General features: G+C 41.3%; 1 protein-coding gene across 1 annotated transcript; it reads right to left on the bottom strand.

Annotated features, from left to right (window-relative positions):
• Positions 1-28,477: 28,477 nt before the first annotated feature.
• On the bottom strand, positions 28,478-63,276 carry AADAT (aminoadipate aminotransferase). The gene is made up of 13 exons (XM_003415810.4): positions 63,080-63,276; positions 62,269-62,437; positions 61,238-61,370; positions 53,201-53,275; positions 49,943-50,152; positions 47,570-47,635; positions 45,933-46,015; positions 45,351-45,447; positions 44,042-44,103; positions 43,121-43,185; positions 41,129-41,235; positions 38,121-38,222; positions 28,478-29,295 (listed from the first exon to the last, which is right to left on the bottom strand). Exons 1-13 carry the CDS (start codon positions 63,144-63,146, stop codon positions 29,254-29,256), a joined length of 1,278 nt encoding a protein of 425 aa, XP_003415858.1. The 5' UTR covers positions 63,147-63,276; the 3' UTR covers positions 28,478-29,253.
• Between the last annotated feature and the right edge of the window lie 8,813 nt (positions 63,277-72,089).

Raw genomic sequence — 72,089 nt, 5'->3', positions numbered from 1 at the left:
TAGTTTTTATTATTTGTTTTCTTCTGGTGCCTGATGGATTCTTTTGTTGCTCACTTTCTATTTGTTCAAGTTGTAGGGACAGTTCTCTGATTTTGGCTCTTTCTTCTTTTTGTATGTGTGCATTTATCGATATAAATTGGCCTCTGAGCACTGCTTTTGCTGTGTCCCAGAGGTTTTGATAGGAAGTATTTTCATTCTCGTTGCTTTCTATGAATTTCCTTATTCCCTCCTTGATGTCTTCTATAACCCAGTCTTTTTTCAGGAGGGTATTGTTTATTTTCCAAGTATTTGATTTCTTTTCCCTAGTTTTTCTGTTATTGATCTCTAGTTTTATTGCCTTGTGGTCTGAGAAGATGCTTTGTAATATTTCGATGTTTTGGACTCTGCAAAGGTTTGTTTTATGACCTAATATGTGGTCTATTCTAGAGAATGTTCCATGTGCGCTAGAAAAAAAAGTGTATTTTACAGCAGCTGGGTGGAGAGTTCTGTATAAGTCAATGAGGTCAAGTTGGTTGATTGTTGTAATTAGATCTTCCGTGTCTCTATTGAGCTTCTTACTGGATGTCCTGTCCTTCTCCGAAAGTGGTGTGTTGAAGTCTCCTACTATAATTGTGGAGGTATCTATCTCACTTTTCAGTTCTGTTAAAATCTGATTTATGTATCTTGCAGCCCTGTCATTGGGTGCATAAATATTTAATATGGTTATGTCTTCCTGATCAATTGTCCCTTTTATCATTATATAGTGTCCTTCTTTATCCTTTGTGGTGGATTTAAGTCTAAAGTCTATTTTGTCAGAAATTAATACTGCTTCTCCTCTTCTTTTTTGCTTATTGTTTGCTTGATATACTTTTTTCCATCCTTTGAGTTTTAGTTTGTTTGTGTCTCTAAGTCTAAGGTGTGTCTCTTGTAGGCCTCATATAGATGGATCGTGTTTCTTTATCCAGTCTGTGACTCTCTGTCTCTTTATTGGTGCATTTAGTCCATTTACATTCAGCGTAATTATAGATAAATAAGTTTTTAGTGCTGTCATTTTGATGCCTTTTTATGTGTGTTGTTGACCATTTCATTTTTTCACATACTTTTTTGTGCTGAGACGTTTTTCTTAGTAAATTGTGAGATCCTCATTTTCATAGTGTTTGACTTTATGTTAGTTGAGTCGTTACGTTTTTCTTGGCTTTTATCTTGAGTTATAGAGTTGTTATACCTTTTTGTGGTTACCTTATTATTTACCCCTATTTTTCTAAGTAAAAACCTAACTTGTATTGTTCTATATCGCCTTGTATCACTCTCCATATGGCAGTTCAATGCCTCCTGTATTTAGTCCCTCTTTTTGATTATTGTGATCTTTTACCTATTGACTTCCATGATTCCCTGTTATGTGTATTTTTTTTTTTATTTAATCTTAATTTGTTTTTGTGATTTCCCTATTTGAGTTGATATCAGGACGTTCTGTTTTGTGACCTTGTGTTGTGCTGATATCTGATATTATTGGTTCTCTGACCAAACAATATCCTTTAGTATTTCTTGTAGCTTTGGTTTGGTTTTTGCAAATTCTCTAAACTTGTGTTTGTCTGTAAATATCTTAATTTCTCCTTCATATTTCAGAGAGAGTTTTGCTGGATATATGATCCTTGGCTGGCAGTTTTTCTCCTTCAGTGTTCTGTATATGTCGTCCCATTCCCTTCTTGCCTGCATGGTTTCTGCTGAGTAGTCTGAACTTATTCTTATTGATTCTCCCTTGAAGGAAACCTTTCTTTTCTCCCTGGCTGCTTTTAAAATTTTCTCTTTATCTTTGGTTTTGGTGAGTTTGATGATAATATGTCTTGGTGTTTTTCTTTTTGGATCAATCTTAAATGGGGTTCGATGAGCGTCTTGGATAGATATCCTTTCGTCTTTCATGATGTCAGGGAAGTTTTCTGTCAGGAGTTCTTCAACTATTTTCTCTGTGTTTTCTGTCCCCCCTCCCTGTTGTGGGACTCCAATCACCCGCAGGTTATCCTTCTTGATAGAGTCCCACATAATTCTTAGGGTTTCTTCACTTTTTTTAATTCTTTTATCTGATTTTTTTTCAGCTATGTTGGTGTTGATTCCCTGATCCTCCAGATGTCCCAGTCTGCATTCTAATTGCTCGAGTCTGCTCCTCTGACTTCCTATTGCGTTGTCTAATTCTGTAATTTTATTGTTAATCTTTTGGATTTCTACATGCTGTCTCTCTATGGATTCTTGCAACTTATTAATTTTTCCACTATGTTCTTGAATAATCTTTTTGAGTTCTTCAACAGTTTTATCGGTGTGTTCCTTGGCTTTTTCTGCAGTTATCCTAATTTCATTTGTGATATCTTTAAGCATTCTGTAAATTAGTTTTTTATATTCTGTATCTGATAATTCCAAGATTGTATCTTCATTTGGGAAAGATTTTGATTCTTTTGTTTAGGGGGTTGGAGAAGCTGTCATGGTCTGCTTCTTTAAGTGGTTTGATATGGATTGTTGTCTCCTTTCCATCACTGGGAAACTAGTTTTTCCAGAAAATCCGCTAAAAAAAAAATGCAGTCAGACCCCTATCAGAGTTCTCCCTCTGGCTCAGGCTATTCGGATGTTAATGAAGCCACCTGGGGAGGGTGGGGGAGGGAACAGAGAGATAGGAGAGTAGCACCTCAGAATATAGCCAGAGTTGCTTGTCTTGCTTGGAATGACTATTATATCTGAGATTCCCGCGGGGCGCGTCGCCTATGTGTGCTGGCTGTGTGGAGATTGCCCCCGGGGGGTCTGGCCCGCTGGAGTCATGGTCAGATCCTCCGCTTCCAGCCCCACGCCCAACGTCAAGGCTCCCCTACTGGGACGGTGCACTCTCTACTCCAAAATCAGTCACTGCCTCCAGGGGACTTCTCGTCCCTCCAGCCGCGTGGCCGTGCCGCCCCTGCGAACCAGGTGGGCCCCCCTCCCGGGGTTAGTTCAGATGGGTGGAGCAGCTCCCCGTGCTTGTGCCATGACCGAGTGTCCCGGCTGGGACGCTGTTCTCCCCGCTCCAATACAAGTCGCTGCCTCCCGGGGACTTCTCCTACCGGCTGCGTCCCACGCCGCCCACGCGATCCGGCTGGGCCCCTTCCCGGGGTTAGTTCAGGGGGGTGGAGCAGCTCTCCGTGTTTGTACTGTACCTGCGTCCAGTCCAAATCCCAGCGAGACGGTTCCCCGGCTGGGACGCTGCTCTTCCTGCTCCAAGACCAGTCACTGCCTCCTGGGGACTTCTCCTACCGGCTGCGTCCCACGCCGTCCGCGGAACCGGCTGGTCTCCCTCCCGGGGTTAGTTCCGGGGGGTGGAGCAGCTCTCTGTGCTTGTGCCGTATCTGACTGGTACGCTGGCTCCAGGCTCTGGAAACAATCGCTGCTTCCCCGTATTAGTTCCTTCTCCGTCTCTAAATCTGTGTTTGTTGTTCAGGGTTCGTAGATTGTTATGTATGTGATCGATTCACTTGTTTTTCCGTGTCTTTGTTGTAAGAGGGATCCAAGGTAGCGTCTGTCTAGTCCGCCATCTTGGCTCCGCCTCCTCTGTTTAACTTTTTGAGGAGCCTCCAAACTATTTTCCACAGTACCATTTTACAATCCCACCAGCAATGGATAAGGATTCCAATTTTTCCACATTCTCACCCATATCTGTTGTTTTCCTTTTTTCGTTTTGGTCAGTGTCATAAAAAATTTTCAAAAAGCCAGCTGCAGTCGAGTCAGCTCTGACTCCTGGTGACCCTGCATGTGTCAGAGTAGACCTGTGATCCATAGCATTTTCAGTGGCTGATTTTTTTGAAAGTGGATTGCCAAGTTTTTCTTGGGAGGCACCTCTGCATGGAATTGAACTTCTAGCCTTTTAGTTAGCAGCCAAGTATGTTAATCGTTTGTACCACCCAGAGACTCCTATAGCCATCTTAGTGGAAGTTAAGTGATTTACTTTTTTCTCATGGCTAATGAGGTTGAGCATCTATTCCTGTGCTTGTTGGCCAGCTGTATTTCTTGGTGAAAAGTCATCCTGCCCCTTTTGCTTTTTCACTGTCCTTAACAATCAGCCATGTTTAATTTCAAATTGGCAAAACTGGATTTACTCAGAATCTTTGAATTTAAACGGTTTCTGCATGAAGCAGTGTGATGGTTAAGGTCGTGTGTCAGCTTGGCTGGTCCATAATTCTCAGTAGTTTGGAAGTTATGTAATGATGTAGTTCAGCAGTTATGGAATGAAATAGTTTTGCAGCTTTAGAGTGATGTAGTTATCCTCCATTTGTGATGTAATGTAATCACTTCCATGACTTGATCTGATGTGGTCAGCCAATCAGTTTAAGGGGAGTTTCCTTGAGAGTATGGCCTATATCCAATATATATGGACATTCTTGCAAAGCTCACTGGCTTTTGCTTCCTCTGGATCCTGTATCCAGCTTGTTACCATCTGACCTCCAGTAGTTGGAACTTGAGCCAGTGGCCTGCCATATTGCCTGCAGATCTTGGGATTTGTCAGCCTCCACAGCCTGTGAGCCAGCAGCCTGCTGTCTTACTTACTAGTCTTGGGTTTGTCAGCCCTTGCAGTTATGTGAGTCAGGAGAAGCCTCCGTCCTGACACCTGACCCACAGACTTAGGACTTGCCAGCCTTTACAACCATGTAAGCCATTTCCTTGAGATAAATCTCCTTTTTCTCTGTACACACACACACACACACACACACACACACACGTATTATACCTACATCACTGGTTTTGCTTCTCTAGAGAACCCAACCTAAGACACTTGGTACCACGAGTGGTTCTAGAGAAACAAAATTATAAGGATGAGTTTTCTAAAATGGTTCTCAAGAGTCTGCTTAGTCTTAAAGATGTTGATGACTCTGCTTCCAGTAGTAAAGAGGGTGCTGCAAATCCATGATGTGAAGTGGCAGTAGAAATACACAAAATATCACCAGCAAGAGATCAAGTATTGATGAGAATCGAGGCTCTGAATCACATGTCTGATACTTTTCTACAAGTCTGTAATCATGAGAGCTATAAAAAAGCTGGTTGGTTGGTCCTACTTTCGCTAGAAAAAGTGGTGAAAGAGAGATGACCTTAGGACTTCAGAATCATAGCTCATGTGCCACATAAACAACTTCAAAGTTGCCACTTGTGCCCTGAAAGAAAGCCTTATTTCTGGTAGTAACAGAGCTTATTTTGCTGAAAATCAAACCCAGAGACTTATCATAAGAGCGGCTGAATTACAACCTAATTGAATTCCAAAACTTGAATGGTGTGTGAAGTTAAAGTGAGGGCACTGATTGGGAAGAAATGGGATCCTGAAACTTGGGATGGGGACATATGGGCAGATAATCAGGCTAGGCTGGGGACAATGAGCCCCTGAATTCTGTTCAATCGCTTCTGCCAACAGAACCAGCCCTCTCACTCCCATCTTAAAAGATTACTCCATCTTTGTCTGCTAAGCCATCCTCCCCAGTAGAACCATTAGCCCCTCCACCCCCATCTGATCAGTTTAACCCAGTTGTGTCTGAAGAGCCTTTGATTCATTGCTTGGGGAGGCATCCGAATCATTGCCTGGGGCATTGCCTGAGGCAGAAGCCTTACAAGACATTACTGAATGTTGTCAGAACACACCCCCACCACCCATATTTGCTTTTAGACCTATAAAGAGACTTAAGTTCCAATGAGCCCCAAAAGGTGAAGTACAAAGTATGACCCAGGAGGTGTGCTACACTCCAAAAGAACTGCTTGACTTTTCTAATATGCACAAACAGACACCTGGGGAATATATGTGGGAATGCCTATTAAGGGTGTAGGATGATGATGCAAGGAACATAAAATTGGATCAGTCTGAATTTATAGATATGGGCCCACTAAGCACAGATTCTTCATTCACTGTTTCAGCTTGAGAAGTTGGGAAAGTATCTAATAGTTTACATCTTAGGTTCACTGAAGCATGGGTTACACAGTGTCCTTCATTAAATTAAGCTGAAGTGCCAGCCCTGCCTTGGTGTACTGTAGAAGAAGGTATCCAAAGGCTTAGGGAAATTGGCATGTTTAAGTGAATTTATCAGGTTAGACACACAGACCTACAAATGGAGTGCCTAGAGGACACATCTTATATCACGACAGTGAGGAACAGATTTGTGAAAGGAGCCCCAGCCCCCTTGAAGACTGCTGTAACTATTATTTTATGTAAGTCACACTTGACAGTGGGAACTGCACTAACTGAATTAAGACACCTAACTACAGTGGGACTGATTGAACTCCATGGTGGTAGGGCCCAAGTGGCAGCAAAGACAAGGTGGGCGTGGTTACTGTGATGGACAGCAGAATCAAAGCAGTAATCAGAATAGTCTGACTTGTACGGACTTAGGGCATTGGCTACTTAGCTATGGTCCCTAGATGTGAAATGGATGGAAAATCTACTAAATATTTACTTGATCTGTACAAAAGGAAGAATTCTAGGTCAAGTGAATGTTAGTCTAACTCCAATCACCAGAACAGGGAGTCATGGCCCCTCAATCAATTTCCAGACTTCAGCCTGTTTACAAACCCATAACCCCTTGAATGAAGTGAGGGCCAAGTCCCCTCGAGGAGGAGCCCACTACACTGCCAAAAATTTATATTGTTAATCTTTCTCCCAGCCTTCCCCAGAGGGATCTATGGCCTTTTATGAGAGTGACTGTTCATTGAGGTAAAGGAAATAATCAGACTTTTCAGGTATTGCTGTTTACTGGCTCTGAACTGACACTAATTCCAGGAGACCCAAAATGTCACTGTGGCCCATCAGTCAGAAAGGCGGCATATGGAGGTCAGGTTATTAATGGAGTCTTAGATCAGGTTTGTCTCCTAGTGGGTCCAGTGATTTGAACCCATCCTGTAGTGATTTCCCCAGTTCCAGAATGCATAATTGGAATAAATATACTCAACAACTGGCAGAACCCCTACACTGAACCCCTGACACGTGCAGTAAGGGCTATTATGGTAGGAAAAGCAAAGTGAAAACCATTATAGCTGCTCTAACTAAGAAAATAGTAAACCAAAAGCAATACTGCGTTCCTGGAGGGATGGCAGAGATTACTGCCACCATCAAGGACTTGAAGGGTGCAGGGGTGCTGATTCCCACCACATCCTCCTTCAACTCACCTATTTGGTCTGTGCAAAAAACAGATGGATCTTGCAGAATGACAGTGGATTATTTTAAACTTAATCGGGTGATGACTCCAATTGCAGCTGCTGTTCCAGATGTGGTTTCATTTCTTGAGCAAATTAGTACATCTCCTGGCACCTGGTATGCAGCTATTGATCTAGCCAATCCCTTTTCTAGATTATGGTTTCAAAGGAACACCAGAAGCAGTTTGCCTTTACCTGGCAAGGCCGGCAATATACCTTCACTGTCCTACCTCCAACTCTATGTCATAATTTAGTCCACAGGGACCTTGATCACCTTTCTCTTCCACAAGACATACTGTCCCATTATATTGATGATTGAACTTAGTAAGGAAGAAGTGTCAATGACTCCAGGCTTCTTGGTAAAACATTTCCATGCTAGAGGGTGGAAAATTAATCCCACAAAAATTCAGGTGCCTTCTACCTCAGTGAAATTTCCAGGGGTCCAGTAGTGTGGTGCATGTTGAGATATTCCTTCTAAAATGAAGGATAAGTTATTGCATCTGGCTCCTCCCACAACTGAAAAGGAGGCACAATGCCTGATGGGCACCTTTGGATTTTGGAGACAACCTGTCCCTCATTTGGGCATGCTTCTCTGGTCTATTTATCAAGTTACTCAACAAGCTGCTAGATTTGAATGAAACCCAGACCAAGAGAAGGCTCTGCAACAGGTTCACGCTGCGATGGAAGCCACTCTGCCACTTGGGCCATATGACCTGGGAGATCCAATGGTTCTGGGAGTGTCCATGGCAGATAGAAATGCTGTTTGGAGTCTTTGGCAGGCCTCTATTGGTGAATCACGGTTCAGGCTTAGAATTTTGGAGCAAAGCCCTGCCATCCTCTGCAGATAACTACTCTCCTTTTGAGAAACAGCTTTTGGCTTGTTATTCGTCCTTAGTAGAGATTGTATGCTTAAACATTGGCCACCAAATCACCATGCAGACTGAGCTGCACATCATGAACTGGGTGTTAGCTGAGCCACAGAACCGTAAAGTCATACATGCACTGCAGCACTCCATTGTTAAATGGAAGTGGTCTATATGAGATCAGGCCTGAGCATGGCTAAAGACACAAGTAAGTTGAATGAGGAAGTGGCCCAAATGCCATGGTCTCCATTCCTGCCACATTACCTCCCCTCTCCGGCACCTATGGCCTCAAGGGGCGTTTCTTATGATTAGTTGACTGAGGAAGAGAAAACTTATGCCTGGTTTACAGATGGTTCTGCACAATATGCAGGCACCATTCAAAAGTGGGACCTCCCTGAAGGACAGTCATGAATGCAAATCCTAATGGGTAGAACGTTGGACAATACACCTTGTTGTTCACTTTACTTGAGAGGAGAAATGCCCAGATGTGCGATTGTATACTGATTCATGGGCTGTGACCAACGGTTTGGTTGAATGGTCAGGGACTTGGAAGGAATATGATTGGAAAATTGGAGACAAGGAGTGTCTTGTTAGCTAGTGCTGCTATAACAGAAATACCAAAAGTGGGTGGATTTAACAAATATAAATTTATTCTTTCACAGTTTAGGAGGCTGGAAGTCCAAATTCAGGGTGCCGGCTCCAGGGGGAAGGCTTTCTTTCTGTGTCTGCTCTGAGGGAAGGTCTTTGTCGTCAATCTTCCCCTGGTCTGGGAGCTTCTCAGCGCAGGGACCTCTGGTTCAAAGACGTGCTCCATTCCTACATGTTCATTCTTTTTTAAAAAGTAATTTTAATGTGCTTTAAGTGAAAGTTTACAAATCAGATCAGTCACTCATACAAAAATTTACATACTCCTTGCTATACACTCCTAACTGTTCTCCCCCTAATGAGACAGCACACTCCTTCCCCCACTCTCTCTCCTCGTGTCCATTCGGGTAGCTTCTGGCCCCCTATGCCCTCTCATCTCCCCTCTAGACAGGAGATGACAACATAGCCTCGTGTGTCTACTTGATCCAAGAAGCTTGTTCTTCACCAGTATCATTTTCCATCCCATATTCCAGTCCAATCCCTGTCTGAAGAGTTGGCTTTGGGAATGGTTCCTGTCTTGGGCTAGCAGAAGGTCTGCGGACCATGGCCTCCAGGGTCCCTCTAGTCCCAGTCTGACCATTAAGTCTGGTCTTTTTACGAGAATGTGGGGCCTGCATCCCACTACTCTCCTGCTTACTCAGGGGTTGTCTGTTGTGTTCCCTGTCAGAGCAGTCATTGGTTGTGGCCAGGCATCATCTAGTTCTTCTGGTCTCAGGCTGATGTAGTCTCTGGTTTATGTGGTCCTTTCTGTCTCTTAGGCTCATAATTACCTTCTTTTGTGCTCTTCATTTTTCCTTGCTCCAGGTGGGTTGAGACCAATTGGTGCGTCTTATATGACCACTTGCTAGTGTTTAAGACCCCAGATACCACTCTCCAATGTGGGATGCAGAATGTTTTCTTAATAGATTTTATTATGCCAATTGAGTTAGATGTCCTCTGAAATCATGGTCCCCAAACCCTTGCCCCTGCTACGCTGGCCTTCGAAGTGTTCAGTTTATTCAGGTAACTTCTTTGCTTTTGGTTTAGTCCAGTTGTGTTGACCTCTCCTGTATTGTGTGTTGTCTTTCCCTTCACCTAAAATAAAACTTATCTACTATCTAATTTTAGTGAAGACCCCCTCCCTTTCTCCCTCCCTCCCTCCCCCCTCTCGTAACCATCAAAGAATATTTTCTTCTCTGTTTAAACTATTTCTCCAGTTCTTATAATAGTGGTCTTATACAATATTTATCCTTTTGCAACTGACTAATTTCACTCAGCATAATATATTCCAGATTTCTCCATGTTATGTAATGTTTCATGGATTCATCATTGTTCTTTATTGATGCATAGTATTCCATTGTGTGAATATACCATAATTTATTTATCCATTCATCTGTTGATGGGCACCTTGGTTGCTTCCATCTTTTTGCTATTGTAAACAGTGCTGCAATGAACATGGGTGTGCATATATCTGTTTGTGTAAAGGCTCTTATTTCTCTAGGATATGTTCCAAGGAGTGGGATTGCTGGGTTGCCTCCTCATTCTTGATGGTAGGAGTTCCTTATCTCCCTGCTCACTTCTCTCTCCCTTGATCTCTTGTAAGACAAAAGGTGATGCAGTCCACATCCTTGGGGAAGTTCCCGTACATTGGATCAGGGCTGTGACCTGAGTAAGAGTCTGCACCCATTACCTATTCTTGCCTCATTAACCACAGGCAGGGATGGATTAGGATTTACAACACATAGGAAAATTAAATCAGACCACAAAATAGAGGACAACTACACAATACTGGCATCGTGTCCTAGCCAAGTTGACCATATTTTTGGGGGACACTATTCAAACCATGGAAACCCTAGTGGTGTACTGGTTTAGTGCTATGGCTATTAACCTAAAGATCTGCAGTTCAAATCCCCCAGGCACTCCTTGGAAACTCTATGGTCCAGTTTTATTCTGTCCTATAGGATTGCTATGAATCGGAATCAACTTGACAGCAATGGGTATTTTTTTTGTTTTTTTTGGTTTTTATTCAATCCATGACAAGGGGGTGTGGGGAAGAGGTATGTGGATAGACCTCTCTGAATGGGCTAAATAAGTGAAGATATTTGTGTCATGTGAATGCTTATTAAATGGTGACTTTGGCAAAAGAGGATTTTAACAGTCAAGTGGATGGGATGACACGTTCTGTGGAAAACAGTCATCCTCTTTCCTCAGCCATTCCTGTCATTGCTCAATGGGATCATGAATAAAGTGGCCATGGTGGCAGGGATGGAGGTTATGCATGGGCTCAGCACCACAGACTTCTACTCATCAAGGCTGACTTGGCTACAGCCACTGCTGAATGACCAGTTTACCAGCAGCAGAGACCAATACTGAGTCTCTGATATGGCACCATTCCTTAAGGTGATCAGCCAGCAACCCGGTGGCAGATTGATTACATTGGACTGCTTCCATCATGGAAAGGGCAGCATTTTGTTCTCACTGGAATAAACACTCTGGACACAGATTTGCCTTCCCTGCATGCAATGATTCTGCCAAAACTACCATCTGTGGACTTACAGAATGCCTTATCCACTGTCATGGCATCCCACACAACATCCCCTTGGGTCAAGGGACCCTCGCAGCAATGGGCCCATGCTCATAGAATTCACTGGTCTTATCATGTTCCCCATCATCCTGAAGTAGCTGGCTTGATAAAATGATGGAATGGCCTTTTAAAGACACAATTATGGTGACAATACCTTGCAGGGCTGGGGTAATGTTCTCCAGGAGGCTGTATATGCTCTAAACTAGCATCCACTATATGGTGCTGTTTCTCCCATAGTCATGATTCATGGTTCCAGGTATCAAGGGGTGGAAATTGGGGTGGCATCTTTCACTAATTATCCCTCGTGCCCCTCCCATAAAATTTTTGCTTCCTGTCCCCATGACCCTATGCGCTGCATCTCTAGAGGTCTTAGTTCCAAGAGGAGGAATGCTCCCACCAGGAAACACAACACTGATCCTACTGAACTGTAAGTTAAGAATGCCACCTGGCCACTTTGGGTTCCTTATGCCTCTAGATCAACAGGCAAAGAAGGGAGTTACCATACTGGTTGGTGTGATTGATCCTGATTACCAAGAGGAAATTGAATTGATATTACAAAATGGAGATAAAGAAGAGTATGTCTGGAATGCAGCAGGTCCCTTAGGGTGTTTCTGAGTACTACAATGCCCTGTGATTAAAGTCAATGGAAAACTACAGCAACTCAATTCTGACATGACTACCGATGGCCCAGCTCCTTCAGGAATGAAGGTTTGGGTCACCCCACCAGGCAAAGAACCATGACCAGCTGAGGTACTTGCTGAGGGCGAAGGGAATACAGAATGGGTGGTAGAAGAAGGTAGTTCTAAATACCAGTTACAACCACTTGACCAGTTACGGAAAAGAGGACTGTAATTGTCATGAGTATTCCTTCCTTGTATGCATGCATCAAATATTTTTGTTTTCTTCACTTATGGAATGTAAGGTGTAAACAGGGCTAGTGTGTTTGTGGTTGTATGTGTGTTAGTTGTATCATTGTTAGGTGGAAGTATGACTTTGTGTTTGTCTTTATTTAGAGATTGTGCATGGTTTAAGGAGAAGTGTACAGGTGCCAAGTTGACAAGGGGTGGACTGTGATGGTTAAGGTTGTGTGTCAACTTGGCTGGGCCATAATTCTCATTGATTTGGTAATTATGGAATGATGTAGTTGGGCAGTTACGGAATGCTGCAGTTTGGCAGTTATGGAATGATGCAATCTGGCAATTATGAAATGGTGTAGTTATCCTCCATTTTGTGATATAATGTAATCATCTCCATGATGTTATCTGATGTTGTCCACCAATCAGTTGTAACGGGAGTTTCCCTGGAGTGTGGCCTGCATTCAATACACATGGACATTCTGACAAAGAGTGCTGGCTTTTGCTGGCTCTGAATCCTGCATCCAGCTTGTCATTGCCTGACCTCCAGTTCTTGGGACTTGAGCCAGTTGCTTGCTGTATTGCCTGCCGATCTTGGGATTCAATGGCCTCCGCAGCCTATGAGCCAGCAACCTGCTATCTTACCTGCCGATCTTGGGTTTGTCAGCCTCCACAGCCCATAAGCCAGCAGCCTGTCATCTGACCTGCTGGTCTTCAGTTTGTCAGCCCCTGCAGCTACGTGAGTCAAGAGAAGCCTCCAGGCTGACGCCTGACCCATGGACTTTGGACTTGCTAGCCTTTACGACCCTGTGAGCCATTTCCTTGAGATAAATCTCTCTCTCTATATATATATGCTTCAGTGGTGTTGTGTCTCTATAGAACCCAGCCTAAGACAAGCAGTTTTTTTCCCTGCTCTGCAATTCTAAGGAGCTGATTACATCTGAATACTTATGCTGAATTCCCTGTGTATGTTAATACTTACAAAATGTTGAGATAAAGGTAGTGAATTTGGGTTGGTGTGGCTAGGATGAAGATAAACAACTTATGGAGGTTAAGCATCAGTAGGATCCTGGCAGATCCTTGGGTACAACTCTCTCATTTTGTATACGAGATAGTTGAGCAGTCAAGTGCATGTTATTTTAAAAATAAAATTAAGTAAAGGTCCTACAAATGTTCCATAATGGTTAAAGCTCTTTCATGTTTTCTCATGTCTCTCTTCTTTCTGTCTCTAAATTCTTCCCATCACTTCAGCTCCAGCTTACCTTCGTGGCCATCAGGAAATCTTCTTTAACTGTTTACACTGGCAGAGACCTCACACCACTCTCTGCCCTTGTAATAGGCACCACTAACTCTTAGTAAGTAGAACTGTTCTGCCTCTCAATTTTTAGTAATCGACATTTGAAACATATATGCCACCTTATATTATTTATCATGCCATGAGTTTACTAGACTCCTGACATTTGTAGATTTAATACTGTCTGGTTCTGTTATTAAAAGGGACTCTGATACTTAGTCACGGGGAATTTTTCTGAGATAAGAGTTTGAAGCTTCTGGATGTTAAAGAGTAGATGTATGAATGTGTGGAGGTTGGTTGCGGAGTGAAGTGGTAATGAGTAATGAGATTAATAAGTGAGTGCCTAGCTGCCGATTCGTTATCCAAAAATCAAACCAGCTTCCATATTCTATTTTGATGATGTAAGCATCTTATTAGGATTGTATATACAATCATGTATTTAGGAAGTTTCCAAGGATATAAAACTATCGGTCTTGTCTTCATAACAAAGTTATGTACTCCTTGAAGGCAGGAACTAGCTCTTTAATTTCTTAGCGCTCAACATAATGCCAGGGGCAGAGGTGTGCTTATTAATTCATTACATTCATTTGTGAAGCGAGAGATTTTCTTAACGTAAAAAAGGTGCTATTTTAATGTAATAGACTTAGTAATACTTCAAGAGTAAACATAAGTTTAACATGATTACCAAATGGTTTACCAATTTTCAATAGTATGTGAAATATACTTTTAAATTTTGTAAAAATTACAATCATACATTAACCTTTCTAATAAGTTGAAAATAAGATTTAAATTTCTTTAGAATGGATTAAAACTTAAACATTTTTTTTTAAAGGCTTGTAGGAGTATGCCTAGGAAGGCAAGATATATTAAATATTTCAATGAGAAAACCAACGTTTAAATATATGCCTTAACCCTCCCCCTGCCATTTAAGATAGCATAGACAGTATACTTTATATCTAGTGGGCAGAAATATGTCTTGATGACGAACTCACTTAATATCTGTATTTATCTTGTAGTCTTAAAAATTTTTTTTTCTTGCAATTAATTGAATGAACAGATTTTGTCAACATTAGTCATGAAAATCCAGGCAATATTATGATTAAATAATACTGTGTTCATAATTTCTGCTAAATATGAGTTATATTTGGACTTCTTTAATATCACTCAGAATAAAAAATTTATTATAATCCTTTCTGTAAGTTTTTAAAGATATCATCATGAAGTAAGCCTGCCACCTGCTGGTCAAGGTGTGCTACTTTATTTTGTGTCTCAAACTTGGAGTTTTTCACTACAACATAGGAACATAATACAATTTGAAACAGTCATACACACAGGTTTTTGAGATTTCCTAGGTTGCTACACATTACCGAAGCTTGAGCTTTCTGAGATTGTCATCCCCACAAGCCTTTCATGTCCATTCTTTCCTCCTTGCCTTGGCTATCGAGTGCTGCTATAACAGAAATACCACAGGTGGATGGCTTTAAGAAACAGAAATTTATTCTCTCATAGTCTAGGAGGCTACAAGTCCAAATTAAGAGTCCCAGCTCCAGGGGAAGGCTTTCTCTCTCTCTGTCTGCTCTGGAGGAAAGTCCTTGTCATTGACCTTCCCTTGGTTTAGGAGCTTCTCAGCATAGGGATGCTGGGTCCAAAGGATGTGCTCTACTCCTGCCTCTTGTTTCTTGGTTGTAGGAAGGTCCCCATGTCTCTCTGCTCACTTCTCTGTTTTATATTTTAAAAGAGATTGACTTAAAATACAATCTAATCTTGTAGATTGAGTCCTGCCTCATTAATATAACTGCTGGTAATCCCATTTTGTTAACATCATAGAGATAGGATTTACAACACATGGGAAAATCACATCAGATGACAAAATGGTGGACAATCACACAATACTGGGAATCATGGCCTAGCCAAATTGAAAGCTATTTTGGGGGGACACAATTAGATCTATAACACTCCTGATGACTAATGATGAATCTCTGGCTATATGTTCCTGAGACTTCAATATAGAGATAGCTAGGTTTGATTAGAAAATCCTCACAACTGCACCCATAAACAAAATCGTGATGAATGGTGAAGAAATTGAAGCTGTCAAGAATTTCATTCTATTTGGATCTACAATCAACACCCATGGAAGCAGTAGTCAAGAAATCAGATGATGTATTACATTGGGCAAATATGCTGCAAAAGATCTCTTTAAAGTGTTAAAAAAGCAAAGATGTCACGTTGATGACTAAGGTGCGACTGACCCGTGCCATGGGATTTTCGGTCATCTTATATGCATGAGAAAGCTGAGCAATGAAAAAGGAGAACTGAAGAAGGATTGATGCATTCGAATTGTGGTGTTGCCAAAAATACTGAGTATGCCATGGACTGCCAGAAGAATGGACAGATTAGTCTTGGAGGAAGTACAGCCAGAATGCTCCTTAGAAGCAAGGATGGCAAGACTTCATCTTGCTTACTTTGGACATGTTATCAGGAGGGACCAATTGCTAGAGAAGGACATCATGCTTGTTAAAGGAGAAGGTCAGTGAAAAAGAGGAATGCCTCAATGAGACGGATGGACACAGTGACTGCAACAATGGGCTCAAACATAGCAATGATTGTGAGGATGGCACAGGACCAGGCAGTGTTTCATTCTGTTATACACAGGGTCATTATGAGTTGGCATCTAACAAGGTCAGTTCAGTATCCCTGAGTGGTGCCGATGACTAATGCTCTAGGTTGCTAACGAAAAAGTTGGCTGTTTGAGCCCACCAGATGCCTCAGAAGAAAGGTCTGGCACACAGGGGGTCGTCATGAGTCAGAATTGACACGATGCCAGCTGGTTGTGGGTGAAGTTTGATTCAGGCTCCTTCCTGTTGAGCAACTGTGAGCTGAGAATCCATCTGTCGCTAAGCCTGCTGCAGAATCATACTTTTCTGACCAGTATTTGACAAATACAATGGTAACACTTTGCCCTCTTCTGGATCCCAGCCTGCGGCCTCCTCCCACTCCTCTGGCTAGCTCTGAGCCCAGCCCTGTGGTCACCCATCACACAGGCCCTCCTCAGCTCACCTCTGAAGCTGGCAGTCTGGCATCTTGACTCTGGGGTCAGATAACCTGAGTTTGAAAACCTACTCTATCTACCCTGGCTACCAGTGTAGCAACCCCCAGAACCTCAATTTCCTCGTTTGTAAAATAGGGCTAATCAGTCAGCATTCAGTTGTCTTGAGAATTAAATTAGGCAGTGCATGAGAAACGCTTGGATTCATTGTTGTTTTTCATAAGCTTTAAACGATTCTCCTGTCACCCCTATTATCTGTAGTTGGAAGAGTCACCAAGATATGACAATGTGAAGTTTTCTTTCATCTGTATTGCCAAATACTTTTCTTATTCATATTTTCTTCCCTTTTGTGCATCTTGTTTTCCCTTCACTGACACATAGATTTTGCAATCCCCGGGACTTGGAATTCAGAGCATCAACGTTAGCCCAAAAGAAATTATCTGGAGGCTGGGAGAAATGTACACGTCTGTCCTTTGAACATCTGAAGCTTCTCCTGGATGACTTGTTTACTTGTCTGTGACTGAGTCTGTGCTCATTAAACCTAACTGCATTTGCTAGAAAGTGGAGATGATCATTGTGATGATTTCAGTAAGCAAGAGAAGGTGAGGTGATGAATGTTAATTGAGTGCTAACTCCATGCAGCTACTGTGAGTGGTGCTTGGAAAACACAATCAGGAAAAGGGCCCCAGTCCAGAAGTAGTTCACAAAAATCTCTCAACGTTTTGAATCTCCCTAACAAGGTTGGTATTACACAATGTAACATTTAGATTTTTAGATTTAGATTTTCCCAGATTTTTTTCTCCATTTGCCTCCTCTCTACAGTAGAGCTGACAGGTCCATCTGACTCGTGGGTTTCCGGTTACTCCGAATAAACAGAGTTCATGTGCATTTGGGGAAGCACATTCATCTTTTTAAATGCAGTGTTTAGCAAGCTCTTGCTACATAGAAAGTCTTCCACAAATATTTGTTTGAAATATTGAATTTTTGAATTGAATTTCCAAGCTCTCAGGGTACCATTTAATTTTGAAATGCTCATTAATTTAAGTTCGGGAACAGCAGACAAGATGTGGATAATTTGGTCTTCTTAGGAATAAGGACAAGGTAAACGGATGTCTGGGAACTGAAAGGGACACCCAGGGCCTTTTATCTACACTTCCTATTTCTTAGACCTGAGCCCCTGGGAATTGAAAGCCAGCCTCAGGTCAGCACTGGTCAATGGCTGAAGCATTTAGAGGGGGAGGTTTTAATAATGTCTATTTTTACTTATAAAAGCAGAGCATGGGCTTAATCTCATTTCAGTTAATCAGCAAAAAGGTTGTAGTTGTTAGGTGCCCTGGAGTTGGTTCAGACTCATAGCGACCCTATGAACAACAAAGTGAAACACCACCCGGTCCCGTGCCATCCTCACAGCCTTCGTTATGCTTGAGTCCATTGTTGCAGACACTGTGTCAATCTATCTGGTTGAGGGTCTTTCTCTTTTTCACTAACACTCTACCTTGCCAAGCATGATGTCCTTCTCCAGGAACTCATCTCTCCTGATAACATGTCCAAAGTATGTCAGATGTGGTCTTGCCATCCTTGCTTCTAAGGAGCATTTCGGCTGTACTTCTTCCAAGACAGATTTGTTCATCCTTCTGGAAGCTCATGGCATACTCGATGTTCTTTGCTAACATCATAATTCAAAGGCATCAATTCTTCTTCATTCTTCCTTATTTATTTGTCCAGCTTTCACATGCATATGAGTCGATTGAAAACACCATGGCTTGAGTCAGGTACACCTTAGTCCTTAAAGTCACACTTTTGCTTTATAACACTTTACCCACTTTTTAAGACCACTTTAAAGAGGTCTTTTGCAGCAGATTTGGCCAATGCAATGCATCATTTGACTTCTTGCTTTCATGAGCATTGATTGTGGATCCAAGTAAGATGAAATCCTTGACAACTTCAATCTTTTCTCTCTTTATCAGGATGTGGCTCACTGGTCCAGTTGTGAGGATTTTTGTTTTCTTTATGTTGAGGTGTAATCCATACTGAAGGCTGTGGTCTTTGATCTTCATTAGTAAGTGCTTCAAGTCCTCTTCACTTTCAGCAAGCAAGGTTGTGTCACAGGTTGTTAATGTTGGATACCATCTTAAGAATAGATTTGACACATTGAACACTAATGACCAAAGACCAGACAAGTTGTGGAATGGCATCAAGGATATCATACAGGAAGAAAGTAAGAGGTCATTAAAAAGATAGGAAAGAAAGAAAAGACCAAAATAGATACCAGAAAAGACTCTGAAAGTTGCTTTTGAATGTAGAGTAGCTAAAGGTAAAGGAAGAAATGATGAAGTAAAAGAGCTGAACGAAAGACTTCAAAGTGTGGCCTGAGAAGACAAAATCAAGTATTATAACGAAATGAGCAAAGACCTGAAGAGAGAAAACGGAAAGAAAAGGACATGCTCAGCATTTCTTAAGCTAAAAGAACTGAAGAAAAAATTCAAGCCTCAAGTTGCAATATTGAAGGATTCTATGGGGAAAATACTAAACAATGCAGGAAGCATCCAAAGAAGATAGAAAGAATACACAGAGTCATTGTACCAAAAATAATTGGTCAGTTTTCAACCATTTCAGGAGGTAGCATATGATCAAGACCTGATGGTACTGAAGGAAGAAGTTCAAGCTGCGCTGAAGGCATTGGTGAAAAACAAGGTTCCAGGAACTGACAATACCAGTTGAGATGTTTCAACAAATGGATGCAGCACTGGAAGCACTCACTTGTCTGTGCCAAGAAATTTGGAAGGCAGCTTCCTGGCCAATCGACTGGAAGAAATCCATATTTGTACCCATTCCAAAGAAAGGTGATCCAACCAAGTGTGGAAATTATCGAGCAATATCATTAATACCACAAAACCACACACACACAAAAAAAAACAAACTACACCACCAGGGTTTCCTATTAATACCACACACAAGTAAAATTTTGCTGAAAATCATTCAAAAGTGGTTGCAGCAGTACACTGTCAGGGAACTGCCAGAAATTCAAGCCGGCTTCAGAAGAGGATGTGGAACAAGGGATGTCATTGCTGATGACAGATGGATCCTGGCTGAAAGCAGAGAATACCAGAAAGATGTTTACCTGTGTTTTATTGACTATGCAAAGGCATTCGACTACGTGGATCAAAACAAATTATGGATAGCATTGCGAAGAATGGGAATTCCAGAGCATTTCATTGAAATGCTCATGAGGAACCTGCACATAGATCAAGAGGCAGTTGTTTGAACAGAACAAGGGGATGCTGTGTGATTTGAAGTCAAAAAAGGTGTATATCAGGGTTGTATCCTTTCACCATACTTATTCAATTTGTATGCCGAGCAAATAATCCGAGAAGCTTGACTACATGAGGAAGGGTGTGGCATCAGGATTGGAGGAAGCAAAAAGATACAGGGGAAGAATAAAAAGCTTACCTTTAATCTTGTCACTCAGAGAATATTGTCTGTTAACATTTTCATATGCATTGCCATTACCACACTTTTATTTTGTTTTAACAATAAACATGTTGTTGTTCCAAAAAAAAGAAAAAAAAAAAAAAAAACCCCTGTTGCATTGAGTTAATTCTGACTCATAGAGACCCTATAGGGTAGGGTAGACCTGCCACATAGAGTTTCCAAGAAGCGGCTGGTGGATTCGAACTGCCAACGTTTTGGTTAGCAGCCAATTTCTTAATCACTGCACCACCAGGGCTCCAGAGTGACTAAAAGAAGGAGATTATATAAAAGAAAATGGTAAAAGATGAAGTCAGAGAGATGGAGTTGACCAGATGGGCCTTGCAGGCCATGCAAGAATTTAAATATAATTTTGAGGGAAATGGGAAGCCATTTTAAGCAGGAGAATAGTATGCACTGACAGGGATCTCAAAAGCTCACTCTGACTGCAGCCTGGCCAATGGACCAGAGTGGACTGAGAATGGGCTGAGCAGGGGTAGAAGCTGGGAGCCCAGTTAGAAGTCTGGGGAGGAAGCCTCTGTTTTAATCCAGGTGACCAGGAAAGACTGGACTTATGACCTGACATTTAAGGTGAGATCTGAATAAACGGAAGAACAATTCATGCATAAGGAGAGAAGCAAAATCACTTTTTAATAAAAACTGAATATAAAGCACCTACTTAACGAATGTAAGGCAAAATAACAAGGATTGCATAATTTTTCCTCTCATATAACTTGAATATGTAATTCATCGTTTTCCCTTTTCAGCTTGTCTTGCCCAATTCCCTTTTCTTTCCTTGTCCCTACTTTCAGTTTTTTTCTGCTCCCATTTTATTTGATTGTAATTTTTATTAGCTGCTTCATTGCCTTTTCTACGTGGAATTTAAAACTGAAATGGAAAATTTAAGTACTAACCTGATACATGGTCATCATTTCAGCAACACTTAGTGTTTAAATTGCTAGATGGCCAGATACTGCAGTAACGTATTCATTAGAGCCATTGAGAAAGCAATCAAGTTAGAATCTAATGGGGCTCTTAGTGATTTTACATTTAAGGAAGGTAAAAGGAAAATGAAAACATTTCTTACTATAATTCAGGACTATGGGAACCTGATTTGAACGTTAGCTCTTTTGAGGAGCCCCACGCTTGTGGCACTGCAATTCACTTCCAACCTCAGCTGGCAAAGGTTTTCTCCTAGTCCCCATCTGAACCATCTCAGGAAGGAAGCAACCAAATAATCAGTGACCTGGGATTCTTTGGACACCTAAACTACCATCATTCTTGAACTTAATTCATAGCAAAACATTTTTTTAAAAAAAGAAAAGTGAAGCAGGAAGGAGGGAAGGAGGAAAGAAGGGAAAGAGGGAGGTGAGGAGAACCTGCATACATTCTGACCCAGCAATTTCTGCTCTAGGAATTTCTCTTAGGGGAATCATTTAAAGACCTTCATCAGTCTAAATGTCCAGTCACACCAGCCTCTCATCCACTGCTCACCCAGTCCTATTCCCTTCACCTACAAAATTCCCACTCATTCTACAGGACTCAGCTTAAATTCCACTTTGAGAGAGCCCGGCCCTGGGCCCCAACGCTAGGTTATGACCTTCTGTTGATTACTCATATAGCACCACTCTGTACTTCTTTCCACTCAGGTCCATGCCCCTGGAGTCTAATCTACATGGACTATATCAATGGGTTTCCTTGCCCTCCAGCTTTTATTTGGGTTTGCCCAATGTAGAGCACTAGCCAGAGTGTGGAGGGAAATGTGGAGTGAAGTTGGGTATTTGTTCCTCAGCTTTCTTCCTGACTTTGTCCTTTTACTGAGGGTTACAGATCTTGTTAGGTGACCCTCTCGATATAGCCCGTTCTCTCTATATAACCCTTTCTCTCTGGGTCCTGCTAATTCCTCTTTCCCCTTTGCTTGTTCATCCCTAGAGATGGTAATGGTGCTCTATTCTTACTAACCTCTGTGTTTGGACTATCCCTTGTGGTTTACCTATTCTCTGCTCATACCTTAAAACAAACCCATTGCTGTCAAGTCTATTCCAACTCATACCCACCCTATAGGACAGAGTAGAACTGCCCCATAGGGTTTCCAAGGAGCAGCTGGAGGATTCGAACTGCTCACCTTTTGGTCACCAGCCTGCCTTCTTAACCACTACACCACCAGCACTCCACTCTCCAAAACCAAAAAACCCAACCCCATTATGGTCAAATTGATTCTGACTCATAGTGACCCTACAGGACAGAATAGGACTGCCCCATAGGGTTTCCAAGGAGCAGCTGGAGGATTCGAACTGCCAACCTTTTGGTTAGCAGCCAAGCACAAACAATTCTCACAACTGTGAATGGTGCTTGGAAAACACAATCAGGAAAAGGGCCCCAGTCCGGAAGTAGTTCACAAAAATCTCAGCGTTTTGAATTCCCCTCAACAAGGTGGATGTTTAGATTTTTCAAGATTTTTTTCTACATTTTCCTTGCTTTTTTTGTAAATAAGACCCTTGTTATTGGATATTGCCATTGAACCCTGGCTCAAATGTAGTTATGATGGAAATTGCAACTGAATGTCATTTGGGGACCACTTCTCCCCCACCCCCCCAGAGGATATGATGAAAGTGGTCAGAACACTTCTCTCTTAGAACCTGTTACTTAGAACCTGTAGACAGAACTCAATCCTTGCCCCCTAGACCACCCAAGCCCCCAGCTTAAGGGTCCTGCTGGGCCGGAAGCATGGAACTCTCTACCTCATGCATCAGGCAGAAGTGGGGAGGCAGCAAGGGCATTTCTGGAATAAAGGGACCGGAAAACTTCTTTGGCCTGTCTCTGCTCCTGATGTCCAGAAGTGTCCACCTCACCAGCCTAGGGAAGAGACCAACTCCTAATTTTGGTTTCAAAACAGTGAAGTTCTGTATTCTAAATGTATAGAATCAGAACCTTATTTCAGACCAGGCAACCTGCTTTCTACCCCAGTGTGCACCGCTAACCACATCTTATGATCGCTCAGAATTGCCAAGTTTCACTTTACGAACTGCAGTGTTTGAGAACACAGCCAAGCTTAATGTTTCAGATTGAGGTAGAGAATCCTTTTCAGAAAGCAGAGTTTAATGAAGCTTTTTGTGTAGGGAAGGTGAAGGAACTTTTCTCTGAATACGTGCCTGCGCTGTTTGAGTTGATGGCTCCTCAGTATGGTTTAAAGAGACCTGTGCTATTGACTATAGCAGCTTTGTTGGCTCTTGGGTTCTATCCACATGTGGCTACTGAGAACTTGAAATGTGGATAATCTGAATTAAGACGTACCGCAAGTATAAAAAGGGGCCCTGGTGGCACAGTGATTAAAGCGCTTGGCTGCCAATAGAAAGGTCAATGGTTCGAACCCACCAGCTGCTCCATGGGAGAACGATGTGGCAGTCTGCTTCCATGAAGATTTACAGTCTTGGAAATCCTTTTGGGCAGCTCTACTCTGTCCTGTAGAGTCACTGTGAGTTGGACTTTATGGCAGTGGGTTTGCTTTGAGTTTTGGGTAAGTATAAAATACACACTAGATTTCTAAGTTTAGCACAAAAAAGTAAAATATCTGATAATTCTTATGTCGAATACACGTTGAAATGATATTTTAGATTATGGGTTAAATAAAACACACTATTAAAATTCATTTCACCTGTTCCTTTTTACTTCTTACTAATGTGGCTTTTAGAAAATGTAAAATTATCTGTGTTTTGCATTATTATATTTCTGTTGTGCTGGTACAGAGTATTAAACCACAACACTGTGAATTTATATAGCCAATGGCATTTCAGAATTCTAAAGAATGTATACTGGAAATGACACTTCTTTGCTATTCCTCGTCTTCCCTACCACTGACTTCAGCCCCTCGACCCCCACCTGAAGCCCATCTGGTCCCCAGAATCTCGGCCTCGTTTGGCCAAATCCATCTTCTCCTTACAGGAGAAAGGTGGGGAGCACTTTTCAGATACGAGGAAAGGGTGCCCTCATTATACTTGGGAACCCCTTTTCTCTCTTTTAGCATCTCCATCCTATAAGAGAGCTGAAGCTGCTTCTTAGGAAACCCAGAAAACTTCACAGCTAGCTCTTTTGGAGATTTAGAAACCCAGGCATTCCTCATTTATTTCCTGTGTTAGCTACATTTTAGTATTTCTGGTCTTGGTTAAACAAAATGAGCATATTTGCTAATTGGACAAGAGTTCCTTTTCCTTTGATTCTCTTTCTTCTTCTCAACTTCCCAGATCCTAGAAAGTCCTCTGTTAATTTAACTTCGTAAACTAGTGTGACTGCTGGATTATAACCTACGGGTTTCAGGTTTTTAACAAGATGGTCAGTAATCAGGGAATCGGATGTGTCCAGATTAGGTTAACAGTGTTCTGTATCAAAATACTTTCTTGTTGTCAACAATTAAATCAACATTGCCAGAATAATGAGATGCCTATTGTTTAAAGGAATGCAACTGAGAAAGCTTTAAGAAAAATAAATGGATGAAGGTAGTCAAAGAAGATCCATTTCACATCAATCTGTACGCAGAGAGAAAGGAAGACTGTCAATACTTCTTAAATTACCTTCCCTGGTTTCCTTATACTTACAAGAAGTTCTTTTTGTGAAGATGCAAGCTTATTACTTTTTTTTTTTTTTTCTGCTTTAGAATTAAAAGAGAAATTCAAGTCATTTCACTCAAAGGGAATTGTTTGGTGAAGAGGGTATTCTAAATTTTAAATTTAGGGAAGCTTACAGTTCTCTCAAGGACTGCTATGGTTATTTTGCTGACTGGCTTTAGCTTGAACCAAATACCCTGCTAAAGTGACCCTGGTACTTCTAAATTTATGACACCTGCTGGCAGATTCTGGCTTTGGTTGTTGGGATGAAAAGGGGCAACTATCCCCTAAGAGGCTGGGTCAGCAGTTTTGTCTGAGAAGGAGTGGAAGTGGCGGCAGCCCAGTGCCGTGCAGTGAGCCAGGTCACAGGGCCTGTTAGATCCTGGCTGCCCCCGGTTGCTGTGCTACTGTGTGCAAGTGGTTTCGTCTGAGCTCATTTACTTCATTAGTAAATAATACCTATAAATAAAGGACAATGGGAAAATAGGTAGTGTTGAAGTCAGTGTGAATAGGTGTAAGCTTTGAAGGAAGAGGAAGCCCTGGTGGCCTAGAGGTTAAGTGCTACAGCTGCTAACCTAAAATGTCGTTAGTTCACATCCAACAGGCGCCCCTTGGGAACTTGACGGGGGCAGTTCTGCCCTGTCCTATAGGGTTGCGAAGAGTCAGAATCAACTCGATAGCAACTGAGTTGTTTTTTGTTTTTGTTTTGAAGAAAGAAGTTTGAAAAAATGTATCAAAGTTTAAAATCAGCATACCCTTTGTTTTAGCAATTCCACTTCTGGGAAGTTAACCTTTGGAAACAATCTAAAATTGTGCAAAGATGTCTTCACCAGGCTTTTTCCTGAAGTGTTGAATGTTTTTAACAGTGAAAAATTTGAAACAATAATATTCATCAAAAGGACACTGGTTACATGAATTACAGTACATCATTCAATTGAAGACTCACCAGCCATTAAATGATGTGTAGATTTACATTTATTGATATGTGAGGCTATGCGGTAGGCTAAATTCTAAGACAGTCCCCAAGACTTCTTGACATTATAGCTGGATTAAGGCATGTGAGGGCCCTAAACACTGATAATCTGTTGTGCCCCCTCCCCTGCTTACTCACAACTAGACCAATAAGCAGCATCATGGTAAATGGAGAAAATACTGAAGTTGTCAAGGATTTCATTTTACTTGGATCCACCATTAACGCCCATGGAAGCAGCAGTCAGGAAATCAAGTGATGTATTGCATTGGGCAAATCTGCTGCAAAAGACCTCTTTAAAGTGTCAAAAAGCAAAGATGTCACTGTGAGGACTAAGGTTCACGGTTCACCTGACCTTAGCCATGGTAATTTCAATTGCTTCATATGCACGCAAAAACTGGACAATGAACTAGGAAGACTGAAGAAGTGATGCCATTGAATTGGTGTGTGTGTGTCATAACAATATCAATTTCTTTAAAAGAAAGTCAGTCTGAGGGGAAATGAAAAATAAAATACATTTATATAATTTTTATTATCTAAATATTTCCTCAAGGAATTGTTCAATTTCCTTTCGTGGAGATACGTAAATATTCTGATAAAATATAAATATAATGTTTTGGTAAATGCCTTTTGTTGCTTTCTTTGAAGATGAATTTAGAGACGCACTCGTTGCAAAACATTTTGTACGATAAATATTGAATTTTGTGTCTTCTTAATGTGTCTAATACCTTGTTTATTAGCATAAATATCAAGTACTGTGCCCACACAATAGACAATAAAAATGAAACTCATTTGATACACAAATTAAAACTTTTTATGTTAGATAAATATTAATATTTCCAGTATTTCTGGACATTTGCTATGTTAGTATTATATTATTAAAAAATGTATCATATCAAGTGTACACTAGATTGCATCCACGTGTATGCCAAACATTTGAAAGTTTTAAATATCATTGTTTACAAAGCTTAGGACATAACTCTGTACGTAAATGCTACACAATTAAAAAGTAACTTCACTGAATTCATTGCAAGGGCTGCCTTAGTTGAGTTCCGAGACTGGAGTTCCCGTTGGTTGTTTACCAGGATGTGCACAAGCACGCACCCGTGTGTTTGTATCATGGCAAAGATGCTGGCCCTCCTGGCTGAAGCTGTTGGATCAGCAGACATGGATGTACAAGACGGTTCTCTCAAAATGGATTAGAGACCTGTTGCTATTAATATAATCCATCCTTGCCCAGTAACCACTCATGTTGGATCCAGTTGCATATTGAGTGAATGTAGCAAGAGTTAGGCTCAACAGCCCACCCCTACTTCCTGTTTATTTGAAAGAAACAGTATCCTCCCAAGAGTCCTGCCAAGATAAAAAGTTTCAATTACATGGGAGGGGACTGTAGGAGACAGATGTCTACGAAGGAGTATGAAGTGGTGGGGGCCTCAAAGCTTAGACGACCTTGCACGTAGACACGTCTTGGTGACCCTGCATGAACTTTATTTCTGGCTGGCACATTCTTAAGCCCTGGAGCTGGTATTGGTTTTCTCTTCGCCGTCAGTTTCCTTCCAATGCTGTGCTGGCTTTTCCTTGTGTCGCGTCTGCTTGGCATCTATGGGCCCTTGCTCTGGACAACTAGTGCCCCTGTTTTGTTGATGCCCTAAGAACTTGCTTACCTTGTGTATGGGGTAATTCGTCCTTGCTTGCCATAGTCACTGAGATTGTAAATACGATGGATGTCCCTGGATGGCAGAAATGGTTAAGGGCTTGACTACTAGCCAAAAGATGGGTGGTTCCAACCCACCCAGCAGCATCTCAGAAGACGGGCCTGGAGATCTGCTTCGGAAAGGCCACAGCCTTGAAAACCCTACGGAGCAGTTCTGCTCTGCACACACGGGGCTGCCAAGGCTTGGCATTGCCTCAACGGCAACGAACAGCAACAGCTCCTGTGATTGTGTTACTTTACATGGCAAAAGGAATTTTTTAGACGAGGTTAAGGTTACCGATCAGCTGGTTAGTAAATAGGGAAATTATCTGGGCGGACCTCACCTAATCACATGGGCCCTTTAAAAGCAGAATTTTCTCTGCCTGTGGCATAAGCCAGAGTCAGAGATTTGAAGCACGTTGTTGGCTTGAAGATGGAACGGGTCATGTGGAAAGGACTTGAGAGCCACCGCTGGCCAAATGCCAGTAAGAAAACAGGAACTTCAGTCACACAGCTGCAAAGAACTCGATTCTACCAACAGTTAGAATGAACTTGGAAGAGGATTTCTCCCCAGAGCTCTGGATGGGAATTCAGTCTGGACAACACCTTGATTTCTGCCTGTGAGTAACCAGAGAATCCAGCCAGACTTCCTACCCACAGAACTGTGAGCTGATGAGTGCCGTGGCGATTTGTTACATAGCAACAGACAACTAGGAGCACATGGTTAACATGCTCAGCTGATTATCAACCAATTGGAGGTTCAAGTTTACCTAGAGGCACCTCTGCAGAAAGGCCTGGTGATCTCCTTCTGAAAAATCAGCCATTGAAAACCCTATGGAGCACCGTTCTACTCTGACACATACGGGGTTGCCATGAGTTGGAATGGACTCAATGCAGCTGTTGGTGGTGGCGGCTATAATGAGATCCCACTCTTGTATATATTACATGCGTAGACACAGAAAAATGTCTCAAAAGATGGATAATAAAATGCTGACAGCAGTGTTACGGGTAGTGAGAGAGTGAGTAGTTTTTATTTGCTTCATTCTTTATACTTTTCTGGGATTTTCTGAAAAATTTAAATGAGCATATATGACTAATAATCAGATGAAAAAATAAGGTTTTTAAAAGAAGGAAAGAAAATCATTGAAAAAGCAAATCCTAAGTGTCTCATAGGGCTGTAGTAGATTTAAATTATATAACAGATAAGAACGTTTTTCTGTAAATTGTGTACTATTATGGAAATACAATGTAGTATATTTTTCAAAGTCCATGATCTTCCCTCCTTACTTAGAACAAATTGGTCTGATTCCTCGAGGTATGTTTAATTTCAGAATTTTATTTTAAAGGGATTTGTGTGGCAGAATATAATGGCTGTCGTAGCCTCATTGAAAGTCATTTATAAGGTCAAATTCTAACAATCTTACCACAAGCGCTCATTAAAATTTCCTACAAACAGAAAAAGAACACATTATGTGCCATTTTTAACTTAATTTGTTCCTTAAAATTACAGAATAATTCCTCGTAAAATATTAGATTCAAAGAATATTTGTGGAGAGTTATAAAGCACCTACAGAAACCCTGGTAACGTAGTGGTTAAGAGCTATGGCTGCTAACCAAAAGGTCGGCAGTTGGAATCCACCAGGCGCTCCTTGGAAACTCTATGGGGCAGTTCTACTCTGTCCTGTAGGGGTTGCTAGGAGTCAGAATCGACTGGATGGCACTGGATTATACACCAACGTTAGCATGGGGCAGCTCCACTCTGTCCTGTAGGGTCACTCTGAGTCGGAATCGACTCAATGGCAGTGGGAGGGTAAAGCACCTACAGGGTCCTTTCCAGTAAAATCCAAGATAAAAATCATTTTCACAGGTTGAAAATTATCAAAAGGTATAAATGGATTATAAATATATTTTGACATTCTGGTGGATTAAAAAAAATAAAGGCATTTTAAAAATTATATAGTTAAATTACAGATATGACATATTTGATTAAATCTAATCGTAAATCGAACACCACACCATCATTTCTTCTGGCCAAAACATAGACATGTTTAATCTGAAAAATCCACGAGTAGTTTTGATTAGTTTGATTTCTTCACAAAGATTCTTTTATAAGCTGGGCTATTCTCTGGAAAGCCTGAAATAGAAAAGAGATAAGAATTGATGAAATTAGGGTGCTACTCTGCCATAAGACCTGAAATTCAAACAAAGAACATCCTTCTTAGGCTGAGACAAGGAAATGAAAAGTCAAGTTGAACATTGGCTCTGTCGGGGGTGCCGTCATATCCACTCACGTGTGTAGAAATAAACATATCGATTTCCAGGGGTTTTTTGTTGTTGTTTGGCCCTCAAGATTATTTTTTGTCCCCCTCCACAGATTTTTATTTATTCATTTATTGTGCTTTAGGTGGAAGTTTACAGGTCAAGTTAGTTTCTCACACAAAATTTTATATACACATTGTTATGTGACCCTGGTTGCTATCCCTATGTGACCACACATTCCTCCTTTCCACCCTGGATTTCCTGTGTCAATTCAATCAGCTCCTATCCCTTTCTGCCTTCTCATCTCACTTCTGGATGGGAGCTGCCCATTTAGTTTTGTGTATGTACTTGAATGAAGAAGCACACTCTTTACAAGTATGATTTTATGTTTTATAGTCCAGTCTATTCCTTGAAGAGTTGGCTTCCAGAATGGTTTTAGTTCTGGGTTAATACAGAGTTCGGGGGCCATGCCTTCTGGGGTTCCTCCAGTCTCAGTCAGACCATCGAATCTGGTCTTTTTTACTAGAATTTGAGTTCTGCACCCCATTTTTCTCCTGCTCCATCAGGGGCTCTCTGTTGTGTTCCCTATTAGGGTGGATATTGGTGGTAGCCAGGCACTACCCAGTTCTTCTGGTCTCAAGCTGATGGAGTCTCTGGTTTGTGTGGCCCTTTTTGTCTCTTGGGCTAATATTTTCCTTGTGTCTTTGGTGTTGTTCATTCTCTCTTGCTCCAGGTGGGCTGTGACGAATTGATGCATCTTAGATGGCCGCTTACTAGCTTTTAAGACACCAGACAGCACTCACCAAAGTGGGATGCAGAACACTTTTTAAAATTTTTATTGTGCTTTAAGTGAAAGTTTACAAATCAAGGCAGTCTCTCATATAAAAATTTATATACACCTTACTATATACTCCTAATTGCTCTCCCCTCAATGAGACAGCACATTCCTTCCTGCCACTCTCTATTTTCGTGTCCATTCCGCCAGCTTCTAACCCCTTCCACTCTCTCATCTCCCCTCCAGACAGGTGATGCCAACGAAGTCTCATGTGCCTACTTGATCCAAGAAGCTCACTCCTCACCAGCATCATTTTTCTATTCCATTGTCCAGTCCAATCCCTGTCTGGAGAGTTGGCTCAGGAATGGTTCCTGTCTTGGGCTAACAGAAGGTCTGGGGACCATGACCACCGGGATGCTTCCAGTCTCAGTCAGACCATTAAGTCTGGTCTTTTTATGAGAACTTGGGGTCTGCATCCCACTGCTCTCCTGCTCCCTCAGGGGTTCTCTGTTGTGTTCCCTGTCAGGGCAGTCATCGGTTGTAGCTGGGTGGAACATTTTTTTAATAAACTTTGTTATGCCAATTGACCTAGGTGTCCCCTGAAACCATGGTCCCCAGGCCCCCGCCCCCTGTTATACTGTCCCTCCAAGTATTCGGTTGTGCTCAGGAAACTTCTTAGCTTTTGGTTTAGTCTAATGGTGCTGACTTCCCCTGTACTGTGTGCTGTCTTTCCCTTCACCTAATTCTTGTCTACTATCAACTTAGTGAATACCTCCCTCCCTCGCTCCCCACCCTCATAAACCATCAAAGAATGTTTTCTTCTGTGTTTAAGCCTTTTCTTGAGTTCTTATAATAGTGGTCTTATACAATATTTTTCCTTTTGCCACTGACTAATTTCACTCAGCATAATGCCTTCCAGATTCTTCCATGTTATGAGATGTTTCCCGGAATCATCGTTGCATAGTATTCCATTGTGTGAATATACAATAATTTGTTTATCCATTCATCCGTTGATGGACACCTAGGTTGTTTTCATCTTTTTGCTATTGTGAACAGTGCTGCAACGAACATGGGTATATATACATCTATTCATGTGAGGGCTCTTATTTCTGTAGGATATATTCCAAGGAGTGGGATTGCTGTATAGTATGGTACTTCTACCTTTATAAGGAAGCACCAAATTGATTTCCAAAGTGGTTGTACCATTTTACATTCACAACAGCAGTGTAGTAAGTGTTCCAGTCTCTCTACAACCTCTCCAACATTTATTATTTTGTGTTTTTTTTGATTAATACCAGCCTTGTTGGAGTGAGATGGAATCTCATTGTAGTTTTGATTTGCATTTCTCTAATAGCTAAAGATCATGAGCATTTCCTCATGTATCTGTTAGATGCCTGAATGTCTTCTTTGGTGAAGTGCCTGTTCAGATCCTTTGACCATTTTTTAATTGGTTATTTGTCTTTTTCTTGTTGAAGTTTTGCAGTATCTTGTAGATTTCAGAGATTAGACCCTGATGGGATATGTCGTAGCCAAAAATTTTTTCCCAGTGTGTAGGCTGTCTTTTTACTCTTTTGATGAAGTCTTTCAATGAGCTTAAGTGTTTGATTTTTAGGAGCTCCCAGTTATCTAGTTACTCTTTTGGTGTTTGTGCATTGTTAGTTATGTTTTGTATTCTCTTTATGCCATGTATGAGGGCTCTTAGCATTGTCCCTATTTTTTTTTTCCATGATCTTTATCATTTTAGATTTTATATTTAGGTCTTTGATCCATTTTGAATTCGTGTTTGTGCATGGTGTGAGGTATGGGTCTTGTTTCATTTTTTTGCAGATGGATATCCAGTTATGCCAGCACCATTTGTTAAGGAGACTGTCTTTTCCCCATTTAACAGACTTTGGGCCTTTGTCATATATCAGATGTTCACAGGTGGATGAATTTACGTCTGGATTCTCAATTCTGTTCCATTAGTCTATGCATCTGTTGTTGTACCAGTACTAGGCTATTTTGGCTACCATGACAGTATAATAGGTTCTAAAATCAGGTACTGTGAGGCCTCCCACTTTGTTCTTCAGTAATGCTTTACTTATCCAGGATCTCTTCCCTTTCCAAGTGAAGTTGGTAATTTGTTTCTCTACCTCATTTAAAAATGTCATGGGAATTTGGATCGAGATTGCATTGTATCTGTAGATCACTTTGGATAGTACTGATATTTTTCACTATGTTGAGTCTTCCTATTCATGAACAAGGTATGTTTTTCCATTTATGTAGGTCTCTTTTGGTTTCCTGCAGTAATGTCTTGTAATTTTCTTGGTATAGGTCTTTTACGTCTCTGGTTAGATTTATCTTCTTGGGGGCTATTGTAAACAGTATTGATTTGGTGATTTCCTCTTCAAAGTTCTCTTTGTTGGTGTAGAGGAATCCAACTGATTTTTTTTAATGTTTATCATGTATCCTGATACTTTGCTGAAATCTTGTTTTAGTTTCTGTAGTTTTCTTGTGGATTCTTTGGGTTTTTCTGTGTATAAGATCAGATCTGCAAATAAGGATACTTTCAGTTCTTCCCTACCAATTTGGGTGCTCTTCACTTCTTTTTCTTGCCTTATTGTTCTGGTTAGGACCTCCAGCACAATGTTGAATAAGGGTGGTGATAAAGGGCATCCTTGTCTTGTTCCCATCCTCAAGAGGAATGCATTCAGACTCTCTTGATTTAAGATGACGTTGGCTGTTGACTTTGTATAAATGCCCTTTATTATGGTTGAGGAATTTCCCTTCTATTCCTATTTTGCTGAGAGTTTTTATCGTGAATGGGTGTTGGCCTTTGTCAAATACCTTTTCTGCATCAATTAATAAGATCATGTGGTTCTTATGTTCTGCCTTATTAATGTGATGGATTACATTGATTGTTTTTCTAATGTTGAACAATCCCTGCCTACCCGGTATGAATCCCACTTGGTCATGGTGAATTATTTTTTTGATATGTTGTTGAAGTCTATTGGCTAGAGTTTTGTTGAGGATTTTTGCATCAATGTTCATGAGGGATATTGGTCTGTAATTTTTTTTTTGTGATGTCTTTACCTGGATTTGGTATCAGGGTTATACTGGCTTCATAGAATGAGTTTGGGAGTATTCCATCCTTTTCTATGCTGTGAAATACCTTTAGTAGTAGTGGTGTTAACTCTTTCCTGAAAGTTTGGTAGAACTCTGCAGTGAAGCTGTCAGGGCCAGGGCTTTTTTTGTTGGGAGATTTTTAATTACTCCTTGAATCTCTTCTTTTGTTATAGGTTTATTTAGTTGTTCTACCTTGGTTTTTGTTAATTTAGGTAGGTAATGTGTTTCTAGAAATTTGTCCATTTCCTCTAGGTTTTCAAATTTGTTGGAGTACAATTTTTCATAGTATTGTTATAATTCTTTTAATTTCATGGGCTCTGTTGTGATATCACCCATCTCATTTCTTATCTGGTTTATCTGCTTCGTCTCCTCTTTTTCTTTTGTCAGTTCGTCCAGTGGTTTATCAATTTTGTTGCTCTTTTCAAATAACCAGCTTTTGGTCTTGTGAATTCTTTCAACTGTTTTTTGATTCTCTTTTGCATTTATTTCCACTCTAATTTTTATTATTTCCTTTCTTCTGGTGCCCATGGGCTTCTTTTGCTGCCCTCTTCCTATTTGTTCAATTTGTGGGAGTAATGTTTTGATTTCAGCTCTTTCTTCTTCGTGAATGTGTGCATTTATTGCTATAAACTGACCTCTGAGCACTGCTTTTGCTGTGTCTCAAAGGTTCTGGTAGGATGTGTTTTCTTTCTCATTTGATTCTGTGAACTTCTTGTACTCCATACTTGATTTCTTCTATAACCCAGTAGTTTTTTAGCAGGATGTTGTTCAGTTTCTATACGTTTGATTTTTTTTCTTTGCTTTTTCTGTTATTGACTTCTATTTTTATGGCTTTATGGTCAGAAAAGATGTTTCGTAATATTTCAACAATTTGGTTTCTGTTAAGGCTTGCTTTGTGGCCTAATATGCGGTCTATTCTGGAGAATGGTCCATGTGCACTGGAAAAGAAAGTGTACTTGGCTGCTGTTGGGTGGACTGTTCTGTATACATCTATGAGATCAAGTTGGTTGACTGTGGTATTTAGATCTTCCATGTGTTTACTGAGCTTCGTTCTGGATGTTCTGTCCTTCACCAGAAGTGGTGTGTTGACGTCCCCTACTATTATTGTGGAGCTATTTATTTCTTTTTTCAATGCTATTAGTGTTTGTTTTAAGTATTTTGGAGCCCTGTCATTGGGTGAGTAAATATTTATTATGGTTATGTCCTCCTGGTGTACTGACCCTTTAATCATTATATAGTGTCCTTCCTTATCCTTTGTGGTGGATTTTACTTTAAAGTCTATTTTGTCAGAGGTTAATATATTGCCACTCCTACTCTCTTTTGATTGTTTGATATATTTTTTTCCATTGAGTTTTAGTTTGTTTGTGTCTTTGAGTCTAAGGGGTGTCTCTTGTAGGCAGCATATAGGTGGCTTGGGTTTTTTTTTTTAAATCCATTCCGCAACTCTCTCTGTATTGGTGTATTTAGTCCATTTACAATCAGCATAATTATTGATAGGTGTGCGTTTAGTGCTGTCATTTGATATTTTTTTTTTTAATGTGTGTTGTTGACAGTTTCTTCTTCCACTTAATTTTCTGTGCTGAGTTGTTTTTCTTTATGTATCTTCTTTTCATCTTTCTCATCATGGTTGATTTGGATATTTCTTGAGTCTTTATGTTTTTCTTCTTTTTTATTTTGATGTGTAGGACTATTAGTTTCCTTTGTGGTTACTTTAATATTTACCTCTATTTTTCTCACTTTAAACTAATCTTTTATTTCTGGATACCGCCTTGACTTCCTCTCCATATGAAAATTCAGTGACTACATTATGTAGTTCTTCTTTTTTGTTTTAATGTTGTCATCTTGTAGATATTAATGTCTCTGTTTCCGTATTTTCAGTGTTTTAGCATTGATTTATTTTTGTGACTTCCCTATCTGGGTTGATATCTGGTTGTTCTGTCCTGGGTTCTAGTCTTGGGTTGTTATCTGATGTTACTGATTTTCTAACTGGAGTACTCCTTTTAGTATTTCTTATAATTTTGGTTCAGTTCTTATAAATTTCCTTAACTTCTGTTTATCTGGAAATGCCTTAATTTTGCCTTTGTATTTGAGAGACAGCTTTGCTAGATATATAATTCTTGGTTGGCAATTTTTTCCTTCAAGGCTCTACATATCTCATCCCGTTGCCTTCTTGCCTACTTGGTTTCTGCTGAGTAGTGAGGCCTTAGTCTTATTGACTTTCCTTTGTAGATGACTTTTCATTCATCCTTAGTTGCTCTTAAAATTCTCTCTTTATTTTTGGTTTTGGCAGGTTTGATTATGATATGTCTTGGTGACTTTCACGGAAACCCTGGTAGCATAATGGTTAAGAGCTACGCCTGCTAACCAAAAGGCCAGTGGTTCAAATCCACCAGGCGCTCCTTGAAAACTGTATGGGGCAGTTCTACTCTGTCCTATAGAGTCACTAGGAGTCGGAATCGACTGGACGGCGACGGGTTTGGTTTTTTGTTTTTTTTGTTGACTTTCTTTTGGGATCTATCCTGTGTGGGGTTCAATGAGCTTCTTGGGTAGATATCTTCTCGTCTTTTATGGTACCAAGGAAGTTTTCTGCCAACAAATCTTCAACAATTCTCTCTGTAGTTTCTGTTATTCCCCACTGTTCTGGTACTCCAATCACATATAGGTTACTCCTCTTGACAGAGTTTCACATAATTCTCAGGGTTTCTTCATTTCTTAAAATTCTTTTATCTGATTTTTCCTCAAATAAATTGGTGTCAAGGGTATTACCTTCAATCTCACTAATTCTGACCTCCCTTGTCTCAATTCTGCTCCTATGGCTTTGTATTGACTTGTCTAATTCTGAAATTTTATTGTTAATCTTTTGGATTTCTCTTTGCTGTCTTTCTATGGATTCTTGCAGCCTGTTAAGTTTGTCACTGTGCTCTTGTATAACCTTAACTTCCTCTGTGGCTTGGTCTGTGTTTCGCCTGCCCTCCTTCCTGATCTCTTGAAAAGCTCTTCATATTAATCTTTTGAATTCTACCTCCGGTAATTCCAAGACCTCCTCTTCCTCCAGGAGGTTTTTCTATTTTTTCTTTTGGTTGCTTCCTGAAGCCATCATGGTTTGCCTCTTTATGTGATCTGATATTGACTGCTGTCTCTGAGCCATCAATAAGTTATTGTATATATTTATTTTATATTTGCTTAAAAAAAAAAAAAAGAAAATGTTCTAGCTTCTTGTTTTGATATGCCCAGATAGGCTGCTCATGTGAGCTACTTTGATTATTGGCATCTTTGAAGCTCACACATCCTGTCACCAGGTGGTTACAGCTGCTACTAGGTATGTGAGACCAGGAGTCCATTTACTTTTTTTGTGTGGATTCAGCTCAGGTGTCCAGGTTGTCAGTCACAGAGTGTGTGGTACAGGCTCTCACCTACAGTTCTAGATGGGCAGGGCTATGTAGTGGTGACTGGAGCTGGCACAGGTATCTGGCTGTAGTAGGAGGTTATGTGCCAAGCAAGGCCACTGAGTGCCTGGGTGGAAGGCGTGTCCCTGTTCCCTAGAACTCATAGATGGGTGGGTTTTGCAGCCGGACTTTGGGCACCCAATGCTGTTGGCTTTAAGTCCTGGGAGGCACCACTTATTCGTGGACCCCTGTCATGGGGCTAGCTGGAGGGGGTGGAGCCACTGGTCCTCAGGTCCCTGATGTGGGTAGATGAGGAACCTGCTTAAATGGTAGGGTGGTGTCAAATGTCACCAATCTGCCACACCTTCTTAGCTTTTGAAGCTGAAAACAGGCTTCAGGTATATACCCTGTTGTACTATGCTAATAAGGGCCTACACTGTTGGAATGGGCCCATGCAGGTCTAGGCAGGGTTGAAAGCCATTAAAAGTCCTCCACAAGTTATTTTTATAAAGTCTTACAGAATTTTTATAGAATCTTATTACTCCATAGAATCTTTCACCAGCATGCGCACTTTACAGTTTTAATTGCCCAACTCTTTTGATATATAAAATCAGAGTGAGCTTATGAAAAGTATTCTTAGTGACGTATGGAAGCGAGTGGAAGAAGCTCACACCAGAAAGGACCATCTCCAAGGACAAGCACACACTCTTCTCAGGGTTAACGGTACTGTTCAATTTAGGGCTCTTCTGCTTGGATTCCCAGATACACAGTTCTTGGGATCTTGTTCATTTGCTTCTTGTTATTTCGGTTAAAGCTGGACTTTGTGATTACTAGTTCCTGTCCAGTTGACTCTGACTCGCGATGACCCCTGTGTGTATCAGAGTAGAACTGTACTCCAACGAGTTTCAATGGCTCATTTTTCAGAAGTAAGTCACCAGGCCTTTCTTTTGAAGTGGCTCTGGGTGGACTTGAACCTCCAACCTTTTGGTTAGCAGCCAAGCACGTTAATTGTTTACATGACCCAGAGACTCCTGGCTTTGTGATTACCTTAAGAATTTAACCCTAGCTGATGTTATTTTCTTCAGAGAAAGAGAGTGATAACTACCATGAATTTGTACTTTGGTTCATGTTAATTCCATGAAGGAAGGAAGAAGAGGTTTCTGTATAACATGCTGGTAATCTCCAACACTATAGCTTCTGAGAAATTATTCATGAAGACAATAGAATTTAACTCCAACTTGTTCTCATTGCTTGTGTACAGATGTCTAGCAACAAAGAAAATGTGTCTTTTCGTGGTATGCATAACTTTTCAACTAATATCTGGTTTTTAGGAACCCAAGCAGACTTTAATTATGTTGGAACTCACAAAATGGACACATGTGCCAAAAAACAGAATCGATACCAGGCGTTACTTGAAGTGAATCACCTACTTACCACATCCATCTGCTCTGGAGAAGCCAAAGAGAAGGACGCTCTAAAGTAAGGACAAGGAGCTGAGCAATCAATGAAGAAAGCACATCCAGGTACCATCAATACCTAAGAGAGTTTACGGAAAATAAGTGGCTTACTCCTAAAGAAAAACTAAAGGAAAACATGGGTAAACCTAGTCTTGGAGTGGGGAAGGACTTCTTAAGTTTAAAAGCAGTTGAAGAAACCACAAGAGAAAAATCAGTTTCTATAAAAATTCTGTATATCATACAATAAACAAAACTAAAAGTACAGAAAAGTATACTGGAAAAATATTTACAACAAAATATTCAAAAGCTACCTTTTCTCCAGGTATACAAAATGCACAGAAACTGATAAGAAAAACACTAAAATTCTAGCATTAATGGGTAAAGGACAACTTACAAAAGAAATACAAATGGTAATAAACATGGAAAAATGTTTAACATCACTAGAAAAGTGACATTTATTCAAACAATGAGATAATGTTTTTAAGTTATCAAATGTGGAAGTGACTTTCAAGCCGAGACCTGAAGGATAACCAGGTACAGGCTGTGCAGAAAGGGAAGAGACGCAACGTGAAAAGCCCTAGAGTTGGAAGGAAATTGGTGCATCAAAGAACTCAAAGAAGGTAAGCAGTTATGGACATAGTGGGAAGGAAGGAAAACGCTCAGGGAGCAGTGCAGGCAGTGTGTCAAGATGAGTGGTGGGAACAACTGTGACTTCTGGTGGCGGCTGTGGCAGGGACAGCTTGCTGGTTGCCAGCTTCATGTCCTCTTCTTCCTGGCATGCAAACACACTCTGTTCCTCAGTCTCCCTCTAGTCAGGTGTGGCCCCATGACATCCCCTAGCCAGCAGATATGAGCAGAAGTCATGTGTGCTACTTCTAGGCCTGGCCCATAAAAATCTCCCCCGTGTGACCCGCCATGCTCCTTCCAAATTGCAGACCTTGGGATCCATGTGTTGAAGACTAAAGGGCAACAAGAGGAATCACTGCTTGGAGCAGAGTTGCCTGCAGGTCACATCTTTGAATTTTATATGAATCAGAAATAAACTTTTACTGTGTTAAGCCTTGGAGATTTGGGGCTTTATCTTTTAAAGCAGTTAATGTTAACCTGTATAACCATGATCTGCATAAGCATGAAGTAACTGTTACAATCTGGACACTGTCTGCTAGAACAGGGTGATTTGGGAGTGAGATGATCTGGGACATTCTGGGGATGAGATTTCTAAGCAGAAGCTGAGCTTCTTTGTCCTGATTAACAACAAAATAAAAGCCATCATCTTCCCTAGCAGGGAGGAAAATGGTAATGTCTGTAAAATGACCAAAATCTGGGCTAAAGTAGTGTTTTCAAGATTATTTAGAAAAAGCAAAGGCATAAGCAACAGGATAATGGAATAAATGAAGAGGTCTAAAAAAATCATAATAAAATGTTGTTTATATCCATAGCATCTAGCTCAGAGACACATGCAAATAGCCACTTACCAAATGACATTGATAGAAGAGCAAAGAGGGTATCAGATTGATCACATTACAATGTATTTCTCTGAAATAGGGCACTTAAATATTTATTAAGTACCTACTATGTGCTCTTAGAAGCCCTGGTGGCACAGTGGTTAAGAGCTTGGCTGCTAACCAAAACATCAGGAGTTGGAATCCACCAGCCACTCCCTGCAAACCCTATGGGACAGTTCTACTCTGTCCTATAGGGTCACTATGAGTCGGAATTGACTGGATGGCAATGGTTCTGTAAAGATTACAGCCTTGGAAACTCTGTGGGGCAGTTCCACTCTGTCCTATAGGGTTGCTGTGAGTCAGAACTGACTTGATGGCAACTGGCATGTGCTGATACTGAAATTACAACAATTAATTAATAAAGCACAAGGCCTGCCCTTCAGTAAGCTGGTTAGAGGATAATGACTTCCCCAAGACAGTGGGGCCAATCCTCACGTCCAGTCGGTCTGTCTCTAGGTCTAACCTCTATACCCTTCATCTTGTATGCACTATGATGGCACTACGCCGTTGTCAACACGGTCCATTCTCTTTAACATTGCTTATTTTTTTAAAGACTGACTCTAGGAACAGATCTGAGTGTAGCAAACAGCTGAAAACGTGATGAAGGATTTAATTAATGAGGAAGGGATAATTTGTTTGGTAAACTGGATATCAACACAGAAAAATATTTAGATTTTTCAGCTTAGTCAATGCCCCAAATGAATTCTAAGTAGATTTATGATCTAAGTACAAAAGGAGAAAATAAAAATCCTATGAGAGATTTTCGTGGGTTAATTTTAAGTTACAAAAAGCAGGAAACAAAATTTTCTATGTAATTTTAACCATATAAAATAATTGTGCAGTAAAAGCACTAGAAAAATATATAAAAGCTCTTCAAGAAAATACACCACAAACAGTCTCAATATCTGGGTGATGAAATTATGGGCTGTTCTAAAATTTTTCTTTATGCTTTTATGCATTTTCCAAATTTGCCAGTGAGAGACTACCTTCCTATTCGGGAAGAAATCCATTTTAAATACTAATAGTTAACACCTTTCAAGCCTTTACTGTGTGTCAGGTACTAGTCTAAGTGACTTACACATGTTAGGTCATTGAATCATCACAGTAACCCCATGAGAGAAGGATTCTTATTATCTCCATTGTACAGATGAGGCACAGAGAGGGTAATTAACTTACCCAAAACCACACAGCCAGTAAGGGGTGGAGCTAGGATTCAAACCCATATCCAGAGACTGTGATTTTAACCCCTAAGCTACTCAATAGTCAAAATGACGTTAAGGACTGTATTCCCATTAATGTAGACCAGCTGAATAATTATGCAGCCCCAAAACTGATTATGAATTTAATAATGAGGTAACATATATGATATTAAAACATTATGAGTTGGGCGAGTGGGCACCTTTCTCCATTTTTATTCAAATAAAGAATTACTTTAAAGAAAAAAACTATAACTTTTTTTAGGCCTTTTCCCCCATTTTACCTGATTCTTAATGGCTTTCTCTTCAATCAGCTGTTTCGTATCAGAAATGCCCTTAATTTTAATCCATAAAAACATTCCACCAGCAGGAACATGCCATTCTGCCAAATCTATAGACGAAAGAAGAGAAGAACTATCCCCTGGAGCCATTTTCGATGATATCAAATATATCTCTTAATGACATTAGGGCAGTAATTGTAAACTACTATTTCTGAAAAAGTTTCTTCAATGATAGCACTTTAAAAAATATAATTGTGTAAGTTCTGAAAATTAATGTTCTGGTTTTTATTTCAAAATGGGAGTGAGTTCAGGGGTGAGAGAGAGAAAGGAGGGATGGAGACTGAGCAGTTTATGTGTGTGTCTTTACAATTTTAGCCTTGACATCTAGTGCCTATATCTCCTTCCCTCAGTTAGTACTACACCTAAGACAAATACGGCCGTTTGAACTTTACAGGAGGATTCTTGACCTCTTTCTAGAATCTTCCAACGTGTCAATAAATCCTAGCATGTATGTAATAGCTTAAAAGTTCAATGGATTAGAATTTTTATCAGAAGGTAATTATGAAAAGAAGTACTTAAAATTCAAGAATTCCAGATGTATTTGTATACTTTCTGTTTCATTAGAAATCAAGAAGGAAGGATAATTATTTCAATTTTAATTACTATCTTTTTTCAAAAGAAAACTTGTTGTGGATTAAAACTTCTTCTTTAACACTATTTAAAGTGGTAGAATCTTATTAAAAAGATTATAATAATGAGTTGTTTTTTTTGGTTTCTATTATTCATACTGAAAGCATTTTTGATATCATTAAAGCCATGTAATTCATTTGACTTCCTTCCATAATAGAAAGTTAAATCTAAACCATTCTGCAATCAAATTAGTAATAGATAATTATTATTCATACTGAAAGCATTTTTGATATCATTAAAGCCAGGTAATTCATTTGACTTCCTTCCATAATAGAAAGTTAAATCTAAACCATTCTGCAATCAAATTAGTAATAGATAATATTAGACAAAAAATAAGGTGAATGATTAGAAGGCAAATCATTTGTAATGAGAGAATTTGCCTTAGACTGTCCTATTTTGTCTTTTTTTGGAACATTTTATTGTTGTTTAGGTGAAAGTTTACAAAGCAAATTCGTTTCCATTCCAAATTTATACACAGCTTGTTTTGTGACACTGGTTGCAAACCCTGAATGTGTCAGCACTCTCCCCGCTTCCTCCCTGGGTTCCCTGTGTCCATTTGACCAGCCTTCCTGCCCCTACCTTCCTTCTGAACTTTGCTTTTGGGCAAACGCTGCCCTTAGGTCTCGTACAGTTGATTGTTCTGAGGTGCATATTCCTCACTGGTGTTACTGTTCATTTTATAGGCCTGTCTGTTGTGTGGCTATAATGTGATCTGTGGGAATGATACCTGTTCCAAGTTTGAAGGGTGTCCAAGGGCCATAGACTTGGGGGTTCCACCAGTCTCTATCAGACCAGTAAGTCTGGTCTTATTTATGAGTTTGAATTTTGTTCTGCATTTCTCTCCCACTGTCCATGACCTACTGTTGTGGACCCAGTCAGAGCAGTTGGTAGTGGTAGTCAGGCCTATTTTGCCTTTACACAGCCTAATTTGAAACAGAGTATATTGCTTGTTTGAGAATTCTTCTTCTATTTGAGGGAAAATTTTGAAAAAAACCCTAAAACCTTTTGCATATAGACATTATTTCTCTTTAATTAAGTTATTGCTGGTTGATTTTTAAACTAAACAATTTTTTTTTAACCATCAAGTCTTTGCAGGAGGCAGGTAGAACAGAGGGTGGCAGAGCTGAGCCAGGGTTTGCCGTCTGTCACTTCTGAGATCATCTTTAAGATAATGATTTCTTGGCAAGAAGAATCCTGGGCTCTTGTTTCTTCCCCACTGGGACTATTAGCAATAGTATGCAGTGTTCCCCACCCCTCATATAGGTGCTACTGCTCATCACAGGGGCGGATATGCGGTGCACTCACCACTTAACCACTTGTCTGCAGCTGCCAGTAACACATCCCTCTGCTTCCTGTAGAAATCGATAACCCTAGATGAGGAAACAAGGAAAAGGATGTCTTCAGTATATTGACTATAGGTACTAAAAAGGCTCTGGGGCCCAATTTGTAAGAATTTGTTTTGTATCTTGATTAAAATGTTAAAGGCTTGATAAGAGACCAGGGTATGTTTAGTTGACTTGTCCGGTGGTAAACTTTTTACAATTGCACTTTTTTCCTTTATTGTGGAATAATTCAAAAAATGAAAAGTAAAGCAAAGACAATTTCTAAGTAAAATATGGAACCTAAAGTGCAGTTCTAACAGAAGTAGCAGGGTCTATCTTTTTGTTCCATTCTCCAAAATAATTATTGTCATTTGTGGGGTAGGAGAATTCTTAGGATCAAAGAAAACACCTGAAATGATGAATCACTGCTCTGGGAATAAGGATTCCCCGTATTTCCTTATTTCAGCATGGCCTAGGAAGCGCCACATTTCCATAACTGAAGTAATTCATAACTTGCACCAATATACCGATTATTTAAGCAAACTGTGTCCTCACTCATCTGTTACCTGAGCCAATTCCTGGGTCCTGTGTCCCTCACGGTTGACTGTTATTATTATATACAAAACTCATGTGTGCTCATGTGCGTACCATCTCAACCAGGTAAATAAGTGAACCTTAACTTGAGAGAATTTCAGGGCCTGCTTTCAAACCATACGCCCTCCACCCCAACCCTGATGCTCCTGAGAAGACTTTGTAGGTGAGGAGCTAGTAAAATGTAAAGACTTTTTGCTTCTAATGGACTTTTCCTATTATTCAGTGTTAGGATACTTAGGAAGGGAGGGCTGCGTACGTGTCCACTGGGCTCCTGTGTTGTTCATAAGCATTTTAACAAATGGTTCAGTACCTATCTATGTGAGCCAGGAAGCCCTCTTCTCCCCACTGGTGTAGCAGCTGTGATACCAGGATCTAAAAGAGATAAAACAACACACGTCACGGTTCATCCCCTAGAATGTGTTTTTTGCCAAATGTAAAAGCAAATCACTCACGATTACCTGTCATTCTCCATAAGAGGATATAACATGTTGAACCTAGCTTTAAGAGCAGTCAGTGATTGATAATCAATGCTAATTAATAACAACGGCAACAACAATAACAAATATGAACACTTGTTATGTGCCAGGCACTATTCTAATATAGTAATATATTTTAACTAATTTAATCTTCATAATAACCATATTAGGCAGGTTGCTATTTCTAGTTTACAATGAGGAAACTGAGGCACAAGGGTTAACTTTCCCAAGGGCACACAGCAAGTGTCAGAGCCTGATTCAAAGTGAGATGTTACTATTACCATACCACACTGCTGCTCTAAATATAAAATATCTAATACATATGTAAAGCTGTAAAATGTATTTGGAGATTTCTTTATCTCCAAATACATTTTAGATTTGGAAGTTCTAAATATTAGCAGCAGACAGTGAAGTTTTGTTGATAGCAGATACAAAAAATGAACTAGTCCCCGGCCTGGTAAAGCACAGAGAGATTCATGGACATTTGCACTTTATGGAACGCACAACATCAAACAGGTGCTCTATTCTACACAAACTTTTCTATTCATTTTGAGTTCTTCAGTAGCAACTCTATCCTTAAGATCTGATTCTCAAGATTGCACTGGGGTGGACTCAATAATCTCTCAAAGCTTGTCAGGAAATTTATACATTCTCAAAAATTAATTTTCCTCTATTTTCATTAAAATATATTCCAATCTGTGTCTTCAGGAGAGGTTAGTACATGTGTAGGGAAAACAAACAATTAGTCATTGAACAAGTCTGCAATCCTAGCCCTCCTTACAGATTCCAAGACAATGAAGCTAAAGTTAAACTACTTCACCAAGCTCAGTTCCATTTTGTCCATTTCAACAAAATTTTATGGAGTTCCTAGGCCAGATGCTAAGGATACACAGTGAAAAGATTCCCTTGACCATCAGGGAATTTGGTCTATGCCTCTAAACAACGCCAAGATAATTTAATTCTCATGTGCTCTTTAGAGTAAACATCTGTGGTTTCTGGTCTTCTAATTAAGTCCACACTGGAACTGAAGACACAATATCAGTGATTTTTCCTCCCTGCCACTGTAACTCAGCCTTACTTGCCAACATCTATTTTCTATTCTGATCTGAGAGAAAAAAATTCTACTTCCTGAATTATCCTTACCTGTGTAAAAGTGCTGGGGTGTAGTGTTGAAACTTGTGTGTGTAAAATAACTCGCTCTATCAAGGGTTTTGGACCTGTTAGAAACCCTATTCTCAACCTGTCCAAAAAGAGAAAAGGAATGATCACATATTAATAATTAATGATCATATATTAACACATATTAATAATCAATACACATCTCTCTCCTGATTTCATTAGGAAGAGAGTTGTGACCTGGGGAATGAATTGATCTAGACAATTAAAACATTTGAAGAAAACCACTTCATATTTAAAATACAAATTTAAGTTTTAGCATACACTTAAAATATAATGCAAGTCCGACCTAATTATTTCCAACTGGCTCTTTCATGTATCAGCTCAAAAACCTGACCAGTCCTACCACAACTTCAGATTAGTACCTTTGGCTCCTGGAGGTGAATACAGGGGGAAAAGCCTGTGTTCATGTTAATAATCAAACTGGTGTTTTAAGGCAAGTAGAATACAAATATCGTAAATGAAAAAAATTATGTGGACTAAAAGACACTGAGGTACAGGCTCTATCTCTTTTACACAGAACCCTAAATTAGAGACACGGGGCCTTACCCAGAGGAGAAGACTTTGGAAAAAGAGTCAGCTCTGATGACACGGCCATCAACATCCATGGAAAGAAATGTTGGTGTCCAGGGCTTAAAAGAAAAAAAAATACTGTCGGTTTGAGAACTCTGATAATCACTGTATAAATACTATGTATAGAGTGGAGCGGGGGTGGATTGGGATAACAGGAGGACAATCTATGACCTTTAAAAAGGAATATGAAGCAGAGACGCACAGTCTTTTATTAGCATCTGCCTGTCTTCATGGTTTCTTCTGCCAAATACACACACGCACACACCAGGAATTTCTCATTTGTTCAAGATGCCATTGTTACGAATTTAGGGAAACCTCAAACAGTCCCTTCTTGCCCCAAGGGTTGGAATCCAGGATTAATAGAAAGAAGGATCTAGAAAAACTAGTTTGGATAAGATCAAAATGAAGAAGGGCAGCAGTATTCAGGATAGCTTACAGAGGTAGTGCTGATTCTCAGGACCAACTAGAAAGGCAAAAAAGATAAAAATGAAGATGGGAAATCTAGTCAGTATAGAACACTGACTTCAATGTCTACTTTTAAAGTAGATGCAAACAGGAAAGGGGCCATGGTTGTGCTGAGGCTGGGAGGGAAGGTAGGCAGACATGATACTCAGGTAAACTCTACAGAGAAACGTACAGTTCTTGATTCTTTTCAGGAATTTAAAGGGAGGATGGAATCCAAATATATATCCTCCGTAATACTGACCGCAAATAAAGACGGTGAATGCATGGTGTCGGGTTTTGAGGAATCAGGCGTTAGGAGTCTGCACCACCACAGTGTCTTATTAGGAAGCAGGAGGCAAAAAAGGTAAGAAAAAACCCCTGAAAACCTGCGGTTCTGCAGACAAGATCCAGGAGGGAAATGACAAGGATGGCAGACGTGGGGAAGGCTGCCTGGAATATCTCTCTCCTATTTTTTTTGTTTTTTATTTCCCTGGTGGATAGCATTCACCGAGCACAGCCCTTTCTCCTTCAGCTTGAACACAGCTTCCTAATCCTACTCTAGACAGTATTTCTGTCAGCCACTACCAAGAGGCTAAAGGTGACACCCAAGATGAAACTCATTCAACATCCCTGGTATGATGTTTAAGAAGCTAAGAACTAGAATTTGAGTTCAAGAAGACCATGAACCCTGAAATGCATGGTATGGAGAGCCAGCTACTGTTTTGAAGGTAAGTAATTTCTGGAAACAGCAGTAATACCAAAAATGAAAAGTACAAATTCTTTGATAAAACCAAAAGAGTAAAAACTAAGTGGTAGCAAATTAATATAAGGACCCTGGGTGGTGCAAGTGGTTTGTGCTTAACTGCTATCCTAAAGGTTGATGCTTCGAACCCAATCAGTGGGTCTGCGGAAGAAAGGCCTGGCAAATGGCTTCTGTAGAGATTACAGCCAAGAAAACCCCACGGAGCAGGTCTACTCTGAAACACGGGGCGTCTCCATGAGTCGGGGGCTGATTTGACAGCAGCTAACAACAGCAGCAAATAATAATTTATTTCAATTCAATTTAAGAGTAGATTAGTTCTGACTTAATGACCAAGCTAAAATCAAATATAGTGCAATAACTGACAACTTAACTTCTAACAGTGAAATTAGTTCATATCATCACTTACCTTGCTGAACTGGAGAAAATAGTAAGGATCATCTTCTATTATGAGGAAGTCATACTTTCTTGCCAGCTAAGAAAGTTAAAGTAATATAATTATTATCTCAAGAACCATCTAAAGTTAGAATCATGTGGAATTGTAATTTTTTTTAACAGATTCATTCACTCAACAAGTATTTACTGAAACTGATACAGGAACAATGAACAAGAGGGAAACCCTCAACGAGATAGGTTAACACAATAGCGGCAACAATGAATTCACACACACCAATGATCAGGAAGGTGGTACAGGAACGGGACAATGTTTCATTCTGTTATATGTGAGGTTGCCAAGAGTCGAAGCTGACTTGATGGCAACTAACAGCAACACTGTGCTAGACAAGTGAGGATAAAGATGAATAAGACACTAAGGCTCTTGTTCTCATGGAATTTATATTCAGTGTCTCTAATAAGGGGAGACAGGATACACATAAGCCAATGGGTAACAAAGAGAAGAAAAGTAAATGGCCGGGTTTTAGGTCCTAAGCAGCTAATTAAAATGGCGTGATGTGTGAGAGAGTGACAGGGCAACTATCTCAGACTGAATCATTGTGAAGCCCCTCGGGAAGAGGTAATGCTGGAGCTCAGAGTACAGGAAGGAGCTAGTTGTGCAAATATCAGGGACGAGGATTCTAGACTGAAGGAAGGGAAAGTAAATGCACCAGGGTGAGAAAAAAAATCTTGGCATGTTTAAGAAACAGAAAGAAGGTCAGCATGGCTGGAGCTAGTAGGCATGGCTGGAAGTAACAAGGACAACCAGAAGCTAGGTCAGAGAACAGAAGGCCAGATCACTGAGCTTTGTAAAGCAGATGAAGGAATTTGGATCTTATTCTAAGTGCAGGAGGAAGCTACTAGAGGACCTTAAACAGGGGGATGGGATGAGGAGACTGGCTTTCCACTTACATTTCAACAGGGAGATTTCAGCTGCGGGGGCAGGGGGGTGGTGGAGAGCGAACTGAGAGACATCAAGAGTAGAATGCAGGGAGGGGTAGCGAGGGTGCCCGTGCCTTGGTCCAGTGAGAGAAGGCTGTGGCTGAGAGACATAATGGAAAAGCCTGGTGACAGAGTCCACAGTATGGACTGAATGGGGTGGAGGGAAGAGAGAAGAGAAAGATAGGAATAATTCCTAGTACACTATTTATGGAGCTGGAGAATGGGTGCGGATTGGAGGACTGGGGTGGGGTTGGGGAAAATCAAGAATTTTATTTTGGCCATGTGAAGTCTGAAGTGCTATTGGACATCTACTGCAGCTATCAAGTAGGCAGTTGGACTCGGAAGTCAGGAATTCAGAGGCAAGGTAGGGCCTAGGCAATGTGGAACCATCACGATAGAGATCGAAGTTCTAGCCGTGGAAGTAGATGAGGCTGTCTAGGGGGAGGCTGTAAATAGAAAACTCAGGACAGAGCCCTGGAGAGCGTGCAAAACAAGAATAAGATCATATTTTGAATATATATATATATATACACAGAGCCCTGGTGGTGAAGTGGTTATGAGCTCAGGCTGCTAACCAAATGGTTGACAGTTCAAATCTAGCAGCCACTCCTTGGAAACCCTATGGTGGCAGTTCTACTTTGTCCAATAGGCTCACTATGAGTTGGAATCGACTTGATGGGATATAACAACAAATACATAAATATATATATACATATATATGTACATATATAAAATGAGTAGAAGGAATTGTTTGAAGTCTTTCTTATGATTCCACTTCACGTGATTAGATTCCACATAGCGTAACATGTGTTCGGTACTCATTTTAAAAAGCTATTTATGATGAAGGGAGAGGAAGCAGAGTCAGGTACATAAAAGAGGCTTCACAAAAGGCACATGTCTTTTCTTTTTAAAAGATTTCTGCATCGCTGAATATCTGTTTGATACTTATTTTCTTAATATTAATAGTGAGAAGCTAGGCATCATAGTTGGGTACCTCAAAGAGAGTTTATAAAAGGAGAACCCCTCATATCTTAAAGACTTTCTTTGTAACCTAAGGCATCAAGGGCTAGAAAGAAAAGACAAGTTAAGAACACCCATAAAACACTGAAAATCAATACTGGGATTAAATATTAATAACTTCATAAAATTTAACACCAGAACAAGAATATTTCTTTTATACAAAAACATCAACTAAGGGAAAGGGAAAAATCTCATCAATAGTTAGCAGAGAATACAGTAATCTGTTGTGTCTAAATGTATTAGGATCCTTGGCATAGATGATTTCTTTTTATTAAAAATTATCTTCCGTGAAAACAAAAGGTTAAGCAGATGGGAACTTGCACAGCATTATTCTACAATGTCAAAAGGAAACAGGAATATGGTCACGTGACCCATTCTCCTAAAATACCTCGTAGACTCCCTTTTTGCGCTCAGTTGTTAGTGAGGATCCAGTAGGGTTGTTGCCATTTGGGACGGTGTAAAGAAATTTGGGGGTGTTTTTCTCGGGCTTCTGTGAATCTTCTGGTTTCCATTTAGAAAGTACTTCTTTGAGGGCATCTGGAATAATCCCAAATTCATCACTGGCAACATTAATAATGTTACAGCCCATTGGATGCAGCTGTTGAGCACAAAGAAAAAAGAAAACCCAAGATTCAGACATGATTATGAAATCTAAGTGCCACCGATTTTTCTTTTACTAACTGAGAACCTTACCATCTATACCCTTAAACATATATGAACCTGCACTCAGCTCGAAGATCCAGATGGTCAAGGTTGTATGTGCTCCTAGAGGAAGGAGCACACTTCTCTCCCTCACTGTGTTCAGCCTGGCCATGTGTCTTGCACTGGCTGATAAATCGTGAACAGAAGTGACACGTGTCCCTTCCAAACAGAAGCTTTAAGACCCAGCCTGTGGTTCTCTTTGTCTCGTTTTCTTCTGCTCTAAGACAGACAGTGTTCCAGAGAGAGGATGGCTCCACAACTCTGGGCTTGGAATGACGATGACATGGAACAAAGGTGTGACTGACCTGAGGTGGACATGGAGTGTGAGTTTCAGTGAGAAATAAACCTTTGTAGCTGTGGGCCACTGAGATATTGGGGTCATTTGCTACATAGCATAACCTAGCTTCTTTTGACTGGATTATCTTCATAATTAGAGCTCATTCATAAAAACAAACAAATCAGTTGCCATCAAGTTGATTCCAGCTCATGGTGACCCTATGTGTGTCAGAGCAGGACTGCGCTCTGTAGGGTTTCCAAAGGCTGATTTTTCACAACTAGATCACCAGGCTGTCTTCCAAGGTGCCTCTGAGTAGACTCCAACTGCCAATCTTTCCATTGGCAGATAAGAGTGTTAATTGTTTGCACTACCCAGGGACTCCTACTTTGTGTACATCTTTATCCTGAGGTATGATACCTGTCTTAGTTACCTGGTGCTGCTATAACAGAAATACCACAAGTGGATGGCTTCAACAAAGAGAAGTTTGTTCTCTCACAGTCTAGTAAGCTGGAAGTGCAAACTCAGGGCGTCAGCTCCAGGGGAGGGCTTTCTCTCTCTGTTGGCTCTGGACGAAGGTCTTTGTCATCAATCTTCCCCTGGACTAAGAGCTTAGGTGTAGGCACCTCAGGTCCTAAGGACATGCTCTGCTACCAGTGCCACTTTCTTGGTGGTATGAAGTCCCCATGACTCTCTGCTCACTTCTCTCTTTTAGATTTCAAAACAGATTGGTTTAAAACACAACCTAATCTTGTAGATTGAGTCCTGCCTCATCAATATAACTGCCTCTAATCCCACCTCATTAACATCATAGAGGTAGGATTTACAACACATGGGAAAATCATATCAGATCACAAAGTGGTTGACAATCACACAATACTGGGAATGATATCCTAGCCAAGTTGATGCATATTTTGGGGGGACGCAATTCAATCCAGGACAGGACGCCAAATGAACCTAATCATTAGCAGTGGGGTCTGAGAAGCGCACTGCAGAGCCTGATAACCAGCTTCCTCACTCGGATATAACAGTCCATTGATTTAATACTGGGTGGGTAGTCCTAATAATGCCACATTAGTTTATAGTTATATTAAGTTGACTTTATAGCTATACAAAAAAAATCAAATGATGTATTGCATTGGGCAAATCTGCTACAAGAGACCTCTTGAAAGTGTTAAAAAGCAAAGATGTCACTTTGAGGACTAAGGGGCACCTGACTCAAGCCAAGGTGTCTTCTATCGCTTCATATACCTGTGAAAGCTGGACAGTGAACAAGGCAGAGTGAAGAATTGATGCTTTTGAATTATAGTGTTGGCAAAGAATATTGTCTATACCATGGAGTGCCAGAAGAACAAAGAAGTCTGTCTTGGAAGAAGTACAGCCAGAAAGCTCCTTAGAAGCAAGGACGGCAAGACTTCGTCTCATGTACTTTGGGAGGGACCAGTCCCTGGAGAAGCACATTGTGATGGTTAAGGTTCAGTGTCGACTTGGCTGGGCCATGATTCTCAGTGACTTGGCAGTTATGATGTAGTTTGGCAGCTATGTAATCCCCTCCATGATGAGATCTGATATAATGCAATCACCTCGATAGTGAGATCTGTTGTGCATGGCCCATCAGTTGAAAGGAAGTTTCTTTGGGGGTGTGATCCACATACAATATAGGTGGATTTTCTGGCAAAGCTCATGGGTTTTTGCTTGCTCTGGATCCTGCAGCTGGCACCTGTTCATCTGACCTCCAGTTCTTGGGGCCTGAGCTAGCAGTTTACCTGCCGTCCTGCCAGTTTTGGGATTCGTTGGCCTCCACAGCCTGTGAACCAGAGGCCTGCTGTCTGACCTGCCAATCTTGGGTTCACCAGCCTCTACAGGTGCGTGAGGCAGGAGAAGCCTCCAGCCTGAACCACAGACTTAGGATTTTCCATTTGCTTGATGTATAGCTCTATGTATATTTATAAGCTTTACTGATTTTGCTTCTCTAGAGAACCCAGCCTAAGACAGACATCATTCTTGGTAAAGTAGGGGGTCAATGAAAAAGAGGAAGACCCTCAGTGGGATGGATTGACACAGTGCCTGGAACAATAGGCTCAAACATAGCAACAATTGTGAGGATGGCGTAGGACCAGGCGGTATTTTCTTCTGTTGGACACAGGGTCACTATGAGTCGGAACCATCTTGACAGCACCTGACAACAAAAATACTTACACTGAGGGTAATAAAAGATGATGATGAAAAACTAAGGTTTTATAAATTAAGTCAAATTTCAAGTAAAATATTAAGAAAATTGGACATGATTTTGCATAATGTAATTTTAGCATCTATACATTTGGATTTCCAATGCTGGGCCCCTCCCAGGTGACTCCATTGGGAGGGACCACCTGGAGCTTGCACCTGGTTTCTGCCAGCCTTTGTGCCTTTTCCCTTTGCTGGTCTTACTCTGTGTCCTTTCTGTAATGAACTGCAATTGTGAGTATAACCACCACCACCACCACCACCACCAACATACTCATATAGCATGTGGGTACATTTATCATAGTATACATGTATCATTTAGGGTTCTCCTGTTGACTGATGGAAGAAGCCATTTTATTTTTTGGTGGACAGAGATAATTCTAAATATGCAATCATTTCTTCTTATTTAAGAGAGAGGTGCCTTTTGTAAAAATGGGTACTCACAGCTTGAAGTGTTCCTGAATAAACCGGTTCATTTACAAGGATGTTATCTCCAGGATTAATAAGCATTTCAAACACCTAACAAAAGGAGTATAGGTTAGCTCAGACAGTATTGTTTCCATCCCCAGAAGCCCCTTTTTTAGTTTGCACTCAGTAGGATTCTAGGGCAGGGGTTCACAGACTTTTTCTTTTCTTTCGAAAACTTTATTTTTAAAAAATTTTTATTATGCTTAAGTGAAAGTTTACAAATCAAGTCAGTCTCTCATATAAAAATTTATATACCCCTTCCTATATACGCCTAGTTGCTCCTCCCCTAATGAGAAAGCACTCCTTCTCTCCACCCTGTATTTCCGCATCCACTCAGCCAGCTTCTGTCCCCCTCTGCTCTCTCATCTCCCCTCCAAACAGGAGCTACCCACATAGTCTCATGTGTCTACTTGATCTAAGAAGCTCATTCCTCACCAGTATCATTTTCTATCTTATAGTCCAGTCCAATCCCTGTCTGAAGAGTTGTCTTTGGGAATGGTTCCTGTCTTGAGCTAACAGAAGGTCTGGGGACCATGACCTCCAGGGTCCTTCTAGGCTCAGTCAGACCATTAAGTTTGGTCTTTTTACGAGAATTTGAGGTCTGCATCCCACTGCTCTCCTGCTCCTTCAGGAATTCTCTGTTGTGTTCCCTGTCAGAGCAGTCATCAGTTATAGCCGGGTACCAACCAGTTCTTCTGGTCTCAGGCTGATGTAGTCTCTGATTTATGTGGCCTCAGACTTTTTATATAAATGGCCCACAGCAAATATTTTTAGCATTGTGGGCTGTATGTTTCTCTTGCACCTACTCAACCGTGCTGCTGTAGTGAAAAAGTAGCCACAATGTGGAGATGAATGGGTATGGCTGGTGCCAATAAAACTTTATTTAGAAAATCAGAAGGGCTGGGTTTGACTCTTGAGCCATCATTTGCTGACCCCTACACTTTAGGGTAATGTGAAAAACAACACAGCTGGTTTGGCTTCTAAGATTCATTTCTTCTTTGAATATTTATTAAATGTCTACTATAAGCCAGGTGGGAGTCCACAAGTGGTGCAAAGGATCAACATGCTTGCTGCTAACAGAAAGATTGGTGGTTTGAGTCTACCCAGAGGTGCCTCAGAAGAAAGGCCTGGAGATCTCTTTCTGAAAAACCATTCATTGAAAGCTCTGTGGAGTACAGTTCTACTCTGACACTCATGGGGGCACCATGAGTTGGAGTCTCCTCAATGGCAACTTTTTTTTTAAAATAAGCTAGGCCTGTGTGTGGTACTGGAGAGAAAACAGTGAGCAAAATAGACATAGTGTTTACCCTCATGGACTAACAGTCCACTGAGAGAGGCAGGCACTGATCAGACAATCACCCAGATCAAGGCTTAATTAAAAACAGAGGTGGGTGCTGCAAAGTACAGAAGCACAGTGTTTTAGGAGCTCACCTGTAGGAGGACCTGCCACAGTCGGGGCCTTCAGGGAAGGCTTCCCTGGGGAGGAGATGGGTCAGCGTAAGGAGTGACAATAGGTACATTTTGAGGAACCAAAGGATTCTGTGGCTTCAGGCAGAGCATGAAGCAGAGAGTGGACTGAGACCAGCCAGAAGTAGGCAGAGACCATACCATGCAGTCACATGGGCCAAGGGAGGCCCGTGAAAATTTCAGCAAGAAATGAGGAAGGGGAGTCACATGACCAGATATACATTTTAAAAAGATCACTCTGGCTAAAGTATGAAAGAACATAGAGTGAGGACACATGTGGGAAGATTATTTGGGAAGTCATTGCCACATTCGTGTTGACGGTTAAGGATCCCCCATCCCTGCCCCGTTGCTGTCAAGTTGATTCCGACTCATAGCAACTCTAGGACAGAGTAGAACTGCTCCATAGGGTTTCTAAGGAGCGGCAGTTTGGATTTGAACTGCTGACCTTTTGGTTAGCAGGTAAGCTCTTAACCACTGTGCCACCATGATGGTACAATTGAGAGGAGTGAGGAAGAAGGTGTCAAGGATGACTCAAGATTTTTGGCTATAGAACTAGATAGATGTGGTGCCACTCACTGAAAAATAGAACCAAAAAAAGTCTGTATCTGAGGGAGAAGATGATGAGTGTGTTCAGGGTATGTTCAGTCTAAGGTGAACTGGGATGGTGTCTGGTGAGCACATGGACAAACGGATTTAGACATCCTGGGATGGTGTCTGGCGGACAGATGGACAAATGGACATGGACATCCTTGGATGGTGTCTGGTGGAGAGATGGACAAATGGACTTGGACATCCTGGGATGGAGTCTGGTGGAGAGATGGACAAATGGACATAGACATCCTTGGATGCTGTCTGGTGGAGAGATGGACAAATGGACTTGGACATCCTGGGATGGTGTCTGGTGGACAGAGGGACAAATGGACTTGGACAATCTGGGTTGTTGTCTGGTAGGCAGATGGACAAATGAACCTGGACATCCTGGGATGTTATATGATGGACAGATGGACAAATGGACTTGAATGCCCTGGGATGCTGTCTGGTGGACAGATGACAAATGGACTTGGACATCCTGGGAGGGTGTCTGGTGGACAGATGGACAAATGGACTTGGACATCCTGGGAGGGTGTCTGGTGGACAGATGGACAAATGGACCTGGACATCCTGGGAGGGTGTCTGGTGAACAGATGGAAATGGATTTGGAGATCAGAGGAGCTTGGAAGTTACTAGCATGTGGCTGATCACATGGGTGTGAAGGCAGGCACCCTGGAAAGTGCACAGATTGAGAAGAGAAGAGGTCCAGGACAGAGCCTGGAGGAGCTCCAGTAGATAATGGCTGGATGGAGGAGGCTGACACTGCAGGGGAAGCAGAACAAGTGGCTGAAGGAGAGCCACACCGTGGGTGCTGGGGGACCAGAGGACAAGAGTGCTCTAGCAAGGATGGGTCAGAGGACAAGAAGACAAGCGTGTGACACATCTTAGGAGGTTCTGCAGACAATTGATGCCTACTGACATCACTGATCCAGACAACAGATTTTTCCAGCCTAAAGAAAAGGGGTCTACTATGACTAAGTCTTAAAATCACAGAATAATCCCTCTTACCTTGTGACGGTTCATAATCCCCAGGTCAAGCCTCCCCTTCCTGTCATTTTAATAACTCCCATCTCATGACAAACAGCTATCAATGACTTTTGTTCCCCAGTCTGTCCTGGGGTGTTCATTTCACCTTTTCTTTATGAGCTTTTGGCATCCTACGACAAACAGTGTCATTTCCTGAAAAGTTTCTAATTGATTCAGGCTTTGCAGGTTATCCTGGGATCAAGGAAATTACCTGGGTGGCACATACAGTATCAACAGAGCAAATGAAAGCCTAATTATATACGTTTTCCATGTCAATTAGGAGACATGTGAATGTCAAATAATCTAAATTAAAAGGGAGGGGTGTTTATCATCTGGCACTACCGTTTAATAGATGTAGACAGAAACACAGGAGCCCAAAAGAACACCTATCCTGGAGAACAAAGCTGAAGAAAAATTAGACACAGGTTCCCACCAAGGCCCCTGTAACGGGCATGCCTACTACGAGCTGGAATCAATTCGATGGCAGTGGGTGTTTTGGGTCATGAATAAGAAAATGATTGATGTATCTGGCCATCCTGCAATGTTCCTTCTGTGATATGACTGAAGTTGGGGCAGAAAAAGAAGCTACAGTCTTGAGCATCTTTCTGGAAGAAAAGTTCAGACTATAATTTCTTAAGAATTTCACTGAAATGATCTTTTAAAATATCAGTCCATCGGATCACAAATGTCTCTCTTCAAGCAAAATCTAAAACAGTAACAAATGATTTTATTTTTCCTAATTAAATACAAAAAGAGGGAAGAAAAATCCTAAAGACTTTAATTGCTATAATGTATTACTCTATAATAAGAATGTAATTAAAGCTAACCAGCTTAGAGCTTTCACATTTATATGAAAAAAGAAAAAGAAAGTTACTCTGTTTAAGAGAAATAAGAATCGTATTTCAATCTAGATGTGAAGACTGAATATAAAGAATCTCTATCAAGGACTAATTATTCACGAAAAAATAAAAGAAAAACAAACAGAGGAAGCTGGCGACCGTAAGCGCAGTCTCCTTACTGTGGGGAAACACCAAGCAGATGTCACGTCTGTGGAGTTCCTGAAGCCAGCTCACCTAGGAGCTCCGAGCACGGTTTCTATTACTGTCAGCAGATATAAAAGCACCAATAGACATGTTATGAAAGGGACAAGAGGCCAAGAATTTTGTTCTCAGATTTTAAGATACCTGTTCGGAATAGCTGAGAAGTCATCTAACTAGAAAGCTTGTCACACATTTGTGGGTCTCTCAGCCTGACTGGCTGTGCAGTAGTTAAGCGTTCGGCTGCTAACTAAAATGTCGGCAGTTCAAACCCACTAGCCGCTCCTTGGATACCCTATGGGGCAGTTCTATTCTGCCCTGTAGGGTTGCTATGAGTCAGAACTGACTCGATGGCAATGGGTCAGCCTGACTACTATACATTAATCTACTAAGTTATTTTATATTCTTTTTCAGTGCTTATCTTTAACTAGTTCTCTTTTAAATTATCTGTAAACTTAAACTCATTTCCTCTTTATCATGTCTGTTTTTAATGTTCCATCTTACTGTTTTTGTACTAGTATCATCCTTTTATTTTTTATTTAAGTTTTTTTACTTACCTTTATACGTGAAGCAGAAAGCTCGGGCCTGTGGTTTCAGCTCTGATAATAACCACACCCCTGGCAGGAGAGTTCAGGATTCTTTGTTGGTGATGGCCTTCCCAACTTTCTGCATTAATTCTAGGATGGCCTTCCCGACCTTCTGTGTTAATTCTACAATGGCCTTCCCAACCATCTGTATTAATTCCATGACGGCCTTCCCAACCTTCTGTGTTAATTCTATGATGGCCTTCCCAACCTTATTAATTCTATGGTGACCTTCCCAACCTTCTGCATTAATTCTATGACGGCCTTCCCAATCTTCTGCATTAATTGTATCGTGACCTTCCCAACCTTCTGCATTAATTCTGTGATGGTCTTCCCAACCTTCTTTTTAATTCTAGGATGGCCTTCCTAACCTTATGCATTATTTCTGTGGTGGTCTTGCCAAACTTCTGTATTAATTCTATGACGGCTTTCCCAACCTTCTGTGTTAATTCCATGATGGCCTTCCCAACCTTCTGTATTAATTCTGTGATGGCCTTTCCAACCTTCTTATTAATTCTATGATGGTGTTCCCAAACTTCTGCATTAATTCTATGTTTCCTCAACAAACAGGAGGCCCTGTTCAAAGTTGAATTATTTTGTAGACATAAAGGCTAGATTTCAGTCAGAATAAGATACTGCTACCACTTTCAGAATCGACATAGATAATCTGTGGTAATGGTATGTGTAAGATATCACCAGCAGCAAGGGACACATCCCTTTCCTTCAAAGATTAAGGATTTAACCTTATCTGGCATAAAGGGAGATATACAGATGGCAGAGGTCAAGTTAATTCCTCTTGCTATGAGGGGTTTCCATTGTAATCCACTGGATTTTCACTGAACGGTTTTCAGAAGTAGACTGCCATGCCTCTCTTCGTACTCTGTCTTAGTCTGGAGGTTCTCCTGAAACCTATCTACTATGAGTGGCCCTGCTGGTATTTGAAATAACAATGGTAGTCCACTGATCCTGAAGATGGCACAGGACCAGGCAACACAATGTTCTGTTATACATAAAGTTGTCCTGAGTTAGGGCCGACTTGATGGCAACTAACAGCAACATGAGGGATCCATGTCTGAGGTTACTTACTAACAGTCTCCACAACATAGGTTTGTGATGAGGATTAAATGAAGATATTCAAAGTGCCTAGGAAAATGCCTGCACAAAGCAAGTGTTTAGCAGATGTCAGCTGTTATTATCTACTGTCAGAAAGAAGGGCTAAACATTAACTATGACAAAACAAAATCACTGTTGTTGGCAGACAGGCTTCAACATTTAAACTGCCAACAGAAAATTACTCCAAAGAGCAGGATAATTTGCTGAGTTACTTAATATTCCTCAGTCGGTTCACCCTCGCAGGTGCATCGGGGGCAGCGATGGTGAAAGCTCACTACTTGGAGGGTGCATGGGTGGAGTTTTTCAAATGTCTTCCAATAGATGGTGTTGTGTTTTGGTCCAAAGCCTCTGAGTGTGACCTTGTTTGGTGACAGTGCCTTTGCAGATGTAATTAGTTAACAATCGGTCATATTGGAGAAGCCTTAAGCCAATAGGACTACTGTCCTTATAAAAGAAGAGACACAGAGACAGAAGGGAAGACAGCCATGTGAAAACAGAGGCAGAAATGGGGGTTACGCTGCCACAAGCCAAGGAATGCCTGGGACCACCGGAACCTAGAAGAGAAAGCAAGAACCGTCCTCCAGCGTCTTCAGAGGGAACATGGCCCTGCCAACACCCTAATGTCAGACTTCTCACCTCCAGAACTGTGAGAAAGTATGTTCTGTTGTTTTAAGCCACCAGGTTGGTGGTACTGTGTTACAACAGCCCTGGGAAAACAGCACAGATGTCGTGGACTCTGTATATGTTTTGATCCAGGCCACTTCTGCCATGTGTGAGGATCTCTGGATTTTCAACCAAGTTCAAGGGATAGAATGTATTCAGATCTCCTTCCTGAAGAAAATGTGGGCTATGCCTACAGGTCTCACTGCCGACTACCTCTAGATTAAGATGTAGACAGAATTATAAAATATTCTACTTTTTCTTCCTAAATGAAGAACAGGTAACACAAAGACTCATTTATTAAATACAAAAATAAAATATATTTCAGGATTACATTGTGTCCTGTTGAGGAAGAGGGACAGAGAAGGGATGGAAAAGGAGGCCCAGGAGGGAGACAGACGGGATAACTGAGAGCGAGAACTAACCCAGAGAGGCCAGAGGCCCAGACAGACAGAGATCTAGAGAAGCAGAAGCCAAAAGGAAGTCAAGATACAAGAAATGATGGGCACAGATGACATAAGCAGATGTGCAAAGGAATGTTTTCTTCTCAGGAGTATCAGGATATACCCTCCAAGAAATTTAAAAATCACAAGGGATTTTCATAACTACAGGAGGTTATCTGATAGAACCTGAGCCTTCGGGCCAGACGAAACGAAGCAGTGCTTCACTACGCTCTGTGGCAGCACTTGGTGGTGCAGTCGGTTTGCACTCGGTAGCTATGAGCTGGAATCGACTTGACGGCAACAGGCTTTTACTAGCCTAAAGGTTGGTGGTTCAAAGCCACCCAGTGACACCACGGAAGGAAGACCTGGTGATGTGCTTCTATAAAGATTACAGCCAAGAAAAGCCTACGGAGCAGTTCTACTCTGTAAAACATGGGGGTTGCCATGAGTTGGAATTGACGAGGGCCACAAGTTTTTGAGTTTTCACTAAGATTTTCATAGGAGGTGGGTATTCCCTCAGTAGGAAACCTACTTTAATGACCCATAGCTCTAGGTCACTGACCATATGACATATGTTAAGAAATATCAGGCTGGTGAACGAAATTACAGGTAGATTAAAAAAGGAGTCCTTGTAGAGCAATGGTTATTGACTGAAAGGTTGGTGGTTTGAACCCACCCGGTGACTCCACAGGACAAAGGCGTAATGATCTGCTCTTGTAAAGATTACAACTGAGAAAACCCTATAGACACTTCTACTCTGTTATATAGGGTTGCTGTGAGGTGGAACTGACTCAGTGGCACACAACAGTGATTTCTGAAAGTCCGTGGGCTCACAATGAGGGAAACTAGAGGGAAACGCTGATAGATTAACTTAAAGTATTTCTACCTGGCTTTTGAGTACAGTCAAAACACACACACACACACCCCTCCCATCCTATGTCTTGTCTTTAAGCTCCCTGTCCACAAGCTAGACGGAGACAAGAAAGACTTGCAATCTACAGAATACCGCCGTCTTGTGGGTAGGTGAAAGACACCTATATTTATGATCATATTTGATTCTACCCATGGAGCACTTTTTTCTTTCCATCTTACCTTAGAAAGACCTTCTTGGCTGCCAGATGTGACACACATTTCCATTTGTCCTTGACTGGGGGGATAATGGACAGTGGGAGGATTATGCAATCGTACCTGTAACTGTCTTAGCCAGGCCAACAGTTCGGGAATTCTAAAACATAAAGTGTATTTTTAAGTTGATTGTAGTAAAAATCATAGTAGCAGCAGACAGAAATAAATGGTTGCTTTATACTAGGCTCTGTATACCTTCAATTTAACTTTCAAACACTTCTAGCCAGTAATGCTATCCCTGTTTAAAAGATGAGGCAACAGACTCAGGGAGATTAAGAAGTTCACATAAAGTCATTCAGCCAGTGATCGAATGAGCTGGGATTTGAATCTAGATTTTTCTTACTCTGCAGCCTGCACTCTTTCTTTCACTCTACACCATTCACTGCATAATCAAGTCTTTGCTCTCCGTAGAAAAATTCATAGCCTAGCTGAGCTCAGGCTCAAAATGTTCTTTGTATCATGAGAGAAAAGCCTTTATAAGTAATATATAGACATATACACATACATATACATAGAGTATTTCAATACACTTGTTAATAGCAGAACAAAGGCTTTAATAAAGGATAATTTAGAGATAGTCCATAAAATATCCTTCATTATTAGAAGAATGAAATTTTAGCCTATGAAGGCAATGTATTCACATAGCTGTCTGTCTAGAAAGAGTAAATTACTATTAGAAAAGTGCCTCTGGGCTTAAAATTGCTGTTGCCACTTCCTGGATCACCATTCTCCTCCTCCTCCCAACCTGTTTCTTCACCCAGCTATCTTATTTTTTAAGACTAGCTCAAATGGCATTTCCTTCTAGAAAAGCAGCCATTGAGAAGTGTGTTAAAAAGCATTCAGTATCCCTGTTGAGCTTTTATTCTTTGGGAGCTCTTTCCCAAACCGTCCTACTTGTTGAACACTTAGTTAAAAGACACAAGTCGCTCTATCAGTGGGCCTCACTTTACTGCTCACGAAAACGACCCGACCAAGGTGTAGCATCGCTGGATAGCTACCCAGCACTTTGAGAATACTGCAGAGCTCGCTTCATCATCTCTTCTCCAAACTGGATGGTCTTTCCATTTTCTACGGTGATACTAGCAGTCTTAAAAGGAAAAGTGTTCGGGTTTGGAAATCCAGGAGCCAAGGAGATGAGCGATTTTGGTGCCCTGTTCACTATTTCAGCTACAATAAACAGGGAAGAGAAGAAGAAGCACTTTCATTGAACACAGTCACAAACGGAAATAGCTCAGTGTGCATTATGGTCAATGAAACTATTAAGTTTAACAGTGAACACTGATAGAATGCTGGTCTAAAATGAACATTTAGAATAACTTTTTTCTGGGCCTACTTTACTGGTACAGGTACTAAGGTATAGGGATAACAAACACAAAGGCAGAGAGATCGGGAAGATAAGCAAAGGGCCACAATAATAGGAGGGCTTCTGCCATGTGACCCCCATCCATCCCATCGCCCGTCAAGCTTCATCCCTCATCCCTTCACCTCCCCCTTCACCAAGCCCTCCCCACTGGGCATCCTTTCTCCACGGCACCCCCCACCCCTCTCAGGCTGCGCCCCACAACAGCCTGTGCGCCTCTATCACTGCTACTCCTGCGCTTCTAGCAGAAAACCACGCTTACTCGTCTCCCGCTCCAGCCTGAGTTCTTTGAGAACAAGAAACACCGTGCCTAATTGCTGCACTCAGACCCCGGCCCACCGTGAGCTCTCAAATGAAATGAATGCAACCAGGAGGTGGCTGTAGGCACCATCCTTGGAGACCCGCGAGGCCACCCCCGCCCGGAGGAGGGCGCCGTCCCCACTACTCACACAGGACACGGATGGGAGAAGGCTCGCGCGCTGCGCTGGTGGCCGTGAGGAACCGCGCGTAATTCATGTCTCCGGGCCCCCAGCGCCGCGCTCCCTTTTCAGCCGCGGAGTAATGAAAAGCCCAAGAGCCCCGTCAAGCCGAGCCTCTGCAGACGCCGGGCTAGCCGCCCGCCCGCTGCGTCTGGTCTCCGCGCCCACACGGGCCACGGCGGGCGCACAGACAGCAAGGTCCCGCGCCGCCTCAGCGTCAGCGCCCCGATCCTGCGCTGCACGCGGAGGGCCCCCGCAGACCCAGCCCGGCACCGCCCCGCGCCGCAGCCTATGGCCACAGCCCGGCCCGCGCCCCGCCCCGGCCCAGGTCGCTGCCCTCGGCGTGCGGGCGTGCAGGGTGACGACAGCCCGCTACGCCACCTTTAGAGGTAATTCCGAGTGAGCAGGACTCAACCTCGTGGGTGGGAGTCGCCCCAAGAAAGCGTCCCGGTTGGCCCAGGCGCTGCCGTGTGATTAACTGAAGATTTCGCCTGGGGTGGTGGGAAGCTTAAGTCCCCCGTGAGCCTGATCCTTGGGTACCATCTGGTGGTCGCGTCCGTGCACTGCAGTAGGCCCCTTAAACTGCGCTGAGTCTGGCGCTGCACGCTGCGCTCCGACGCCCCCTGGGGTAACACTCATTCATCTCCTCAGCCACTGCTGTGGGAAGCGTTGTCCTCTCACCAGTCAAACTGTAGGCCCTATTCTGGGTGGCCACCAAGGCGACCCAAATGAATTCACACGTCACTTTCTCCGAGAAATGAGCAGCTTAGGATGAGAATAGAGTGCTGATACATATTTTCAAAGAATTGCTGAGGGTCTTCTCAAATTTTTTTTTTTATTAACTTTTATTGAATTTCAAGTGAACGTTTACAAATCAAGTCAGTCTGTCACATATAAGTTTATATACACCTTACTCCATACTCCCACTTGCTCTCCCCCTAATGAGTCCGCCCTTCCAGTCTCTCCTTTCGTGACAATTTTGCCAGGTTCCAACTCTCTCTATCCTCCCATCCCCCCTCCAGACTGGAGATGCCAACACAGTCTCAAGCGTCCACCTGATATAAATAGCTCACTCTTCATCACCATCTCTCTCCTACCCACTGTCCAGTCCCTTTCATGTCTGATGAGTTGTCTTCGGGAATGGTTGCTGTCCTGGACCAACAAGGTTTGGGACCATGACCGCCGGGATTCCTCTAATCTCAGTCAGACCATTAAGTATGGTCTTTTTGTGAGAATTTGGGGTCTGCATCCCACTGCTGTCCTGCTCCCTCAGGGGTTCTCTGTTATGCTCCCTGTCAGGGCAGTCATCGGTTGTGGCCAGGCACCAACTAGTTCTTCTGGTCTCAGGATGATGTAAGTCTCTGGTTCATGTGGCCCTTTCTGTCTCTTAGGTTCATAGTTATCGTGTGACCTTGGTGTTCTTCATTCTCCTTTGCTCCAGGTGGGTTGAGACCAATTGATGCATCTTAGATGGCCGTTTGTTAGCCTTTAAGACCCCAGAAGCCACATTTCAAAGTGGGGTGCAGAATGTTTTCGTAATAGAATTATTTTGCCTGTTGACTTAGAAGTCTCCTTAAACCATGGTCCACAAACCCCCGCCCTTGCTCCGCTGACGTTTGAAGTTTATCCTGGAAACTTCTTTGCTTTTGGTCCAGTCCAGTTGATCTGACCGTCCATGTATTGAAGGTCATGGTCCCCAAACCTTCTCTTGGCCCAGGACAGGAACCATGTATTGAGTATTGTCCTTCCCGTCACCTAAAGCAGTTCTTATCTACTAATTAATCAGTAAAAAACCCTCTCCCACCCTCCGTCCCTCCCCGCCTTGTAACCACAAAAGTATGTGTTCTTCTCAGTTTATACTATTTCTCAAGATCTTATAATAGTGGTCTTATGCAATATTTGTCCTTTTGCCTCTGACTAATTTCACTCAGCATAACGCCTTCCAGGTTCCTCCATGTTATGAAATGTTTCACAGATTCATCACTGTTCTTTATCGATGCGTAGTATTCCATTGTGTGAATATACCACAATTTATTTAACCATTCATCCGTTGATGGACACCTTGGTTGCTTCCAGCTTTTTGCTATTGTAAACAGAGCTGCAATAAACATGGGTGTGCATATATCTGTTTGTGTGAAGGCTCTTATTTCTCTAGGGTATATTCTGAGGAGTGGGATTTCTGGATTGCATGGTAGTTCTATTTCTAACTGTTTAAGGTAACGCCAGATAGATTTCCAAAGTGGTTGTACCATTTTACATTCCCACCAGCAGTGTATAAGAGTTCCAATCTCTCCGCAGCCTCTCCAACATTTATTATTTCGTGTTTTTTGGATTAATGCCAGCCTTGTTGGAGTGAGATGGAATCTCATCGTAGTTTTAATTTGCATTTCTCTAATGGCTAATGATCGAGAGCATTTTCTCATGTATCTGTTAGCTGCCCGAATATCTTCTTTAGTGAAGTGGGTGTTCATATCCTTTGCCCGCTTCTTGATTGGGTTGTTTGTCTTTTTGTGGTTGAGTTTTGACAGAATCATGTAGATTTTAGAGATCAGGTGCTGGTCGGAGATGTCATAGCTGAAAATGCTTTCCCAGTCTGTAGGTGGTCTTTTTACTCTTTTGGTGAAGTCTTTAGATGAGCATAGGTGTTTGATTTTTAGGAGCTCCCACTTATCTGGTTTCTCTTCATCGTTTTTGGTAATGTTTTGTATTCTGTTTATGCCTTGTATTAGGGCTCCTAACGTTGTCCCTATTTTTTCTTCCATGTTCTTTATCATTTTAGTCTTTATGTTTAGGTCTTTGATCCACTTGGAGTTAGTTTTTTTGCGTGGTGTGAGGTATGGGTCCTGTTTCATTTTTTTGCAAATGAATATCCAGTTATGCCAGCACCATTTGTTAAAAAGACTGTCTTTTCCCCAATTGACTGACACTGGGCCTTTGTCAAATATCAGCTGCTCATATATGGATGGATTTATATCTGGGTTTTCAATTCCGTTCCATTGGTCTATGTGCCTGTTGTTGTACCAGTACCAGGCTGTTTTGACTACTGTGGCTGCATAATAGGTTCTGAAATCAGGTAGAGTGAGGCCTCCCACTTTCTTCTTCTTTTTCAGTAATGCTTTGCTTATCCGAGGCTTCTTTCCCTTCCATATGAAGTTGGTGATTTGTTTCTCCATCACATTAAAAAATGACATTGGAATTTGGATCGGAAGTGCATTGTATGTATAGATGGCTTTTGGTAGAATAGACATCTTTACTATGTTAAGTCTTCCTATCCATGAGCAAGGTATGTTTTTCCACTTAAGTATGTCCTTTTTAATTTCTTGTAGTAGAGCTTTGTAGTTTTCTCTGTATAGGTCTTTTACATCTTTGGTAAGATTTATTCCTAAGTATTTTATCTTCTTGGGGGCTACTGTGAATGGTATTGATTTGGTGATTTCCTCTTCGATGTTCTTTTTGTTGATGTAGAGGAATCCAAGTGATTTTTGTATGTTTATCTTATAACCTGAGACTCTGCCAAACTCTTCTATTAGTTTCAGTAGTTTTCTGGAGGATTCCTTAGGGTTTTCTGTGTATAAGATCATGTCATCTGCAAATAGAGATAATTTTACTTCCTCCTTGCCAATCCGGATGCCCTTTATTTCTTTGTCTAGCCTAATTGCTCTGGCTAGGACTTCTAGCACAATGTTGAATAAGAGTGGTGATAAAGGGCATCCTTGTCTGGTTCCCGTTCTCAAAGGAAATGCTTTCAGGCTCTCTCCATTTAGAATGATGTTGGCTGTTGGCTTTGTATATATAAAAAAAAAGCCCTTTATTATGTTGAGGAATTTTCCTTCAATTCCTATTTTGGTGAGAGTTTTTATCATAAATGGGTGTTGGACATTTGTTGGCATTTGTCAAATGCCTTTTCTGCATCGATTGATAAAATCGTGTGGTTTTTGTCTTTTGTTTTATTTATATGGTGGATTACATTAATGGTTTTTCTAATATTAAACCAGCCTCGCATACCTGGTATAAATCCCACTTGGTCGTGGTGAATTATTTTTTTCATATGTTGTTGAATTCTATTGGCTAGAATTTTGTTGAGGATTTTTGCATCTATGTTCATGAGGGATGTAGGTCTGTAATTTTCTTTTTTTGTGATGTCTTTACCTGGTTTTGGTATCAGGGAGATGGTGGCTTCATAGAATGAGTTAGGTAGTATTCCGTCATTTCCTATGCTTTGAAATACCTTTAGTGGTATTGGTGTTAACTCTTCTCTGAAAGTTTGGTAGAACTCCGCAGTATAGCCATCCGGGCCAGGGCTTTTTTTTGTTGGGAGTTTTTTGATTACCGTTTCAATCTCTTTTTTTTTGTTATGGGTCTATTTAGTTGTTCTACTTCTGATTGTGTTAGTTTAGGTAGGTAGTGTTTTTCCAGGAATTCATCCATTTCTTCTAGGTTTTCAAATTTGTTAGAGTGCAATTTTTCATAATAATCTGATATGATTCTTTTAATTTCAGCTGGGTCTGTTGTGATGTGGCCCTTCTCGTTTCTTATTCGGGTTATTTGTTTCCTTTTCTTTTTTTTTCCTGTATTTATTTAGTCAGTCTGGCCAATGGTTTATCAATTTTGTTAATTTTTTCAAAGATCCAGCTTTTGGATTTGTTAATTCTTTCAATTGTTTTTCTGTTCTCTAATTCGTTTAGTTCAGCTCTAATTTTTATTATTTGTTTTCTTCTGGTGCCTGATGGATTCTTTTGGTGCTCACTTTCTATTTGTTCAAGTTGTAGGGACAGTTCTCTGGTTTGGGCTCTTTCTTCTTTTTGTATGTGTCCATTTATTGATATAAATTGGCCTTTGAGCACTGCTTTTGCTGTGTCCCAGAGGTTTTGATAGGAAGTATTTTCATTCTCGTTGCATTCTATGAATTTCCTTATTCCCTCCTTAATGTCTTCTATAACCCAGTCTTTTTTCAGGAGGGTATTGTTCAGTTTCCAAGTATTTGATTTCTTTTCCCTAATTTTTCTGTTATTGATTTCCACTTTTATGGCCTTGTGGTCTGAGAAGATGCTTTGTAATATTTCGATGTTTTGGATTCTGCAAAGGTTTGTTTTATGACCTACTATGTGGTCTATTCTAGAAAATGTTCCATGTGCGCTAGAAAAAAAAGTATACTTTGCAGCAGTTGGGTGGAGAGTTCTGTATAAGTCAATGAGGTCAAGTTGGTTGATTGTTGTAATTAGGTCTTTCGTGTCTCTATTGAGCTTCTTACTGGATGTCCTGTCCTTCTCCGAAAGTGGTGTGTTGAAGACTCCTACTATAATTGTGGAGGTGTCTATCTCACTTTTCAGTTCTGTTAAAATTTGATTTATGTATCTTGCAGCCCTGTCATTGGGTGCATAAATATTTAATATGGTTATATCTTCCTGGTCAATTGTCCCTTTTATCATTATGTAGTGTCCTTCTTTATCCTTTGTGGTGGATTTAAGTTTAAAGTCTATTTTGTCAGAAATCAATATTGCTACTCCTCTTCTTTTTTGCTTATTGTTTGCTTATTTTTTTCCATCCTTTGAGTTTTAGTTTGTTTGTGTCTCTAAGTCTAAGGTGTGTCTCTTGTAGGCCTCATATAGATGGATCGTGTTTCTTTATCCAGTCTGAACTCTCTGTCTCTTTATTGGTGCATTTAGTCCATTTACATTCAGCGTAATTATAGATAAGTGTTTAGTGTTGTCATTTTGATGCCTTTTTATGTGCGTTGTTGACAATTTCATTTTTCCACTTACTTTTTTGTGCTGAGATGTTTTTCTTTGTAAATTGTGTGATCCCTCATTTTCATAGTATTTGACTTTATGTTTGCTGAGTCGTTACGTTTTTCTTGGTTTTTATTTTGAGTTATGGAGTTGCTATACCTCTTTGTGGTTACCTTGATATTTACCCCTATTTTTCTAAGTAAAAACCTAACTTGTATTGTCCTATATCGCCTTGTATCCCTCTCCATATGGCAGTTCTATGCCACCTGTATTTAGTCCCTCCTTTTGATTTATTGTGATCTTTTACATATTGACTTCAATGATTCCCTGTTTTGAGCTTTTTTTTTTTTTTTTTAAATTAATCTTAATTTGTTTTTGTGATTTCCCTATTTGAGTTGATATCAGAATGTTCTGTTCTGTGACCTTGTGTTGTGCTGGTATCTGATATTATTGGTTTTCTGACCAAACAATTTCATTTAGTATTTCTTGTAGCTTTGGTTTGGTTTTTGCAAATTCTCTAAGCTTGTGTTTATCTGTAAATATCTTAATTTCGCCTTCATATTTCAGAGAGAGTTTTGCTGGATATATGATCCTTGGCTGGCAGTTTTTCTCCTTCAGTGCTCTGTATATGTCATCCCATTGCCTTCTTGCCTGCATGGTTTCTGCTGAGTAGTCTGAACTTATTCTTATTGATTCTCCCTTGAAGGAGACCTTTCTTTTCTCCCTGGCTGCTTTTAAAATTTTCTCTTTATCTTTGGTTTCGGCAAGTTTGATGATAATATGTCTTGGTGTTTTTATTTTTGGATCAATCTTAAATGGGGTTCGATGAGCATCTTGGATAGATATCCTTTCGTCTTTCATGATGTCAGGGAAGTTTTCTGTCAGCAGATCTTCAACTATTCTCTCTGTGTTTTCCGTCCTCCCTCCCTGTTCTGGGACTCCAATCACACACAAGTTATCCTTCTTGATAGAGTCCCACATAATTCTTAGCGTTTCTTCATTTTTTTAAATTCTTTTATCTGATTTTTTTTCAGCTATATTGGTGTTAATTCCCTGGTCCTCCAGATGTCCCAGTCTGCATTCTAATTGCTCGAGTCTGCTCCTCTGACTTCCTATTGCGTTGTCTAATTCTGTAATTTTATTGTTAATCTTTTGGATTTCTGCATGCTGTCTCTCTATGGATTCTTGCAACTTATTAATTTTTCCACTGTGTTCTTGAATAATCTTTTTGAGTTCTTCAACTGTTTTATCAGTGTGTTCCTTGGCTTTTTCTGCAGTTTGCCTTATTTCATTTCTGAGGTCATCCCTGATGTCTTGAAGCATTGTGTAAATTAGTTTTTTATATTCTGTATCTGATAATTCCAGGATTGTATGTTCATTTGGGAAAGATTTTGATTCTTTTGTTTTGGGGGGTTGTAGAAGCTGTCATGGTCTGCTTCTTTATGTGGTTTGGTATCCACTGCTGTCTCCGAGCCATCACTAAGATATTGTAGTGATTTATTTTATATTTGCTCACTGAGTCTTATCTTGTTTTGTTTTCTTTCAATATACGTGGATGGGCTACTAGATTGTGCTGTCTTGATTGTTGTAGCCCTTGACTTACTCATGACCTATTACCAGCTGGTTTGGGCTGTTGCCAGATATTTATGCCTGAGTCTATTCACTATTCTTGAGTAGAATCTGATTTTGGGTCATCAAGTGTGTGCTGCACCCTAACACCTATCCACCTTGAGAAGTAGTGGTGATAGTTGTGTGCACCAGATTCTATTCGCAGCTGGGGTTCACACTCCAGGGGGGGCAGGATGCTGATAGGCTTCCCCCAAGTGGCAGTGAGGTAGGTGTGTCTCTATTTCTAAAGCACCTTGGTGGGAGGGCTCTGCAGCTGCACCTTAGGCCCCCAATGCAAGTACCTCTGCAGATTGGTAGGTGTCACCCTCTTTAGACCCCTAAGGCAGGAGGCTAGGTGGACTGGGGAGAGCTTCAGCCCTCAGTTCCCTGTTGTGGATCAGTGAGGGCTCTGTTGAATACGCAGAGATATCAGACCTGGGAAACTTGTTTTTCCAGTAAATCCACTAAAAAAAAAAATGCAGTCAGATCCCTATCAGAAATGCCTTTGCATTATAATAGCCACCTTGTTCCCTGTAGGGATGAAAGCCCGAGATATGGATCACATATGCTTGGCTGGAGCTGGTTCTGTGTTTTTAGTCCAATTAGGGAAGGATTTTTGGTCCCTGGGTTTTTTTTGGTTGCTTCTGTCAGGCCGGAAGAATGGGTTAGGAAAAGACCAAAAAAAAAAGAGGGAAAAAAAAAAGCCACAGAGCCGTTCTCCCTCTGGCTCAGGAAATTCCAATGTTAATGAAGCTGCCTGGGAAGGAGGGGGGACGGTTCAGAAAAACAGGAGAGAGTAGCACCCTGGAATATAGACAAAGTTGCTTATCTTGCTTGGGATGACTATTTTATCTGAGATTCCCGAGGGGTGTGTTGCCTATGTGTGCTGGCTGGGTAGGGATTGCCCCCAAGGGTCTGGCCCGCAGAAGCCGCGGTCAGTTCCTTGGCTGCCAGTCCAAAGCCCAGTGTCAAGGTTCCCCGGCTGGGATGCTGCAGTCCCGGCTCCAAAACCAGTCGCTGCCTCCTGGGTACTTCTCATCCCGTCAGCCGCGCCGCCCGCGCGGACTGGCTGGGCCCCCTCCCGAGGTCAGTTCAGGGGGGTCGGGCTGCGCCCAGTGTTTGCCCTTTCACAGGATGTCCTGCTCAGCTCCCCTGCGCCCAGTCCTAAGCCCCGCGCCAAGGTTCCCTGGCTGGGACGCTGCATTCTCAGCTCCAAAATCAGTCGCTGGCTCCCGGTGACTTCTCCCGCTAGCCACGTCACCACGCCGCCTGCGCGGACCAGCTGGGCCCCCTCCCGGGGTCAGTTTAGGGGGGTAGCGCTGCGCCTGGTATTTGCGCCGTCACAGGATGTTGTGTTCAGCTCCCCTGCACCCAGTCCTAAGCCTGGCGCCAAGGTTACCTGACTGGGACGCTGGCTCCACAGTCCAAAAACAGTCGCTGCTTCCCCTTAGTTGTTGGTTCTCCGTCTCTGTCACTCAGGTCAACTCTTTAAATCTGTGTTTGTTGCTCAGGGTTTGTAGATTGTCATGTATGTGATTGATTCACTTGTTTTTTCCGAGTCTTTGTTGCAAGAGGGATCCGAGGTAGCGTCTACCTAGTCAGCCATCTTGGCCCCCACCGGGTCTCCTCAAATTTTAACGGCT

Source organism: Loxodonta africana, chromosome 21 (assembly GCF_030014295.1).
Source record: "Loxodonta africana isolate mLoxAfr1 chromosome 21, mLoxAfr1.hap2, whole genome shotgun sequence".
NCBI classification, from domain to species: Eukaryota; Metazoa; Chordata; class Mammalia; order Proboscidea; family Elephantidae; genus Loxodonta; species Loxodonta africana.
The sequence above is the reverse complement of the archived record's forward strand: the minus strand, read 5'-3'. Positions and strand labels throughout refer to the sequence as shown.

Bases quoted from the DNA above. Each gene is read 5' to 3' on its own strand.
- AADAT (XM_003415810.4), bottom strand. From the start codon at position 63,146: ATGAATTACGCGCGGTTCCTCACGGCCACCAGCGCAGCGCGCGAGCCT. The intron at 46,016-47,569 runs GTAAGTGATGAT...TTTTCTTTTAAG, and splicing joins ATTTTCTCCAGTTCAGCAAG to CCCTGGACACCAACATTTCT. The intron at 43,186-44,041 runs GTACTGAACCAT...TTCCTCATCTAG, and splicing joins TTCCTGGCTCACATAGATAG to GGTTATCGATTTCTACAGGA.